The 59,272-nt window shown below is 40.1% G+C and overlaps 2 protein-coding genes, 2 long non-coding RNA genes and 1 pseudogene across 4 annotated transcripts; 2 read left to right on the forward strand and 3 right to left on the reverse strand.

Annotated features, from left to right (window-relative positions):
* The first annotated feature begins 2,206 nt into the window (after positions 1-2,206).
* Positions 2,207-7,489, forward strand: LOC114564152 (proline, histidine and glycine-rich protein 1-like). The gene is made up of 4 exons (XM_028591357.1): positions 2,207-2,230; positions 3,568-3,608; positions 4,209-4,642; positions 7,394-7,489. Exons 2-4 carry the CDS (start codon positions 3,590-3,592, stop codon positions 7,427-7,429), a joined length of 489 nt encoding a protein of 162 aa, XP_028447158.1. The 5' UTR covers positions 2,207-2,230; positions 3,568-3,589; the 3' UTR covers positions 7,430-7,489.
* Positions 7,490-16,638: 9,149 nt separating this feature from the next.
* Positions 16,639-24,043, reverse strand: LOC114564640 (uncharacterized). Its single transcript, XR_003693789.1, has 3 exons — positions 24,028-24,043; positions 16,882-16,921; positions 16,639-16,775 (listed from the first exon to the last, which is right to left on the reverse strand). It is a non-coding gene; the product is annotated as an uncharacterized LOC114564640 (long non-coding RNA).
* On the reverse strand, positions 21,326-23,669 carry LOC114564641 (uncharacterized). Its single transcript, XR_003693790.1, has 3 exons — positions 23,618-23,669; positions 23,164-23,453; positions 21,326-21,541 (listed from the first exon to the last, which is right to left on the reverse strand). It is a non-coding gene; the product is annotated as an uncharacterized LOC114564641 (long non-coding RNA).
* A 5,376-nt stretch (positions 24,044-29,419) lies between the features above and the next one.
* LOC114563687 (putative nuclease HARBI1) lies at positions 29,420-30,963 on the reverse strand (annotated as a pseudogene).
* Positions 30,964-34,429: 3,466 nt separating this feature from the next.
* hibch (3-hydroxyisobutyryl-CoA hydrolase) lies at positions 34,430-58,539 on the forward strand. The gene is made up of 14 exons (XM_028591375.1): positions 34,430-34,592; positions 34,932-34,974; positions 35,697-35,828; positions 37,050-37,134; positions 37,537-37,617; positions 37,738-37,790; positions 45,297-45,375; positions 52,406-52,551; positions 53,877-53,963; positions 54,123-54,181; positions 54,743-54,824; positions 55,774-55,893; positions 57,333-57,366; positions 57,586-58,539. Exons 1-14 carry the CDS (start codon positions 34,561-34,563, stop codon positions 57,699-57,701), a joined length of 1,149 nt encoding a protein of 382 aa, XP_028447176.1. The 5' UTR covers positions 34,430-34,560; the 3' UTR covers positions 57,702-58,539.
* The last annotated feature ends 733 nt before the right edge of the window (positions 58,540-59,272 follow it).

Here is a 59,272-nt window from a genome sequence, read left to right on the forward strand (position 1 = left end):
AGTCCATTGTTAATGTGTCGGGTATATGAATCACCTCTTCCCTTGTTTTTGAGTCCTTGTGACTCCCGCATTATTGGGTGTTTCAAGGTGCACTCAAAGCGCTATTCAATAATGATGGTTCCAGAAGAAACTGCACCAAGAGAGCAATAATGGTGGAAAACAGAGACGAGATTGTCTTCATGGAAGTCCTCCATGCAACTTAACATAACAGCTGAAACTGTTCATGGATCATAAACGGCCCCAGCAATGAAGAGGACTGTCACAAGGAGTGTTTATGTTCTCACAGGACAGTGTACAGGGAATCACAGAGCAGTGTACAGGACAGTCATGGAGTCAAAGGACAGTGTACAGGACAGTGTATTGGAGTCACAGAGCAGGACAGTCATGGAGTCACACGACAGTGTACAGCACAGTCATGGAGTCAAACGACAGTGTAGACTGTCTAACCTGGTCGGGAGCATGTTATAACCTGCTCCCGACCAGGTTAGGTGTTCAGCATGAGTTACCACGGCGATTGAACCCGATAACAACTGATCCACCTTCGTAGTACAGAAAATCCTGGGTTGAGCCTGAAGTTAGCTCGTTAACGCCAAATCCTGCTTCGTAGTACAGGCCTCTGGTAGTGATGAGAGATCAACCGGTGTTAACATTCCCTGATGGGTATTTTTATGAAAGATTGCATACATGACTTGTGTGTGCAAGCTCGTCTGTCATCACTCTTCAGAGGAGCTTTGTCTCCTGATAACATCACACTGCTGAGTTCTGAGGAAAATGTTCCAAACAAACAGGAATTCCAAAGAAACACACAGGTTATGGGAAATGTTTTGTGTGCATTCGACCAGATCCCACCTGTAGATATCTCAATGTTCACAACACCACTAATAGTATTACAAATAACATGTGATTGCTATAGCAAACATGCTGTATTCCTCTTGTAAACATAGCCATGTACAGTACATGTACTTATGGTACAGATTATACACACTGCCCCTCACATAGTGTACCCTGAGAAAAGAAATAGTTTCTGATAAGAGTACAGACACTGCAATATATTTATTTATTTATATTATTTTATTATTGTGTGTGTGTGTGTGTGTGTGTGTGTGTGTGTGTGTGTGTGTGTGTGGCTTAGTTTCTGTTGAGGTGTGGCTTTACGTGTATATACAGGCAGAACCAGCTGACTGCTGTATCTGTAGATCTGTACTCCAGCACACGGTGAGTTCACTAGAACCTTTCTAAGCATACACCGTGTGTGTTTGCGTACATGTATTTCCTTTGTTAACTGTATTGCATTATTTTGTGATCATGTCTATATCAGTAAGTCATACCCATGGGTAGCTTTGTCTTTATACAGTCATGTGTGACTTGGCTTTATGGTATTTCTGACCTGCTCTGTCATTTCCACAGTTAAGTGGACTGCATTTTCTTTGTTTTTAGACAATATAGTATTTTAGGTTTTACAACCGCTAAAATCTGCATTTTCATATAAAGTCATTTATTTTCCTCTGTTAAAGGTCCAATATATAACATTTGTACTGTAATAAATCCAAAAATGACACCAGTGCCTCATCAGATATTTAGGAAACATGTTAAACTGAAATACTATCTTTTTCTGACAACAATTCTAATGTCAGTATTTTTTCTTTTTGAAATTTACATTCCGTGACGGAATTTATGTTTATGTTTTGATCTGTGTGTTGTTATCAACAGCCCAGTTTGACAGGCAGGCCGGGTTGCCAGATATACCTGTAAAAACGTAAACCCAGCGCGCTACAGCTGTAACGGTAGTACAGCCATGAAAGCAGCAAACAAACCAACAGGATCAATGGAGATAGATTCTACCTGACATAAAAAAAGAAAACAGCATGTTTCTAACAGTTGCGTGACCAGAGACGTAACAACCCCCTGGTAAATATTGGAGATGTGTTTGAAAGATGGAGACAGCTTAGAGCCCAAAAGGACGCAGAGTTGGCTTATTTTCTCCTGAACAGGTAAGCATTAGCTTCAGGCTCATTTATCACGGCTACTAGGGACGGGCATTTTTTGTCATTTCAACATTTGTGCACTCACATATAGCTAGAGTAACCGAGTTGGTTACTCGCAAAAACAATTGAGACGGCCAGTAAAGTGATCCTGACTGGTCCTGGCTAACGCCATACCGGGAGGACCAGGCAAGCAGCCCACGGCTGTTTACAGCGTGTAGCCTCTTCAGCAGCTGGAGCCGACAACGGTGAGTTATTTTAAACCACGAGAGGGGGGCTGTAAATCAGAAAGAGAGGACTGTGAGTTTGCAGTGTGTTTAGCGATTGTTGCCGTAATTCTAAGCCAATGAAGTGTGTTCCGTCGGCAAGGTAGTGGTATTTTTAGCGTTTTGTATTGTAATTCTAAGCCGAGGAAGTGTGCCTGACTGGCGTGTGGAGAGGACAGTGAGGTTGTTGTGTTTTTAGCGGTTCATACTGTAATTTTAAGCCGAAAATGTGTGTCTGTCAGTTGGTTACAGAGCTCCGCGTGAGCACAGGCTTTTATGACTGTCAATATAGCCAGCATCTACCGTTAGCTACTCCTCTGTGCTGTGGAGTAATGTCTGGCTATGTGAGACTAGCATCTAACGTTAGCTACTCCTCTGTGCTGTGGAGTAATGTCTGGCTATGTGAGACTAGCATCTAACATTAGCTACTCCGCTGTGCTGTGGAGTAATGTCTGGCTATGTGAGACTAGCATCTAACGTTAGCTACTCCTCTGTGCTGTGGAGTAATGTCTGGCTATGTGAGACTAGCATCTACCGTTAGCTACTCCGCTGTGCTGTGGAGTAATGTCTGGCTATGTGAGACTAACCTCTAACGTTAGCTACTCCACTGTGATGTGGAGTAATGTCTGGCTATGTGAGACTAGCATCTACCGTTAGCTACTCCGCTGTGCTGTGGAGTAATGTCTGACTATGTGAGACTAGCATCTAACGTTAGCTACTCCGCTGTGCTGTGGAGTAATGTCTGGCTATGTGAGACTAGCATCTAACGTTAGCTACTCCTCTGTGCTGTGGAGTAATGTCTGGCTATGTGAGACTAACCTCTAACGTTAACTACTCCGCTGTGCTGTGGAGTAATGTCTGGCTATGTGAGACTAGCATTTACCGTTAGCTACTCCGCTGTGCTGTGGAGTAATGTCTGGCTATGTGAGACTAGCATCTAACGTTAGCTACTCCGCTGTGCTGTGGAGTAATGTCTGGCTATGTGAGACTAGCATCTAACGTTAGCTACTCCTCTGTGCTGTGGAGTAATGTCTGGCTATGTGAGACTAACCTCTAACGTTAGCTACTCCGCTGTGCTGTGGAGTAACGTCTGGCTATGTGAGAAAAGCGTCTAGCAACATTGTTGTGAATGCTGCTGTCTCAGCCTGGCAACCTCCGTAAACTGAGCAGGAGGAGGCGGGGGAAACGACTCTCCAGTATTTTGAATTGGTAGTGCAGTAACTATTTTAACCGCTAGCTGCCAGTGTTATATACAATATTACATATTGCACCTTTAAGAGGGGATTTGTGCGCATTTAAGTGGTTTCTCTCAGTTTCAGGGTTTGGATCTGGATTTTTGAGATGAACTGGAATAATGCAGGTAAATAATTCACTTGGTGTTACCGTCTTTTACATTTTTACTGACACCCCATCCCCACCCTTATGTTTAACGTTCTTTATTGAATTTTAAGGACATTAATTGACATCAAGTGTATGGAAACTGCATGAGTATATGATGTTTTGAAAGGTTTTATTCTGTACGTGAATGTTCTCATTGTATAATTATGTCATCAAATATCATGAGCTTGTGTACTGTGTTTATTTGTTTAGTTGTCTCTATTTGGTCACAGGTGTGGTTGACAACAGGATTGCAAGACAAGTTAAAACTGTTTTAGCCAGTAAATGCTGATAAACAAGTTGGTTTGAACTCCTCCACCTGTGTCACATGTCTTCTTCTGGTAAATCAGGGGATTTCCTAATGTTTGAACCAGGCCTTCAAGCTAGTATGTGCATATAAATTATAAAGTAAAGATATATATACAAATATATTATTTTTCAAATATTCCTGTTACACTTTTACTGACACCCCATCCCCACCCTTATGTTTAACTTCCTTTTATTGAATTTTAAGGATCAGAAATTGAAAGTGTACAAAAACTGAATGAGTATATGATGAGCGCCACACCTTGTCTTTGACTAGGAAACCAGTTTCCCCCAGGTTATCCTCAGCAAATGCCAGGAGGATACAATCCTCAATATCCACCAGGCACTGTCCCAAACCAGCCCTGCCCTCCTCAGCCTTGGGGAGCACCCACTCAGCCGTATGGTCCACCCTATCTGCCACGTGGTCCAGCCCCTCAACCTGGGTACCGTCCTGTAGCCCCACCTTATGGAGGGTATGGACCTGGCCATGGTCCTGGGCAGGGACATGGGCACATGCATGGACATCATGGGCATCATCATGGTCATCATCATGGACACCATGGACATCATCATGGTCATCATCATGGACATGGAATTGGAGGTGGACTGCTCGGAAACCTGCTTGAACAGGTCAGGCATGGTCGTCGCCACAAACACAAGCATGGTCACATGCACGGTCGTTGCCACAAGAAAGGAAACGCGTGTCACGGGGTAAGATCCAGTTAATTTACTGATCAAAGTGCAAATTATGGAGTCTCTCTTGTAACAACCATACTGTATCACAGTCCACTTCCAATAAGTAGCCAGGTAATATACTGTAGAATGCTGTAAATATCTGTGCGGTCAATAGTACCATGTATGGCCGGAATAGGTAAAAGTGATCATATTTTGTTTGTCTGTTATGTAATTTATATAAAAAAAACAACAACAAAAAAACATTTTAAATGTAAATACAAAGGGAATTGTATTTTTTTTTCAACAAGTTATTATCTATCTATCTATCTATCTATCTATCTATCTATCTATCTATCTATCTATCTATATCTTTTTCTCTCTCATTGGAACATTTCCTGATGTTACCTTCATGGTTAAGGTTTGCTAAAGTTTAGGCATCACTTGGTTAAAAATCATGAAAGACCACCATAATGTGGTAACAATCAATATTTGTTATAATAATAACAATGGATCAAATGACTATATGCAATGTGAAAGGTGTCACTTTACACCTCTCTTCAGCTCTACAAACCAACTTCTGGTTGTAGTTTAAAGGGGTGATAGAATGATTATATAGGGTATTTTACACTGTTCCTTAAGGTCTCCTAATAGGGTATGTAACATTGGTTGGGCTGAAAATTACCCGAATGCTATTTTATTAGGCCCTTAACTACCCTGTGAATATGGCTCTATTTGGAACAAGAGCGTTTCTTCCAAATATGGTATGCTAATGAATATTTAGATGAGCTGCGTGCTGATTGGTTTGAGCGAACCACATAGAAACACATTGGAGACTCGACAGCAGGTCTCATATTTCAGACACTGCAAAGTTATACATTGTTTGTCCGGCTATTTCGTTATTAAATTCACTTCTGAGACTTTTTTTAAGCAAGAAATCAACTATATAAAGCTCAAATATGGGCCGTTTTATGAAAATGTATGGCTAATTGCAAATTTGGTAAGACGTGTTGGACTTTAGCTAGGAGCTCCACACAGTCTGACGAGAAAGCGGCAACCTCCATACCCATTGAAAGTTACCATTTCCCTGGGTACTGGACTACTGGAATACTCGGGGCTCCATGGAGCTCCGCAGAGCTGGCTGGCTGCCAGCTGCCGGCATAACTAGTAGCTATAGTTTGAATTTCGTCACACCACTTATATAACATCTATCCCAAGGTTTTATAAAGCTAACAATGGTGTCCGATTTCTAAGAGGAGGCTAGCTAGCTCTCACTGATAGAGCTCCATCTAGCCACGGACTCTATCAATGAGACTTGCGGACAAGAGGCATTTATTTCCCCAATTGTTTGTTTAAATAACTCAACACATTCTAATTACACTACGGTGACCAGACGTCCTGGTTTGACAGGGACAGTTCCGATTTTGAATTGCTTTGTGCAGTTGTGTAGCCTATGTAAATGTTGGGGTGTGACAAAGAGAGAGAGACTAGAGCCAAATGAGGAGGAGCCTCGTTGAGATTTTCCTGTTTTCAGAGGCAGTTTCAAATTGTGAGATTTGCAGAGGAAAGATGTGTTGGGATTTAGAGGTTCTATGTATGTCCCAGTTACCGACAAAACTGTCATTATTCAACTATGACAAGGTAAAATCGGTTTTGCATTCTATCACCCCTTTAAGGTTTGGTGGCCCAAACCAAAACACCAATAGGAGATAGAGCCCTGCAAGCCCGTCGTGGCCCGACGGGGCCCGACAGGCTAAGCCCATTCGGGCTGGGCTCGGGCCGTTTTTTTTTTTTTTTACAGATCGGGCTCGGGTCGGACTCTGGCTTATTTTAGCTTCTCTCCTCATTGTGCCCATCTTAAGGCCGTTTTACAGTTGTGCAGAGGCTCCACGCAGAGCTCTCGCCGTAGCCTATGTAAGTGGCCTGATGTTTATACTTGTGCGCTGGTGTGTGCGTCGAGCCGCATGTGTGTGTGTGTGTGGGGAGTGCGTGGTAGAGTGAAAAGTGAGAGAGTGCCGGTGATCGGAGCGAGTAGTGACTCTAGAGTCATAGTGACAGAAACAAAGTGTCTCCCCTGTGTTTTCTGACCACGGTGGGGAATCTGTAGCAGGAAAAGTTGGCCCTCTCCTCGATTTCATGTTGTTTATGGAGAAGGTGTGACGTGTGTGTGTTTGCGTGTGTAGCAGAGACAGCGCGCAGAGAGAGCTTAAAGTGACTGATGTTGGTCTAGGGTCGGGCCGGGTTCGGGCTGAAAAAATTGCAGGCGTTGTCGGGCTGGGGTCGGGTAGGGCTTGAACACCACCGGCCAGGGCCGGGTTAGGGCTGGAGTTTTTGGCCCGTGCAGGGCTCTAATAGGAGAGCAGTAAACAAAGTTCTTCTAAAATAGAAAATGAAAAGGCAGTGAATAAAATGGTTTCTTAAAGGTCCTATATAATGCTCATTTTTCTTAGGCAGTGTCCTCATTTAGGATCCTAGTGGCACATTTCTCTGTGGATTGAGCATTTTGATAATTACTTTTTCATAGCAACTCGACCTGCTTTGTGTTAAAAAATACATGAAAGTATCAATTTTTACAATAAGGGCACTTTAAAGAATATATTTTTTTTATAAATTCCTAGATCCAGAAAAATATTCATCATTTAGACACACTAATGAGACTGAATTGATTATTCACTCATCACTTCTTTCTGTGTTTTTGATGATATCATTCAATTATGAAGTCCTAACTTATATAATGATCTGTCTGACACGTCATCATGACTAAAAGGACAATGTTTGTCCCTGCTGTAGTACTCCAGCAGCTCCTGCAGCAGCGACTCGGACTAGATGAAGATGAAGGAAACAAGACAAGTTGCCACCGGGAATCCTTCACCCTGCTACCTTACAGTAGATTATAATAAACAAAAATGTTGGGATTATATAACGCACCACAAGGTTTTTAGAAAGCTGTTAAAGTCAGGTTCAGCTGTTACATATTATGAAGTGTTTAGCCAATGTATTTGAAAATAGAAGTAATGTATTGTAGTAATGTATTAGCTTTGGCAGTAGTCAGTGTGTAGCAGGGCGTATGTTTTGGATGTGTTAGATAATGTTCGTAATTAAACGTAATAAAAGCATGTCATCCCTGCAATGCCCTGCCTCTTTTTTCCCTATTCCATTTGACGTCATAGTTTCCATTACTCTCTGCGTGTTTTCTATCAGTGTGTATTAATATTATTATTTATTTATTTATTTATAATACCCAGGGAGTGTTGAATTAAGACCTTTGTTCTGCAGTGTTTTTGACTAATAGTAACACACCCTGTCGCTCTCCACTACATCCACATCAACCCAATTTGAATCACCGGTGTATTTACTGGGAATCTTTCATTCATGCTATTTTTAGTCTTGTAACGACACCATTTAATCTCTGACACTGACACTGTTTGGGCATTTTGGCCTTTAATTGATAGGACAGTTGTAGACAGGAAAGGGTGGAGAGAGAGGGATGACATGCAAAGGTCGGAATCGAACCCTGGGCCGCTGCGGTAAGGACTGAGCCTTGGTACATGGGCGCACGGTCTACCAAGTGAGCTAATAGACGCCCCCTATTTATTTTTTATTTTTTATTTCATGCATATTAAAGAGGCACATACAAATGAAAAAGTAAGAACTCCCTGCTGAGTTCAATGATACCTCACACAAAACTCTGTCATACAGTTAATTAGTTATTGAAAGGGGGCGTGGCTTAAACATAGGGGCAGACCAAACCATGACCAATGACAAACAGACTCTGCTGAGTTCAATGATACCCCACACAAGACTCTACATCCAACAGGTCATTAGTTATGAAAAGGGCTGTGGCTAACGCATAGGGGCGGGTCAAACCATCACCAATCAAAAGAGATCTCTGCATTGTTCAATGATACCTCACACAAGACTATACCTTAAATGTTTCAAAAGCCATAAAAGGGGGCTGGCCGACCATGCCTGACCTGTTCAAGCAGGTTTCATGTAAATCGGATGATGTTTGTCATATAAGGCTGATTTCCTGTTGCCAGCGGGGGACACTATGACCAAAAGTCAGTATTGGCTTGTATATGTCCTCAGGCCTGGACTCTTGTTAATTGTGGGAAATTTCAAGCAGATATGACAATGTACACTGAAGTTACAGCCACTTTCTTGTTAATCGCTAAACAGTCAAAATGCCCACATGCCACGCCCATAACGTTTGACGAAAAGTTATTCTTTTAATAACTTTTCATCGTTAAGGTGTTGAGATGGTACAGACCAAATTTGAAGTCCATCGAATGAAATCTCTAGGAGGAGTTTGTCAAAGTATAGCACCTTGACTTTTAGGTCTACTTCCAGTTGCCACTAGGGGCCGGTATGACTTTGAGCCAATATCGACGTGTATATGTCATCAGGGTTGGACTCTTATGAATCCTGAAAAGTTTCGAGCCAATTGGACAATGTACACTCAAGTTACACCCACTTCCCGTTTCAATGGCGAAACGCACAAAATTGCCGCCCCGCCACAGCCATGCCCTATGATGAAAAGTTTTTCTTTTGATAACTTGTCATCTTTAATGTCTTAAGATGGCATAGACCAAATTTAAAGTCAATCAGATGAAATCTGTAGGAGGAGTTCGTTAAAGTACGACACGTGGAAATTTCAAACTTTCAATTAAAAATGGCGGACTTCCTGTTGGGTTTAGGGTATGGCTCCAATGACAATTCAAAATGGCGGACTTCCTGTTGGGTTTAGGGTATGGCTCTAATGACCTTTTTTGTACGACTTGACATGCTACATACGTGTACCAAGTTTCGTTAGTCTACGTTTAAACGTACTGCAGGGGCTCAATTTTTTTATTTTTGTAGGGGGTGCTAATGAGCCATTTTTGTGCGCCCGAAACCCTTAAAATACGTACATTTTCAGGAGACTTGATGCGACCGCCAATTTTGGTGAGTTTTTGAGTATGTTAAGCCCCTCAAAAAGGCAATTAATTTGCCAGATAAAGAATAATAATAATTCCTTCAGTTTCAATAGGGCCTTCGCCGCTGTCTGCGCTTGGGCCCTAACAAGAAGAGACACCAGATACCCCCTTTGACACGCAGATTAATATATCATCATTAGCAGCTCTCCTTTCACTTTTTTGTCTAAATGTAAACTGGAAGGCGAGCCAAGTAAACTGTTCCCATGGATCATGGCAAACAAGATAGATAGTAGATAGCATTTATTTTTGGTCAAGATATGGCAAAGTTGGTGTTTTCATACTTAGCTACACACATTTGTTTGTGTGTAATATGCGCAATTTTTATCCTATAAAAATTCTTTTGATAACTTTTTGTCAGGTCGGTCTGGAGATGCTACGTACCAAGTTTCATGCAGATCGGTCGCACGGTCTAGGAGTAGTTCGGCAAAGTAGGTTTTCAATAAATCGCAATTTTTCACACATAAAAGTCTAGGCGGAAATTGGCGTGGCCTATATCAGGAGATTCAGCTGAATTCAGGGAACGTGTGGATATTTTTAATGTGCAATGTACGGTTTGGGAGTTATAGGGCCAAACACGGTTTTTTTTCTGCTATAGTGCCACTTAGTGGTGGAAGTGGGTCAATTGTTGCACCTGAGGTCGTTGCAGGGATCTGGACAAGTCCTGAAAATGGCACCCCCCACCATGTACATCATGTAATAATCTCTAGAAAAACAATAGGGTTCCACAGCCCTGCTGTGTGAACCGTGCCACCCCTTGGGCTTGGACCCCTAAAGTATTTGTGATCATATGGAGCTAAATCGGGGCCAAATGTTTTGTTCATTCGAAAAAAATATATATAGTTGAAAAAATAAAGCTTGAAATTGAAAATTTAAGTTTTGGTCAAAACTTGGAAAAAATAAAACCATGTATTTGAACTAAAAATAAGTGTACCAATTTTTCTTTCAGTTTGAATAAAATATAGATTCAATTCTGGAATTATTTTGAATAAATTATAAATTTTCATTTTTCACTTTTATATTTGTTTTCAGTTCCACATTTCATGTTTTCAGATTCAAAAGTTATTTTTTTTTACGGCTTCAAATCTTTTTTTTACGGCTTCAAATCTTTTTTTTACGGCTTCAAATCTTTTTTTTTCGGTTTCAGATCTGTTTTTCACTTTCAGATATTTTTTTTTTTTTTTTTCGGTTTGAGACTTTTGGCCCTGATTTGGCGTGGGGGGCGTGACTTCAACTCAGAGGGGCGTGGCATTATGAGTGACAGCCTATCAAAGAAGGTAGAAGACTCCTCTGTCATGTTGACTTCAGGAAATGGTGTTACTGTGAGAACTATGACTGAATGCTTTCTATCCACTATATACATGTGATTTTTACTTAAACTGATGCCAGTGACAAAGTTCCATTTAAAAAAAAATGTTTTGGACAACAAATGGTACCAATTACATTATAAGAGCAATAAACTGTGCCAGATTGTGCAGTTCAGCAGGAACAATGACTTCTCCCACTTCCATGTATGACTTATAGCACCACAGTATTCACTGGCACCAGCCCACAGGTAGGACATGTGAAAGATTTTTGAATAGATACTTTGCGACGTTATCCCCTCAGTGGCATTTTTTTTGTGATTAACATATAAAAGGAAAATAGGTGGACAGCTGGACAAAGCTGGCAATCAAGCATCGCTAGCACTAAAGTTAGCATTAACTAACGTTAGCTTCACACTAGCTGGTGTTTTTACACTAATTTCAGTGTCCAGCTCAAGTTTTTTTTACTTTAACGTGTATTGGTCTTTGTTAACCTCGGTTTGTCAGAATGACCATAACTTGACACTGGCTGCAGTGAAGAAGGTCTCCTTTTATAGAGTAGACAAATATGACTTTACATTAATGCTCTGGTCTGATAAATTACGTTTTACACTATAACGTTACATGTAACAGCATGACAGTTATGCCTTACAAAATATGCCAAGTGGGCAAACTTTGAAGGCTTCTACCACAGCCTAACTTAAGTATCAGAATACACTAACTTGTCTTTTTGTATTTGTATGTCTTACTGTCTGTTTTCTGGACCGTGTGTGTCCGTAATAAAAGCTTTGACTGATTGATTAACAAAGCGGACCAGGACAAGTTATGTTGTTTAAACTAACCATGAAAAGGTAACACTAGCAATGTTAGTTATCTATAATGTTTTACATTTATAAGGCTGTACGGCTGCAGGCAGCCACTGTCGAGTTATGGTCATTCTGACAAACAGAGGTTAACAAAGACCACTACACGTTAAAGTCAAAAAACTTGAGCTGGACACTAAAATTGCAAAATCAGGGCCAAAAGTCTGAAACCGAAAAAAATTATCTGAAAGTGAAAAACAGATCTGAAAACGAAAAAAAAAAGATTTGAAACCGAAAAAAAAAAGATTTGAAGGCGTAAAAAAAATAAGTTTTGAATCTGAAAACATGAAATGTGGAACTGAAAACAAATATTAAAGTGAAAAATGAAAATTTATAATTTATTCAAAATAATTCCAGAATTTAATCTATATTTTATTCAAACTGAAAGAAAAATTGGTACACTTATTTTAAGTTTGAATACATCGTTTTATTTTTTCCAAGTTTTGACCAAAACTTAAATTTTCAATTTCAAGCTTTATTTTTTCAACTATATATATTTTTTTCAAATGAACAAAACATTTGGCCCTGATTTAGCTCCATATGATCAAGGCCATAAAGGAGCTTTTGTGCAGCTCAGTCTAATCATGTTTAATGTGGGGCAAGGGTACCAATTCAAATTCCAAACATACTGTATCTGACAGCTAGAGGGAGCAACCAGTGGCAGCAACAATGCCCTGTCACTTCATATTTCAGCCAATCAGAGGCCAACCTTGACACTGGCCTCAGGTAACAGTTGCAGATAGTTCTCTACTGACACCTACAGCAACATGTGAATATCACACCCCTCAACAAAAAAGAAGGAATATTTGATCCTCAACACCGGCATGAACATTTTCACTGCCTTTTAAGATACAAATACCCAACCTTATAATATGAAAACATAAAAAATGTATGTAAATTAATGTACTCACCCCCCACCCATTGTTATTCCTTCAATAAGGGCGATATATGGTTTCCTGCATGTTCCTTGAAAAATGAAATAAAGTGTGTAAAAAAAAAAAAAAAAACTGGTCCTGGGACTATAGGCTAACTTAATAGGTATCAATACATAATGGATATAGTTGAAAATACAGGTGTAACTGTACTTAAAGCTTACCAATAGCATTATTGAGAATGTATTCCTCACGGAAAAAGTCCTCTGCGAGAGGATCTCCAACTTTCCCTGTGTCCGCTGAAAGGAGAAAACATGTTTGCTGCAGTCACACTGTTGCACATAAAAGCTCCCCAGACCCAAGGCAAGGGAGGGGCTAGGGGGTGCTGTAGCTACCCCTAGGATTGCCATAGCACCCCCTTAACACCCCCGAGAAATAGCTGTGGTTGATTTATAAATAAATAAAAAATCGGTAATGTGTAAATAGTATAATTTATATTTGGAAAATGAATAAATACATTAATAAAACAAACTGATTATTTTTAGGCTAAAAAACACAGGTGATCGTATTCGGCCAAAGGGTGCAGCCATAGACAGTATATAATGGACCAATAGACCCCGTTGCTCTGGACGGAGACCAGTGAAGGCTATTAGAAGCACTTTTCCGGTGATGGCCAGCTTTACTGCGCAGCCTCCAACTGAGAGAATGTGACGTGAGCAACGTGTCTGAAAGTTGTAAGTCTTCTGGTAGCTGTGCCAAGAGAAATCGCAATCATTCCCAATCTTACAGATACGGAGACTGTAGGTGTATGTAAGGAGATAACATGGGCACAGGCTAATTATTGATCACTAACATGCTAGTTAACATTAGTAATTAAACCTAAACATCTCATGTAAGTCGAAACTGCCTGCAAGCTTCCCCTGTACTATACGGTAATTCCTCTACTATGCGATAGTAAGTCACTTGGTTATGACACAATCGTTAGCCTATTTTTACAAAAAACGTCTGCTACGGAGCCATAACGTGAGGTACAAGGTAATGGAGCCTTTTATACATTGTCGTGTTTCTTTGGAACTAAAAAACGGACAAATAGAGTCTTTAAACGCTTCAGATGTAAAGTTATTCGCAGTCAAGTGACGTAAAAAAAAAATGGCGGAATGCTAACAGGAGGTGATGGCCAGTTAGCAACAAAATGGCGCCATAGATGGCTCGAGTTCTGAAGCGAAGCTTACCCCCTTGGGTGCAGCACACATTGAACTTTTGATCTTAGCCTACTTCCGCAGTAACGTTTTCACAAAGAAGAAGAAGAGCTCAATATTTAGAGAAGTGAGTCTAACGCTAGCAATGGATAGTTTTTTACTCCATAAACGTCAAGGTGTGGAGACTTTATCACAACCTGTAAATGAGACAGAGATATGGTGAACCTGTCACCAACCGGGACGAGGAAAAGCGGCCGGAGGAAGGTGATCTGACCACGGCTGTGATTGCTGCTGAGGATGCTTAACGTCACCATGCTGTAAATGACATCAGACCAGGGGACCGCAGTGGGTGAGTCAGCTGATAGGAGTCCATGCAAGAACTTTATTCTTATCTCTGTCTCGTAGAAGAGCGTTACAGTGAACATGTGTTTTACAGAAATATGAATAAATGGATCACCGAATCTAAAGTTATACAGCACACTGGACATCGGTTTATTTTTAGCACAGAAAACGTGTTCGCCCTCCGTGGCTTATTTAGATATATTAAGTCACTACAGATTTGACTACAGTATTTTGACCATACGTGCAAGTGTGAAAACTGTGTGAGGATAGTATACATGCGCGTGTGTTTTTATGTGTACGCTTGGCTATGGGTGGTGTATTTGGCCTGTTGCATTAATCTTCTGAGCCAATGTATGAGAGCTGCAGTAATGATTGTTTGAACCTGACTTGTTGGCTGGTATTTGAAATATGTTTGGTGGGCTAATCAGAGTTCTATGATGTTGTATCGGCAACTTTAAATAAATCTCTCTCGTTCGCTCGCTTAGTAAACCGCGGCGGAGGTGGGTGGGCATCTGCGTGAGTGTGTGTAATGTTAGGCTATTTGTGTCAAGGGAAACTCAAAATTTCAGAGCACCCTCACTGAAGTGTCCAGCATCCCCAAAGCACCAGCAATAGAAAATCTCTGGCGCCGCCACTGGGGTCAACCATTCATATTGCAAGATACGAAGAAAACCCATTTCTCCGGTTGCGACTCTTTATTTTTTTAAATATTTATTTTTTACGAAGTAGCCTAGTTCAATGAGCTTTGCCTCCATTTGTTTTGATATTGTAAGTACATATTGCAGTTAATATTATAGCCCACTATAATATGCTATACTATACTATACTTTAACTTAAGTAAAATTATGAATGCAGAGCTTTGAGTATTTTAATCGACCCATTGCTACTTTTACTCAAGTAAAAGGATCTGAATGTAGGTCTTTCACCACTTACTGCAAATACTGTGCAAGTTTATAACATTTTTAAATTCAAGATCAAGAAATGGTGGCAGGGGTGGATATCAACATGTACAAGTGTTTGATTTGCACAAGCTATCAAAATGAGATTAGGGTGACTGCACTGGCTTTTGGAGAGAAACCATTTTTTTCCGTGAATCACTGACGAGTGAGACGGATCTGTTTTGTTTACCATGGAGCATCTATGGGACCAAACAAACAGAAACACACAGTAAGGACGTTAAAGTTTCTGATGTGTGTTTCCACAGGATCCAGGGTATTCCCAGAACACTAAAAATAGTCCAAGAAATTATGGCAAGGGTGGATATCAACATGTACAAGGGTTTGATTGCACAGGCTATCAAAATGAGATTAGACTGGCAGTTTCAGGGTGTGATGTTGACCTTCCCTAGGCAGATAAAGAGCACACCTTAACATTACCAGAGTACCAAAGAAGAAAAATGGAGACTAAAAATAAAAAAACCAAGACATTGCATCGTTACTTTACTAGCTGTATCATACACAGAAAGCACTTTGTTTCTCACAAAAACAATCATGGATACAATAATGTCTGAAATGTGTCTCGTACAACAAAGTTATGAAATATCAAGAAAAATGTAAGTGCTTCATATCATGTCAACAGGTCATAACATGGCTAATCTAAAATCATTTTCAAACCAATCCTGGATGGAAAGTCAGGAGAGAGTCAGAGACTCTGAATACCTTTTAGTATAAATGCTTTTTGATTGATTATAATATAGTAGCAGGATGAAGGTTTCCAGGTGCCATCTTGTCTTCTTCCTCTTCCTATTCCAGGAATCTTTATCTAGTCCGAGTCACTGCTGCAGGAGCTGCTGGAGGACTACAGAAGGGATAAACATACCACAGACATCAGTGAATCACTTCAATCATCTACAAAACCAATATGAAACTTACATTATAGCTGTTTTGTCTACATACTTACATTTGAGAACATAAAAATGATAGTCTGCCATTCAGTGCAAAAGATTTGGAATAATTTGCTAATATTGGACCAATGTACAGCATCTCTGATGTGCTGGGATTAGTTGACATTATAACTTTTTTATTCTATTTTTCACAGTTTGAATTCTAAATACAATCTAATTTCTGGAGCAAACAAACTAACATGTAAGAATCATATTTGACAAAATGAATCTTACCCCCCGAGAGTGATTTCCTTTCTTGTGACATCGCTCATGCCTGTGACCATTCCTGTGCCTGTGCCTGTGCTTGTGGCCGTGTCCATGGCCCGGTCCGTGGCCCGGTCCATGGCCCGGTCCATGGCCCGGTCCATGTCCTTGGCCGTTTCCATAGCCAGGTCCAGGTCCATATCCCTGTCCTTGGCCTGGACCATAACCAGGTCCAGGTCCATATCCCTGTCCTTGGCCTGGACCATAACCAGGTCCAGGTCCATATCCCTGTCCTTGGCCCTGACCATAACCAGGTCCAGGTCCGTGTCCCTGTCCCTGTCCCTGTCCCTGTCCCTGTCCTTGGCCCTGACCATAACCATAACCAGGTCTAGGTCCATGTCCCTGTTGGCCTCCGTGTGGACCGTAGGGCTGAGGAGGGTAGTTTTGTCCTGGGACAGTGCCTGGAGGATATTGAGGGAATCCCCCTGGCATCTGCTGAGGATTGTTGGGATAACCAGGAGGGTACTGGTTTCCTAAACATAACAAGAAAAGAGAAATCAGTTAGTTAATACATAGCAAAGGTGATTATCAAATATGTAAAGCACATTCATTATAATTGAAAGTGGTTGGGTGATTTACCTTGGTTCTGTCCGTACATTTTGAAACCGTAGGTTAGATCCTGAAAGCAAAAAAGATCAATACTTGAAACAAATCAACGCAGGTCGTCTTTTACCACACATTTACAATCATGCATCTGGTTTTAAGAACCGTAGAGAGCTGCAAGTCCTCAGCAGAGTTTTAGAGGTGAACTTTCTGTGTGCTGAGAGCAGATCCACAGACACAGCCGTCACCTGCTGCTCCTTTATATGTGCAGTCAACTTTATCAACTTTCCATCACTGTGGGCAGTGCCTGAACTCCCATCACAAGCTTTTTTGCTTTGTGACACCTGTGTGTGTGTGTGTGTGTGTGTGTGTGTGTGTGTGTGTGTGTGTGTGTGTTTGTATAATCTTGAACATACAGTGAAAGTCAATATATAAAAGATATGGATATCCACACCTAAAAAACTAAACAATGGTGCCCGGGTAGATCAGCTGGTAGAGTGCGTGCCCATACATAGAAGTTTTTTTCTTCGGCGCAGAGGTACAGGGTTTCATATCTAGGCTGTCCTATCAATGAAGGGCGGAAACATTAAAACAAAAATCTACCTTTGTTGTGCTTTTGACGAGCCATGAGAGATGTTTTGATCATTTTCATATGTCATAATACTTTGAATACATTTTGATCTTGAGATCTTGTTTTGATAAGCTGACTACCTGCACATGTCACAGCTCAACCATTATTATGTGGATAACTCTTATAAGTCAGAATGCAATATGTCCAAGTTTAAACATGACATCAGTTAATACTATATTACCCACTGTACATAACTCCACTGAGTTGCAGCATGTTGGAAGGTCTGTGTCCACATGAGGCACATTGGCTCGCCTTCCAGTTTACATTAGACAAAAAGGTGAAAGGAGAGCTGCTAATGATGATATATTAATCTACGTGTCAAAGGGGGCGTCTGGTGTCTCTTCTTGTTCTGTTTTTGGTGTTTTTGATGGGTGTTTTTCTTACATTTTCATTTGTATGTGCCTGTGTTTAATATGCATAAAATAAAAAAATAAAAAATAAATAGGCATCTGATAGCTCACTTGGTAGACCATGTACCAAGGCTCAGTCCTTACCGCAGCGGCCCAGGGTTCGATTTCCGACCTTTGCTTCATGTCATCCCTCTCTCTCCACCCTTTCCTGTCTACAACTGAGTACACAACGTTTAGGAAAGATAGGTGTCAGAGGAGGGGTGGGGGGGGTTCTTATGTATGTTAAGAATAACTGGAAATGCAATCAGAAAATAAATGGCCCAGTAACATCACATTAGAATGCATTGGTGTAAACATCTCCCTCTCGACAATTCCCAAGAATCAACTAGAATATGTGGGTAGAGCTTTGAAAGATATTGACTGGACTGGCCTCATGGATTGCAGGGATGCTGATGCTAGCAGTGACTTATTTCTCTCAAAAGTTAAAGAGGTTATCCTCTCTTTCTCCAGAAGGGGGCGCCATGGGAGAAAGAAGTCCAATTCTCTCCCCTGGCTTAACTCTGCCTGTTTAAAGCTAATGAAGCACAGGGATCAGTTACTCAAAAAATCGATTAAGTCTGGCCTTAATATAGACAGACTTAATTTTATAGGAGCCAGAAATAAAGTAGCGACTGAATTACAGAAGGCCAAAGCAAACTTTTTTATTCAAATGATAGAAAACGCTAGAGGTAACAGTAAAAAAATATGGCATAACATAAATAAATTGACAGGGAAACAACCCAAGCCAGAAAATAAAGGCTTGGAATTAAAAATGAACAATCAGCTGGTGAGAGACCCTGTTGTTCTGGCACAAGAGCTTAATTTCTTTTTTATTAAATCAATAGAAGATTTGGTGAAACATTTCACATTTTTTGAAGGTTCTGATCAGCAGGTTGCTACTCTATCTGACAATACTCAGTCAAAATTTCACATCCAAGAAATAACAGAACTAGAAGTTATTGATATCATTACAGCTTTGAACAATTCTAAAGCCAAGGATATTTATGGGCTCGATACTAGCTTTATAAAATCAAATAAGTAGGCTTTAGCGCCTCCAATCATGCACCTGGTTAATTTATCTATAAAAAACTCAATTGTCCCTGAGGAGTGGAAATTGGCCTCAGTAACCCCAGTATTTAAAGCTGGTGATAAATCTGACATAAATCACTATAGACCAATTAGTATTTTACCTATAATCTCCAAAGTAATTGAAAAATTGGTTGTTAAACAACTCATTCAATTTCTTAGAAACAGCCAAACATCTTTACATCCCATGCAGTTTGTGTTTCGGCCACGCCATTCAACCGAGACTGCATTGGCTTTATTTATAGAAAAGATCAAATGTAAGTTAGACAAAAATGGATGTGTTGGTGCAGTGTTTTTAGATTTATAAAGAGCTTTCGACACCGTCAATCACAGTGTGCTGCTATCTAAATTGTCCCGTTTTGACTTTTCGGTTCAAGCTATTAAATGGTTTCTTTCGTACCTGTCTCACAGAGAGCAATGCACTGTGGTGGACGGGCTAGTTCTGTCTACATGGGTTGTCCAGTGGGGGTCCCTCAAGGGTCCATACTGGGGCCCATTTTATTTTCATTATATATAAATGATTTACCTGAATATTGTTTAAATGTTGATGTCCAGCTTTACGCCGATGATGCTGTAATTTTTACTGAAGGAAAAAAATCCTGAGGAGGCAGCACGTGTTCTCTCAACAGCTCTTACACATATACAAACATGGCTCAATAGATCATGTCTTATTTTAAATGCAAAAAAACTTTTGTTTGTTTATATTTGTCGAAGCAACCTTCTACCATTACGCCTTCTCGGGTACAGATGAGTTGGAAGTTGTTAATGAGTTTAAATACTTGGGCGTGATTTCTAGATTCCAAAATTTCTTTCAAAAATCATGTTAAAATGATTTCCAACAGAATTAAATTCAGTCTTTGTAATTTTAAGCAAATTAGAGGATCTCTGTCAGATGCAGCTGCTCTGATGTTCTTGCACTCAATGATATTTTCACATCTAAACTACTGCATCAACAGCAGGTCTATGTCGGGTTCTACTATCCTAAAACCAGTTGAGCTTTTGTACAAAAAGGCACTCAAAACTCTAGATAAAAATTTGTTTTTCTTATCATCAATGCAAAATCTTAGAGAAATACAACTTACTGACTTTTGATAATTTTTGTAAATTTTCCGCAATATGCTTAGTTTATAAAGTACTACATGGTTTGGCACCACCCCCATTGCAAGAATTTATTAAATACAGACAGACTCGGATTACTAGAGCTGTTGTAAACAGGGACAGTGAGATTCCTTTCAGAAAAACATCTTTTAGCCAAAATGCACTATCTATTAAAGGTAGTGCATTATGGAAAACACTACCCCCAAGTATAAGGGAATGTCCCACTCTGGCCACCTTTAAGAGCCAGGTAAAGGTGTGGCTCAGAGCTAACCAAACGTGCAATCACCTCTGACTGCATGCTGTACTGTAATAGCCCAGTAGAGTAGGCTAATGAATTGCGTCTTCGTCTTAACACTTACTAATAAATTGTCTTGTTTGCTTTTCTCTCATTTTGTTTTTCCTTGCTTCATAGAACAAATGTTATTACTGTATATATTTTGTCTTCGAACTAACCAAGTATATGTCACCCCTACTTGTATGCTGTACCGTATTAGCTTAGTGGAGCATATGTATGTTGTGTCTCTGTTTTAACATTTACTAATAATTTGTCCTGTTTCTCTTTTCTGTCGTCCTGTTTTGTCCTGTTTAATATAGCAAATGTTAATAGTGTTTATCTTATGTCCTGTTATTGTAATTTAAATCTGCCAAATGGGACTACAGATGGAAATTAGCCTTTGGGCTACAATCTGGCACTTTTATGTGTACTGCTGTACATGTTCATTAAATGTGCATTGTCCTTAAATAAATGAATAAATAAATAAACTGTCCAATCAATTAAAGGCCAAAATGCCCAAACAATAATCTTAAAAAGAAATCTGTGTCAGAGATTAAATGGTGTCGTTACAAGACTAAAAATAGCATGAAGGAAAGATTCCCAGTAAATACACCGGTGATTCAAATTGGGTTGATGTGAATGTAGTGGAGAGCGACAGGGTGTGTTACTGTTAGTCAAAAACACTGCAGATCAAAGGTCTTAATTCAACACTCCCTGGGTAAATAAAAATAATATTAATACACACTGATAGAAAACACACACACACACAGAGTAATGGAAACTATGAGGTCAAATGGAATAGGGAATAAAGAGGCAGGGCATTGCAGGATGACATGATTTTATGAATAACAGAAACCTGTTTTATGTTTTTTACCACAAGGGAACAATTACAATCATTGTCTAACACATCAAAAACATACCCCTTGTCACACACTGACTACTGCCAAAGCTAATACATTACTACATAAATAAAGTTTACATTACTTCTATTTTCAAATACATTGGTTAAACACTTCATAATATGTAACAGCTGAACCTGACTTTAACAGCTTTCTAAAAACCTTGTGGTGTGTTATATAATCCCAACATTTGAAATCAAACAAACTGTTTATTATAATCTACTGTAAGGTAGCAGGGTGAAGGATTCCCGGTGGCAACTTGTCTTGTTTCCTTCATCTTCATCTAGTCCGAGTCGCTGCTGCAGGAGCTGCTGGAGTACTACAGCAGGGACAAATATTGTCTTTTTAGTCATGATGACGTGTCAGACAGGTCATTATTTAAATTAGGACTTCATAATTGAATGATATCAAAAACACGGTAAGAAATGAATTAAGTGATGAGTGAATAATCCAGTTTCATTAGTGTGTCTGAATGATAAATATTTTTCTGGATCTAGGCATTTATAAAAAAAAGAATTCTTTAAAGGGCTCTTGTTGTAAAAAGTGATATTTCCATGTCTTTTTTTTAACACAAAGCAGGTCGAGTTGCTATAAAATAAACTGTGAAAGTATCAAAATGCTCAATCCACAGAGAAATGTGCCATAGGATCCTAAATGAGGACACTGCCTAAGAAAAATGAGCATTATATAGGACCTTTAAGAAACCATTTTATTCACTGCCTTTTCATTTTCTATTTTAGAATAACTCTGTTTACTGCTCTCCTATTGGTGTTTTGGTTTGGGCCACCAAACCTTAAACTAGAACCAGAAGTTGGTTTGTAGAGCTGAAGAGAGGTGTACAGTGACACCTTTCACATTGCATATAGTCATTTGATCCATTGTTGTTATTATTATAACAAATATTGATTTTTGCCACATTATGGTGGTCTTTCATGATGTTTAATCAAGTGATGCCTAAACTTTAGCAAACCTTAACCATGAAGGTAACATCAGGAAATGTTCCATATAGTGTATATACAGTATAGGCCAAAAGTTTGGACACACCTTCCCATTCAATGTATTTCTTTATTTTCATGACTATTTACATTGTAGATTCTCACTAAAGGCATTGAAACTATGAATGAACACATATGGAATTATGTACTTAACAAAAAAGTGTGAAATAACTGAAAACATGTCTTATATTTTAGATTATTCAAAGTAGCCACCCTTTGCTTTTTTTGATAACTCTGTAAACCCTTGGTGTTCTCTCAATGAGCTTCATGAGGTAGTCACCTGAAATGGTTTTCACTTCACAGGTGTGTCTTGTAAGGGTTAATTAGTGGAAGTTTTTCCCTTATTAATAAAAAAGCAAAGGGTGGCTACTTTGAAGAATCTAAAATATAAGACATGTTTTCAGTTATTTCACACTTTTTTGTTAAGTACATAATTCCATATGTGTTCATTCATAGTTTTGATGCCTTCAGTGAAAATCTACCATGTAAAAAGTCATGAAAATAAAAAGGAAACGCATTGAATGAGAAGGTGTGTCCAAACTTTTGGCCTGTACTGTGTGTATATATATATATATATATATATATATATATATATATATATATATACATACATACATACATACATACATATATATATATATATAAAAATAACTTGTTGAAAAAAAATACAATTCCTAAAACAGTTTTCTTTAATATATATATATATATATATATATATATATATATATATATATATATATATATATATATAAATTACACAACAGACAAAGAAAATATGATCACTTTTACCTATTCCAGCCATATGCTGCCCTATTGACCGCACAGATATTAACAGCATTCTACAGTATATTACCTGGCTACTTATTGGAAGTGGACTGTGATACAGTATGGTTGTTACAAGAGAGACATAATTTGCACTTTGATCAATAAATCAACTGGATCTTACCCCGTGACATGTGCTTCCTTTCTTGTGACCATGATTGGGTTAGCAGCCATGATGGTGATGATGACCATGATGATGTCCATGATGATGACCATGATGATGATGATGATGATGCCTGTGCTCATATCCCTGCCAAGACTCATAGCCAGGTCCATACCCTCCATAAGGTGGGGCTACAGCAACGTACCCAGGTGCACCCCAAGGCTGAGGAGGGTAGACAGCGCCTGGTGGATATTGAGGATTGTATCCTCCTGCCATTGGCCGAGGAAAAATGGCTGAGAGAAGCCGGTTTCCTAGTCAAAGACAAGGGGTGGCGCTCATCATATACTCATTCAGTTTCTATGCACTTGATGCCAATTTCTGATCCTTAAAATTCAATAAAGAAAGTTAAACAGAAGGGTGGGGATGGGGTGTCAGTAGAAGTTTAAAAGATGGTAACACCAAGTGAGTTATTTACCTGTGTTATTCCAGTTCATCTCAAAAATCCAGATCCAAACCCTGAAACTGAGAGAAACCACTTAAATGCACACAAATCTCCTCTTTACAGAGGAAAATAAATGACTTTTTATGAAAATGCAGACATTAGCGGTTATAAAACCTAAAATACTATATTGTCTAGAAACAAAGCAAATGCAGTCCACTTAACTGTGGAAATGACAGTGTGCTTTGTAAAATGTTGCAAACAGGCAGAGCAGGTCAGAAATACCATAAAGCCAAGTCACACATGACTGTATAAAGATACAGCTACCCATGGGTATGACTTAATGATATAGACATGATCACAAAATAATGTAATACAGTTAACAAAGGAAATACATGTACGCAAACACACACGGTGTATGCTTAGAAAGGTTCTAGTGAACTCACCGTGTGCTGGAGTACAGATCTAGAGATACAGCAGTCAGCTGGTTCTGCCTTTAAATATACACAGCCACACCTCAGATTGGTCATCAGCAGGGGCAGAGCCTCAACTCACACAAACATTTATTTTCTCTATAAAGTGTGTAAACATTCACTTCAGATTTTGTTACTTTTTATAAAATAATTATTTATGTCTTTGTCATCATGTGGCACCAGATAAGCAACAATGACAATAATCCTCAACAAACTCAACAGCGTCACTGTTACATTTTTGAAAATGTATTAATTGTCAATGTCAATTTTATTTGTATAGCACCTTTCATTACACGTCAACCCAAAGTGCTTTACATTTAAAACAAAGCATAAATAGAAATAAGAATACACAACAAGACAATCAACAACTACACAAGACATACGTTAAGTATAGTGCGACCATACAAACACACACACACACACACACACACACACACACACACACCAAAGGGCAAATATATATAAATAATATATTTATGTGAGGGGCAATGTGTATAATCTGTACCATAAGTACATGTACATGTTTACAGGAGGAATACTGCATGCTTGTTTTAGCAATCACATGTTATTTGTAAAACTTGTAGTAGTGTTGTGAACATTTTGAGATAGGATAGGATCTGGTCGAATTATTTTTAGGGAGTCACATCTCAGTTCTTAAGTGAAGTCTTTAGGAGGAAAGTTTTCTGTACATCAAGTCTCAAGTCCTTATTTTTGAGTTGAGTACAAATCTGAAGTGCACAATTTTTGACAGAGCCACAGGAATATTTGAAAAAGAATATATTTCTATATATCTATATCTCTCTTGTTGTGGGGAGAATTCACACTATAGTCTGTGTTCTTCTAATCCTCCAACATGCACATATACTAGCTTAAAGGCCTGGTTCAAACATTGGGAAATTCCCTGATTTACCACAAGAAGAAATGTAAGACAGGTGGCGGAGTTTAAACCAGGTTGTTTATCAGCTACTGGCTAAACCAGTTACATTGTCTTGTCTTGTGATCCTGTTGTCAACCACACCTGTGACCGAACAGAGACACAATGTGCTTTTGTGGTCATCTGTCCCTGCACCTCAGCTACAGAACGTACAGAATAAAAACCTTTCAAAACATTCCTCACCTCCACAACTTACCTTACACTTAAGAAAAAGTCAGGTGTGTCATAGACAGCAATAGTAGTCAAAAGGCAAAACACTGGAGCTTTGGTAAGGGACTGTTCATTATTTATTTGAGGGGCTACTGGAGGAATTTTGGGATCTTTAGTCAAAATAGACTTGACCCTCCCTTTGCCAGCAACACATTTTTCTATGACCCTCCAAAATGATTGGAAAAAGAGGCATGACCCTCCCCAACTATTTATTCATGCCCTCTGTACTGGTTTGCGCTTGGCAACGATGTACAGGGAGCAACTATTTTTTTACAACCATGACATACATGACTTAACCTCTGCTTTCTCATCTTACACATCACACTCCTATGTTATGGGGGCCATTTCAGTAGATTTAGTCACTAACATTGTTGTGGAAACACAATAAGCATGGAAACTAAATGCGCACTTCCTGCATTACTGCATTACTTCAAATACTAAGTTACTCCTCTAGTAAACTAGTATTCACATGAAATAAAACAATAAAACATTGAGACCATTCAGCAAGGCACTCTGGGTAATAACAAATAACACATGAACTGGTTGCTATGGACACGTCACTAGTCTTCCTCAGTCATTAGTCATAGTCATATATGCCGAAGCTGAACATTATCCAAAACTCCATTTCTCAGACGAGCGTCAATTTGGGAGCTTGTATGCTACCACTCGTCGTTTGCACAATTTCACAAATCATCACCGGGACCGAAAGGATATTTGAGTCAGGTATGGCTGCAGCCTGGAAACCTCCCGTCTCATGCCCTCCGTGTTTGGTGCTGTTCCCGAGCTTTGACTTTTCAAAATAAAAGCTTGCGTCTGGTCCGCTATGTTTTTGTACTTTGGTGTTTTGGATGTTTTTTAACTGAACAGTATGGCAGTCATGCTAATGAATACAATAATTTTTTTCAGCAGATGTTTATGGTGGAGCTAGCAAAGCAGTTTTGTGTTTATATGTGCGGGCAGGATTTAAACCCATCTGCTAGCGATGGGGTCAATAGTGGGAGCTACATATGGAAAAATATGCACCAAACAAGCCACGGTGAAATTTTGCTGTTTTCATGAATACAAAGGTTGTATATTTTTGCCAGGTTAAAGGTTGCAGGTTTGAATCCTCTCTGCTTCTTTCCCTCTAGCAACTGCCAGACTGCACACTCAAGAAAGGCATTGCTGAAAAATGTGTCTGCTCTGCCAACTTCCTGCTCTAAAAAAAAAGGTTAAAACATCATGTTTAACATCATGTCCACTGTTTCAAATGTAGTCGATATGTGAGGCCTCTGTTTTGGTAGAAAGACTGCTTATTATGTCATACTGTCACTCAAAAACATTTGGTCTTATCAATAAAATGAAAAATCCTGATTGATCAGCAACATTTGTTGTAAGGAATTCATCTATATTGAAAAATTGCTCTTATTTACATACAGTATGTGCTCTGTGTTTAATATTTAACTGAGAGCACAAACCAATATAAAGCAAGCCATGTACAAGTTCATAACCAAATACATTCACTAAAGACACATCCAGTCAAGTTAATACCATAGAAACATGATTTATTCTAAAGGAAAAATGTAGGGAAGTGAGGGACAGGGATATAAGGCAACATGGACATGTGTTTAATATACATACTTTATAAACCAGAGCACACTAACTGGGCGTCAAAGCAGCAACATTTTATCACGTGTTTAGGGAGTAGCTCTGATGGATGAGCTGTCCTGGAATGTCAACACAGATTCAGAGAATTCAAGGTGCTCTAGCACAGAAAAAGTCATTCAGAGAATTAAAGGTGCTCTGATGCGAGCGTTGGGTGACACAGAAAGTCATTCAGAGAATTAAAGGTGCTTCTTGTTGTTGACGTCTGAAGTATTGTCAAACAAAACGGAGGCTAGCTCGCCCCTCCCTTCTCCTCATCCCGCCCCCTCCCTTCCGTGCTTCCTGAAACAGTCATGAACAGCATCGTGGAAGTAGCCTACATGCTAACGCTGCTGCAGTGATGGCTCCACCAACTCCTTCTTGTCGGTTATTGGCTGGAACACTGTTTGTTATGTTTCATGGTGCTGATGGTGCCTGTACTACGAAGCAAGATCAACATGGCCTGGATTTCTTTCAGTTCCCCGGCTTCACTAACCCTAACAACCGTGGTCCCGCATAACCTGTGTCACGACGGTGGTTATCAACTAGTTCAGTCAACCCAGGTTTTTCCAATCTAGAGACGCGCGCTTTCACATAAAAGGGGCGGTGTTGGCGCCATATGTCCAATCGCAAATATGGACAAAACAAGAGCCGCATATTTCACTCAGGAGTAGCAGACAATAATCCTATCAGGAATATAAACTTATAATACAGGCTAAAAGCAACACAGTCGCTGCTGCCAAGGCAAGGAGGGAAAGCTGGCATAAAATAGCAGACGCTGTAAATGTGTAAGTTACATGACTTATTGATATAACTGCCACAGGCACAAGATCAGACCATAATTACACTTGTGCATTCCATAATGTTAAACATTTGTTGCTGTATTATTTTAGTTGCAACACTGGCAACGATCGTGGGAGCAAATAAAAAACAAATATAAAAACATAATTCAAACCGGTAGGTAGCATTAGCAATACTTGCACATATTTTAAGTGCAAGGCTGAATTGTGGTCCCTTTTGTAGGATATTGGTGTACAAAGGGCCTATAAAACAATGAAATTGCTTGCAGCCAACAGGAAGAAAAATGAGGCAAAGAAGACTGGAGGGGGCCCTCCCCCACAGGACTTCACTCCTGCTGAGGAGCTGGCCCTCTCCAGCAATGAGGGTCACCCCCTGATGGAAGGAGTGGAAGGGGGCATGTCTTCTGACCCTGGCGGCAGCAGCTCACAGACCCAGGCATATATACAGGGTATGTGTCAAGTAATCTACGTGACCATGTTCATTCAACAATTATTCATGAATACTGTAGGAGTGAAATGTATTACTGCGCTCTGCAGTGACAGGAGATACAGTGGTGTTGCTGCCACCACCACCACCACCCACTGTTGTCCCACTGTGCCATACAGAGGTAACAGTGAAACTAATAGTCATACGCCAGTATGTATGCCATATGTGGTTGCTGAATATTGATCAAATAGGCCATTTATTTCCTCAGGTGGAGGTCCTAGATGATGAAACTGTGTCTGCCTGCTCAGAGAGCGCAATGGGGGTACACTTTTGAGTATTTTTACCACTTGCAACACAGATGGTGAGAGCGTGTGAACGTGTGGCTGTAATTGAAGTGCCTGTAATGACTTGTTAATGGTGGTGGTCTGAACATGTCCGTAAAGTGCTCATTGCAAATATGACTCAATTGATTAAATTGCTATGGTGTTAAACTCAGCAGGAACAGGAAGAGGAAGAGGAACGTAATTAATTTGTTTAATTAATTAAAAAAACAAGGCTGGAGATAGAAAAGCTGGAACATGAGAAGAAGGTAGTAGCCTACATTACTGAATGTATGAATGACTGACACTAAACTTACAGTTACACTGACATTCTTTTTTTGCGTTCCTAGGAAAGGGACAACACATGAGGATGTACTTTTTTCTACGTTTTGGTCTTTTAACAATTATTTGTGGCTTTTCCCAAAGATGTTTTGAGTCTTTTGTGGGTGTTTTCACCATTTTGTTCTTTCTATGTCCTATTTATTGTGTTTTGAAACCACTATATAAGTGAATAAAACATCCAAATTCAATGAAAGTAGTGAAATGATCATTTATTTAACTTTTGAACAGCATTGTACGGGACCATACATGTTGATTTTTGTTTGAAATGTTTTCGTTGAAAGAAACCCACATTTCTGATATGGAAATTGTTAGAAAATGGGTCAAATCGACCTAAGGACAACAGAAGGGGTAAAGGGGGAGACACCCCAGTGAATAGGGATAACATATCAACATGAAACCTCCCCAGTTGATAACTAATATTAGGTCAAATATTGTTTTCATTACTATTTCCCTGTAAATGTATGTTTAAATGAGCAAATGATGCATTAATTTGTAAAATATGATAACATTTGCATACATGTCCAGAATGGAATAAGACCGAATGAAAATCCTTGTTTCATTTTGTCAACATATTAGAGTTCAAAGTTTTTAATCACTCCATTAATCAGAATATGATGGCAACAGCCATTAAAGAAAATCTGTATAGCTCAAATGCTATGGAACCAAAATAGCCCAACTGAAAAGTAAAACAACGTGTTTAAGTCTCCCCTTAAACAAAGAACTGCTGTGTAATAGCCTCTCTCACGGCCCTGCCAGTAGGGTAGTCAAGGGTGATGGGGTCTACCACATCTGGGGGTTGCTGGCTGACAGGTTGGGCTCTCTCCTTTCTTATTGTGGCCACATTGTGGAGCATGACACAGGCTGTCACGATTTGACAAGCCCGGTCTGGGGCCACTCGGAGGCCATGCAGGCAGTTGAAGCGTGCTTTGATGATGCCAAAGGTCATCTCGATCCTGACCCTTGTTCTGCTAAGGGGCCACATTAAAAGCATTCTGTGGCCCTGTGTTCAGGTCAGGATAGCGGGTCATCAGAAAGGGCTGGCAGGCGTACCCCTTGGTCCCCTACCAGCACTCCACTGAAGAGCCCTTGAAGATGAAAATTAATATTAGCATTATCAGTATTACAAAATGCAATTGCATTTGCAATTGCCATTGCCATACCTTGCTCTAATCTGTGGCACAGTGCAGACTCCCTGAAGATCCGGGAGTCATGGACAGACCCAGGCCACTCTGTACAATGCTGGTAACCAAACATTGATGGTCACAAGTCATCTTGTGTTAAAAGTCTATCCACATACAGCATTAACGTGAGGGAAACATCAATGTGAATTAGAAGGACTCCTCCTTTACCAGTATGACCAAACGTGTATTCTGTTCTTTATGCTTTACCTGAACGTTGATGCTGTGGTATGATTTGCAATTAATGAAATCGCCTTCATTCTTCCCCAGCGATGTAGAAATGGGGATATGGGTGCAGTCGATGGCACCAATCACCCTTGGGAAGCCTAGATTATTTTTAGATGAAGTTTCAATTTCAGTGAATATTTACCTGCTATTTCATAAAAGCCCTTTTTGATTTTCAGCCTCGGCAAGTACCCTGGGAACACTACAAATGCATTCAAGTGTGCTGTTAAAGCACGCACCACCTTGCGGATTGCACAGCAGACAGTGTTTTTGCTCAGGTTCTCCGCATCACCCACACTGTACATGAATGTACCCGTTGCAAAATAATGCAGTGCTAGATCTCAGACTTTCTGACAGACACAGAGCCCTGTTTGGGTCTCTGGTCTCTTACTGAGACAAAGTTTAGGGAAGTGGCTGTACGCTGCTCTACGTCGGAGGTGGAAAACCGAAACTACTGCTGCAGAAATACACTCAAAACATTTTGGGCTTAAGCCCCGGCAAAATCGTCTGATGCCGCGTCTGCATAGTGATATACACACACAAAACACTGTTATATAAGGGTGTGGAGGCAGTTAGACTTGTTTGAAATTGTTTGAATTCCTCTTAAAGTAACCGACACCATCCTTGTAAACGAGTGAACAATACCCGGGGGGAAGGGAGAGTGGAAAATCTTTTTTCAGGGTGTTGTACTCTACCATTGGATGGATCGAGTGCCAAGAGGCTAGGACCAAGTGGACCGCATCAAATACACAAACTGTAGACCATCAGAATGAGCTGTTATGTTTCTTTGTAAGTCGCAAGCACACAACCCCCACCCACCCCCCCAAAAAGGCCACACATACAGCCACATGGCCACCTGTCTTAAAAGGGAAGGGTCGGCCGGTAACAATCATTTAAAAGGAAAACGGTGAAGGTTTACTTTACTATCAAGCAGCAGAAAAATTGTAGCGTTAACATCGCACATCCTGTGATGTGACTATCACACATGCGTTGTAGACGATGAAACTAAATATTGTGCAGCCCTACTTTACATATTTGTTAATCACCTTTGCTATGTATTAACTAACTGATTTCTCTTTACTTGTTATGTTTAGGAGATGAGTACCCTCCTGGTTATCCCAACAATCCTCAGCAGATGCCAGGGGGATTCCCTCAATATCCTCCAGGCACTGTCCCAGGACCAAACTACCCTGTTCAGCCCTACGGTCCACACGGAGGCCAACCGGGACATGGACCTAGACCTGGACCTGGACCTGGACCTGGACCTGGACCTGGTTATGTCAGGGCCAAGGACAGGGATACAGACCTGAACCTGGTTATGGTCCAGGCCAAGGACAGGGATTTGGACCTGGACCTGGTTATGGTCCAGGCCAAGGACATGGACCGGGCCATGGACCGGGCCATGGACCGGGCCATGGACCAGGCCATGGAGAGTTCCATGGACCGGGCACAGCCATGGTCACAGGCATGAGCTATGTCAGAAGAAAGGAAATAACTCTCTGGGGGTAAGATTCATTTTGATTGCTCCAGAAATTAGATTGTATTTATAATTCAAACTGTGAAAAATAGAATATTTAGCAAATTGTTGCAAATCTTTTGCACTGAATGTTAGACTATCATTTTTATGTTTTCAAATTGAAGTACCAAGTGGTGCTCATACGTTTATGAACCCATGCTAAAGTTGACTTAAAAGGGGAATAAAAAAAAATCATCTTTTGGAAATTGATCTTAATGCCTTAATTAAAAAAATGAGGAAAAAATCCAACCTTTAAAGGACACCAATTTTCTTTGTGAATGAATAATGTATCGTAAATAAATAAATGTTCTTTCTTAAAATACAGGGGGCATAAGTATACAATACACACCCCTATGTTAAATTCCCATAGATACAGGCAGATTTTTATTTTTAAAGGCCAGTTATTTCATGGATCCAGGAGACTATGCATCCTGATAAAGTTCCCCTGGCCTTTGGAATTAAAATACCTAGAGATTGGCATGGGGTACTTTCCATAAAATCATCTCTCAATGCAACTCAAACCAGCTATTAGGCTATCCGACATAAAACCATGCCAATCTCTAGTTATGGTGAAGGGTGATGAATGTGATGATGTGGGGCTATTTTGTAGACAAAACATCTATAATATAAGTCTCATATTGGTTTTGTAGATGATTGAAGTGATTCACTGATGTCTGTGGTATGTTTATCCCTTCTGTAGTCCTCCAGCAGCTCCTGCAGCAGTGACTCGGAGTAGATAAAGATTCTTGGAATAGGAGGAGGAAGAAGAAAAGATGGCACCTGGAAACCTTCATCCTGCTACTATATTATAATCAATGTTACTGCCTAAATGTTTATTCACATATAATCCTTAACAAATGATTTATAGTGAACACCTGCATTTATACTAAAAAGTATTCAGAGTCTCTGACTCTCTCCTGACACCCCTTCCAGTATCCAACAATGCTGGATGTTTGAAAATGATTTTAGATTAGCCATGTTATGACCTGTTGACATGATATGATGCAATTAAGCTTTTCTTGTTGTACGAGACACATTTCAGACATTATTGTATCCATGATTTTGTTTGTGAGAAACAAAGTGCTTTCTGTGTATGATACAGCTAGTAAAGTAACGATGCAATGTCTTGGTTTTTTATTGGATTTTTGTCTCCATTCTTCTTCTTCTTTGGTGCTCTGGCTAATGTTAAGTTGTGCTCTTTATCTGAAGGTCGACATCAAACCCTGAAACTGCCAGTCTAATCTCATTTTGATAGCCTGTGCAATCAAACACTTGTACATGTTGATATCCACCCCTGCCACCATTTCTTGTTCTTGAATTTAAAAATGTTATAAACTTGCACAGTATTTGCAGTAAGTGGTGAAAGACCTACATTCAGATCCTTTACTTAAGTAAAAGTAGCAATGGGTCGATTAAGTTATAGTATAGCGTATTATAGTAGGCTATAATATTATAAAAGTACTTACAATATCAAAATAAAAGTACTCATCATGGCCCCTGTCAAAATGTTGTTATATTAACACTGATGCATAACAATAACATTGCTACTGTGTTAGCAACATTTTAACGCTGTAGCTGATGGAGGCAAAGCTCATTGAACTAGGCTACTTCATAAAGTTAAAAAGCAACATCTATGATTGCAATAATAAAAGTAACTTTTCAAAATGTATGCAAGGATATATTTTTACCACTGTACAAATCTCTGGTAAAATCCCATCTTGAATATGCTAGCTCTGTCTGTATTACAATTAATTCATATTTAAAAATAAATTAAATATATAGAAAAAAATGAAGAGCTACTAAATTAATTCCAGGAATTAAAAATATGTTGTATGAAGATAGATTGAAAAAATTAAGTTTACAACACTCATATTGAGGAGATACCGAGGTGATATGATTCAGGTGTATAAGCTTGGGAATATATGATGTAACAGTTGAGCCTATCTCTGAGACACGAGGGAATGCTTTAAAACTTGACCCTAGAACATGCCTGTCTGAAAACTGAAAGATTTTTTTCACACTCTGTGAAACAAAAATCAAAAATCATGAAACAAGCTTCCAGAAGAAATTGTGCGTTCCCCTTCAATTAACTCTTTTAATATGGATGCATTTGCCTGTCAAAAGGTGTAAGGTATAATTATAAAGCTTGTCAGTAATGTACGTAACTTATTTATGAATTGTTAGAAAATTTCAATCATGACATTAATGTATGTATGTATAACATGTTAAAAGGATGAATGAGCTATATATATATTGAAAAAAATTCTGGTACAGGATATAATATCTTCTATTCCAGACTCAAGCAACACAAAACACACACACACACACACACACACACACACATATATATATATATATATATATATATATATATATATATATATATATATATATATATATATATACAAAACAAATATATATATATGTATATATATTTGTTTTTTGTTGCTTGAGTCTGGTATAGAAGATTTTTTCAATAAATTTCAATAAAATTTCATATCCTTTTAGGAAGCTATAAAAAGAGAGAACAACATTTTCCTGTGAAATGTAGTGGGTAAAATGGAATACTCAAGTTAAATGCAAGTAGGCTACCTCCAAAAGCTAAGAAAAGTAATTGAATAAATGCATTGTTTTTGCAGAGGAGTGGACACAGAAAATATAAAATAGTGAAAAATATATATTTTAAGAACACATGCGTGAGGGCGCCTCCTCTGCACAGTAGGTGGCAGTGTGGCAGAAACACAGCGCGGACTAAATCTACCTCGGTGGTGCATACGCCCACCCTTACGTCACCACAACGACCAATCAGGGGGACCTCGGTGTCTCTTTCAGGAAGTAAACGCAAAAAAAGCATAGACAGTTAAAGTTCAGAGGAAAGAGAAAAGAAGCTGTACCTAAAGGTGCAGCAAAGGACAAAAGTCAAAGATAATAATGTCTTTAACCGTTTTGACATCCGCTTACAGGTATGTGGCAAGTGACGGTATTTCTTGCAAACGTATAGCCAACTAACGTTACGTTATAGTTTGCTGACATTAGTTTATAAAATGACAGACATGCTGGCAGAGGTTGAAGTAAGTCACTAGGATGCTAGCTACTGTATGAATGTAAATAAAGTAATAATATCGTGAATGTAAATTGTTGAACTTACAGGGAGTCTGAGGTCAGCTCCCCTATTTTAATGTTTGAATTTTACATAAATTGATAAGTTAATTTATTCTGAGGCTGTGAAATCAAATTTGATGCTATGTGTCCACTATGTGTCCACTATCTGTCCACTATGTGTCCACTACTGTTTCTTCCAGACTGAGGTCCATCTGCAGACTGCAGCGAATCCAGGGCCACATGGTGAGCAACCCCCTCTCATGTACTGTACATACATGTTGTATTGTAGCTTCTAAAGGTCTCCATTATAGTGAGGATTGTAGGGATGCAATTATATGGTTTTCTTTACAGCACAAATTTGTACTTTTTTTCATACTCACTAAATATGCAGATTCATAACTGTTTGCAACATGTCATTATTTTCATGTCACAAATTCTAATTCCTCTGTCAGCTAAGTATTGGAAGCAGAAATAGACCAGTTTTTATATTGCATTTGAACTAGTATCAGTCGGCATTGTTAGCATGCCAGTGTATGGATGCAGTGTTCTCTCCCATACCTGTTATGTGTGCTGGAACTCTCTTCAGCTTTAGGTTGCCATCACTCCTGACACATCACACATGTTGCTGTATCATTGATTGCCAGTGATGTGCATCCATTACATATTTTCAATGTGTGATGTGTTTCCATGTTCTGGAACATGTGCTTTCTAGTTTGTGTGTACTGATTTATTCATTTACACATACAGTAAGTGTCACTCTATTATAGTTACAGTATATTGTATTGAAGTGATGCCAAGTCATTAGTAATATTCAGTTTCAATCAAAGTATTTTCTTTAGTCAATCAAGCAGTTATACTAAGTTAACTATTTAAATCGGTTGGAGTGATGCAGCTATTTCAGAGTTTATTACAGTGTGCTGTGCTGTAAAGACTTTTACACAAATTGTGTCTCTCTTTTGAATCAGATGTCGAGTCAGGTTGAACCGGGGGTTCTTCTGGAGAAAGTGGGCAGCGCAGGTGTGATCACCATAAACAGACCCAAAGTCCTGAATGCACTCAACCTGCCCATGATCCGTCAGATCTACCCTCAGCTCAAGGTACGTGGAAAGCTCGGTTGATGCTATCTCCAACCGGGTCAAATGTCTCGGCCTCGATTGTTCCAAGTGTAATGTATTATACTGTAGCAGCGTGTTACTGATCGTCAGTGGCTGCCAGTCTCACTTAGTTTGAGGTTTTTGAGCAAATCTGTCCAGCTCTCAATAACCTTGTGACATTGACAGATTTGCTGAAAAACCTTTTCAAGACTTGTTAACAGTTACGTACTTTTACTCTGTACAAAAGCCTTTTTACAAACTATATACATAGGAATGTCATTACTCACCTAACTTCCTGAAAAACAATTCTATGGTTTGATGTAATTGGATACCAAAAGACACACACAAAAATATTTCTAATGATACAGTCATTAGAGCTGTAATCTGGCCTTAAAAGTTTGGCCCAACAAGTCCCCAGCCTGACAAGTACATTTTGATTGACAGCTTTTTAAAAGCCTGAACCCATTTATAGCCTGACATTATTCAAATGTGCACACAGCTCTTTTGCCTTTTGTCAAGAATGAGTCATTTATACATTTCTTAACATTATTTATTCATGACTAACGTAGGCTATAGGCCACTTGGAAATTGGAACAAAGAAATAAAATAAGTCCTCCAGAGGCGAGACTCTGGAGGACTTCACCTCTTCAGCATCCATTTACACGCTAATCGAAACGCATTACCTAACCGCTCATTTACTGTGCAACCCAGAGCGCAAGCCCTTAACAAATTAAGACCGAACCCGTCAAGTCCCCTCGGGTTCAGGCAGAGATCTTCAGCTCTAACAGTCATCCCTCCCATTGCATACAAATCGGAGGAAATTAGCACTTTTGAGCTAACTCGGGCACATTTACATTGTTTCAATGTTGATTAATGTTCACTGTCTTTTTCACCCTTTGAAAAATAAAGAAATCAAAAACAAAATTGTGGTTTTAAATATCCCAATATGCATTATGTGCCACTTGTTTAGTTTTTTGCCTGGAAGCCTTGACTCCTCTGAAGACCACATCCTAACAGACTCCATTCATCAAATGAGAGAAAGGTCTTTATATTACGTTTTGGTGTTTTGAATAGTTTAAATTTCTTGGAGCTTCTGTTTTGAAAGTCTAAACCTAAACCCCAAAATAATGCAGAAACCCCTTCCAGATAGAGGCACATGACATTAACACAGGATTTGTTTTTGATGAAAATGTTAATGAAATTTGTTCCTTTTTGTGATTCTAGAAATGGGAAAATGACAATGAGACTGACATTGTGATCATCAGAGGAGCAGGTGGGAAAGCCTTTTGTGCTGGTGGAGACATCAGAGGTAAGCAGAAGCTTTGAAGGATCAATCACTAGGGGTCTGTGTAGCCTAAGTTTGGGCCTCTCACAAATTCAGATCACACAGGTTACCAGTTCCTCTAAAAGAGGATCAGCAACGCTTGATAAACCCAGAAGGTTATGTAAAAACACTTATCGTTCTAAAGGTATTTCCACAATCACCAAAGACTCTTCTAATCATATGGATCAAAAAAATAACTGAACAATAAAAAAAATAGTCGCAACTGGAGAAATGGGTTTTAAATCTTTGTATCTTGTAATATGAATGGTTGCCCCTGTGACCTGACTGTATGTATGGTAATACATAAGAGGCACAAACTGGGCCTTGGGTCTGGGGAGCTTTTATGTGCAACAGTGTGACTGCAGCGAACATGTTTTCTCCTCTCAGCGGTCACAGAAGCAGGGAAAGTTGGAGATCCTCTCGCAGAGGACTTTTTTCGTGAGGAATACATTCTCAACAATGCTATTGGTAAGATATCAGTACAGTTATACCTGTATTATCAATTATATCCATTATGTATGGATACCTATTAAGTTAAAGTCCCAGGACCATTTTTTTTTTTTTACACACTTTATTTCATTTTTCAAGGAACATGCAGGAAACCATATATCGCCCTTATTGAAGGAATAACAATGGGTGGGGTGAGTACATTAATTTACATAATTTTTTTATGTTTTCATATTATAAGGTTGGGTAAACCTTTCACAGTTTCTTTATGGGTATTTGTATCTTAAAAGGCAGTGAAAATGTTCATGCCGGTGTTGAGGATCAAATATTCCTTCTTTTTTGTTGAGGGGTGTGATATTCACATGTTGCTGTAGGTGTCAGTAGAGAACTATCTGCAACTGTTACCTGAGGCCAGTGTCAAGGTTGGCCTCTGATTGGCTGAAATATGAAGTGACAGGGCATTGTTGCTGCCACTGGTTGCTCCCTCTAGCTGTCAGATATGTTTGGAATGTGAATTGGTACCCTTGCCCCACATTAAACATGATGACACCGAGCTGCCCAAACGCTCCTTTATGGCCTTGATCACAAAGGTCTGTCATTTATTAACCTTGTTTAACTGACTGGGTCAGACATGATATGTGTCTTTTAAATGAGTGTCTTGTTTTACATATCATGACCTTGACAGTGATTTTACGAGAGAGAGAGAGAGAGAGAGAGAGAGAGAGAGAGAGAGAGAGAGAGAGAGAGAGAGAGAGAGAGAGAGAGAGAGAGAGAGAGAGAGAGAGAGAGAGAGAGAGAGAGAGAGAGAGAGAGAGAGAGAGAGAGAGAGAGAGAAACCAAATATGTCTAAGAAGTTAAATAACATATACCAGACTTCACTGCCTACACTGTGGACAAAAAAAGATTTGTATTCTTTTATATATATATACAGTACAGTCCAAAAGTTTGGACACACCTTCTCATTCAATGTGTTTCTTTATTTTCATGACTATTGTCATTGTTTTTTGTTTCACAAAAAAGTGTGAAATAACTGAAAACGTGTTATATTTTTGATTTTTCCAAGTAGCCACCCTTTGCTTTTTTTGATAACCCTTGGTGTTCTCTCAATGAGCTTCATGAGGTAGTCACCTGAAATGGTTTTACCTTCACAGGTGTGCTTTGTCAGGGTTAATTAGTGGAATTTTTTCCCTTATTACTAAAAAAGCAAAGGGTGGCTACTTTGAAGAATCTAAAATATAAGACATGTTTTCAGTTATTTCACACTTTTTTGTTAAGTACATAATTCCATATGTGTTCATTCATAGTTTTGATGCCTTCAGTGAGAATCTACCATGTAAAAAGTCATGAAAATAAAAGGAAATGAATTTGAATGAGAAGGTGTGTCCAAACTTTTGGCCTGTACTATATATATATATTGTTGTTTCAATATATATATTGTTGTTGTTTCAACATACCCTTTTTGTAGAGAGAGAGAGAGAGAGAGAGAGAGAGAGAGAGAGAGAGAGCGTATGATGAGCTAAAAAGCCCTTTTGCACAACATTGCAACAAACAACATAAAGACACAGCCACCTGATCAACATATATATATATTTGATAATATAATTTGTTCAAATACTGGCAATTGCGGTGCACTATACACACTCTTGTACTCCTGAAATCTCTATTGGGGTATTTTTTACAGCGGTATGTGGTACAAATCAATATGTTGATCAGGTGGCTGTGTCTTTATGTTGTTTGTTGAGAGAGGATGAGGAATACCATGGGGATGGGGAGCTTTCTGTCTTATTGTTTTCAAAACTAAGTTTAAATGTATACTGTTTTGTGTGTTGCTTTTGACACGTCATATAGTGTTATTTTAGATGGGAAGTCAAGTCTTTGATACTCATGCACGCACTGTAACCCAGATCAAAGCTAAAAACCAAAAGGATTGGTTGGAAGAAGAAGGGAGTTTGAGCTGCATGCTTTTCTGACAAATAATTTAACGTTGAGGTAATCAGGAATAATATTGCATGGGAAGGGCTGAAGAAATAAAAGGACAGCAGTTGGACTTTGTATGGTTTTGTCCTCTGTTGACAAAGGAAAAAGAGGAACCAAACATGCTTAGTAGGTTGCCTGGCATACTCTGTGTGAAGGATGGCCAATTTAACCTGCCAGCCTTCATCGATATAGTGGTATGTGTCACGTAGCTCTCCGCGGTGAGTGCCGTCAAGGAGGAAGCCACAAAATTAGCGCGAAAAAATAGCTTAAAACGCATAGCACGTTAAGAAATCTATTCTATAGCCTATTTTTCTTTTCATTAATAATAACTTATTCAGTCAGAATTCTTATTCTCGGTTTAACCTTTTAATCATTAACATTACATCCCTATTTCTTGGCGTGACCGGTATCAATGTGGGCTGCTGTGGACTGACAATACAGAAAAAGCAGCCTGTTTTTGTTGGTACTTTTGTAGTTAACATTTCACACTATGCAGTTCATAGGGGAAGAATCCTAGAAGCTTGTGTAAAAACCATCTAGTTTGCTTGTTTGGACAGCCATGATGAAAATGGCACCCCCACTAACCCTTTTCCTTTCCAAGAGAGACCGAAGCTATGATTTATTTGTCAGAACAAAACTGCAAAGACAATGTTAGGTAGCAGCGTGTGTAGTAATGGATGCAGGGGACGGCTGAGTGCTTGCTTCTGATGTATGTTGCACCATATGGTGTGGAACAAGTCACTTCCATTTAGCCATCCCAGTGGAAAACCTCAAAAGCTGTTTGCTTATCGCACAATCTTTTTCTACTCTTCTTTTTGCTGTGGGTTTATACTGTAGCTCGGGGAAGTGATTTGAAGTAAATCTCTCCTGTCATGTCAGTACAGAGAAGACACTCATGTTGACGCAAACCATCCTCAGGGCGATTGCTGTTTAATGTGTGTAGTGGTTGAAAACAGGCTAGTTCTATATGTGGAAAAGTCCAAGAGGCACCAAAGTCCCTGTTCCCAGATCTGCACTGAGCTCAGGGCAGAACTCCCACGTCGAATGAGTATTCTGGCATTATTAGTGCTAACAAGCCACCAGGAAGTATGTTCTTAGCAGGTCAAAAGACACACACACACACACACACACTCACACGCTATCTGTTTGCCTAACATCAGTGGGATCTCATCTCACGCACATCATTCATCGCTCTCCAAGTTTAAAATCCCTAGAATTAAGGTCTGTGAATGCTGGAGTGTTATTAATCCGTGTCTGCTGTGTGCTTTGCGTCTGAGCAGACACAGTGTCTCTCTGTCTTTTTTAGCATGTTTGAGTTTGCTTTAGGGCTGCACTAACGATTATTTTCATTATCGATTAACCTGCCGATTATCTTCTCGATTATTCGATTACTCATGTGGTCCATGCCATGTCAGAAAATAGTGAAAAATGTCATCCCAGGTCTCAGAGTTCAAAGTAATGTCTTTAAATGTCTCATTTTTGTCCAAAACTCAAAGATGTTCAGTTAAATATGATATAAAACTGAAAAGTACAGGAAATCTCCATATTTTAGAGGCTAAAAACGGCATTTTCTGCTATTTTTGCTTGAAAAATTACCTTAATGATTAATCGATTACCAAAATAGTTGGCGGTTATTCTTCTATCGATCGACTCATCAATTAGTCAACTCATCGTTGCAGTTCGAGTTTGCTGTTGAGATTTCAACCCTGTAGTCATAGAGTAGGCTCCTCACATTCAGAACCCACTTGTTTGTAACAGGCGTGGCTGCTCAATTGTCCAGAGCCGTACGACTGTAATCTCTTTCCTCTGGAGAACAGAGCTCTTGTTTTGCTAATGTCCACCTCATCGAATGAGAAGAGAGTGAGAGCCCAAAAAAAAGACCTCAGGGCAGATTTTGATCCCTGCAGTAAGGTTATAATCAGCCAGAGCCTGTGCAGTGCTTCTTTTGGAAGTGAATACTTTGTACAAGAGTGATATGGAAAGTCATTTTCAAACAGGCGCCACTTTCACTTAAGTGTTTATAACTGTTATCTGTCACTTGTGTGTTGCTTCACTCCACATGGAAGGCTTCTGCATTAAGTTTTTCCACTCTTAATCCATAGTGTCACTAATCATTTCGGATTTAGCCACACTTGATACCTCTGCAAAAGCTAAAGCGTTACAATATTATTAGGGAGAGGTAGCGAGATTTGAAGTATCACCCCACCTGTTCTATCAATATTGGTTTGTATCCAGTAAACCAGATATGATGAGGACTTCATGAAGCCCTCCATATTCTTAGCCAGTGCAAACTCTCCCTGCCAGGTCATAAATTTAGCAGCCTATTCTGTTTGTAAGCACTAGCTATAAACATGCTCGTCTGCACACTTTTGCACATTTCCATTGTTTACATCAGGATCTGGAGACATGTTCTTATAAGGGGCTTGGTGGTACCACACCAGCACGTGACATTGTTCCACTGCTTTTATGGTAAAACTCTGGTAATGTGAGATTAAACGACCCCTCATTCCTCTGGGTCCATCCAGCTATCATTGGAAGAAGACTGTTTTTTTTTTTTTTTTTTCTTACTTTCTCTCATTGCAAAAAATGTTGCTTTTAAGGTTATGTTATTTCTACAGAAAATGGCTGATAGATACAGATAAATCAGTAAAATATGTAAATGAGCAGATTATATATCATTCAGTACCTTTAGTAAAAATTCATTACTATGAAATATGTTTTTATTTTCATAGTAACAGTAGTAATATAGTTATATGTAATAGTTATCACTGGGACACATCCTATAATCCCAGCAATGCAGAGATTAAAATTTTTTTGACCCGTCATAGTAGAAAAAGCACAGGTGTTACTAGTAACACTAATGATGGCTCTGTTCTATTCAAGTGTGATTTTAAGCAACGATTAATTTGTTAAGCAGACAAAACAACTATACAGCTCCATTATTAAAATGTAACCATTGTAACTTTCATAGCCTATCCATTAGGGCTGGGTATTGTCAATGGTTTTCTGAATTGAGTTAGGAACATTTCAGTTACAATACCAATTTAGCTTGGGTATTAAAGAGATTCTACAACTGTACAAGATTCCCTCTGACCTGCTGCATTCTTAAAAGTATCAATGTTTACATTAAGAACTAACCCCAAAGCAGTTACATTAATGTCCTTTTTATTTAACATGAACACACTACAGCAGTCAACACAATAAAGTGCAGTTCTACAAATCGGAAAATCTATTTTTAAAACCCAGCCCAACTATCCATTACATCCACAATCCCTTCTAGTGTCATTTTTCATGCATTTCATTGCAGACATTTTGGAGTTCCATACACAGACACTAGAGTTTCAAAGTTCACAAGTGTGACATTCAACCAATGAAATACAAATCTTTACAAAATGTCTATCTCATCATATGCTGCTAGATTGTGGGGTTAAAAGTCTTGAGTTCCAATTCCCACTCCACAAAGCCAACTTAATTTGTGAGAAAATGAATTTGAGTGTCTTTGCTCTGAGCCTGAAGTGTTAACGTGTTGCCAAAGCACAGTCCTCATGTAATTCATGTTCTAAGCTGACACAAGTCACAGTCTGTCTCTCTTTTCTTTTTTTCTGATTCTTTCAGAAGATGAACTACTCCAGGCAGAGGTCTGTTTAGTCTCCAGTGATCAGATATTTTAAATTCTCTGTGGTCAGTTGGTCACACAGCCTTAAGGCAAGCCCTGAAGCACTCCCCTCTGGCTCTTCGCTTGTCTCTTCCTCGCTGTTCGCTAAGAGCAAGGTGAAGACAGGTTGTCGACTGTAATCACACTTTCACTAATGGTTGGCAGGGATTCAGCCCATCTTTTATATATCCGTACACCGTTTTATTGGTCTTTTATGAGCCCAAATGCAGCTTCAGGTTGTCTAGTTTCTTGCGTGCTACTTTCATCTGTTCTACATGCTCTACATACATCTAATGAATCCTAATATGGTTGCTGCTGCTACAGTAAAGTTTTATCTTGACCCATGAGGGGTAATAATGATTTTTTTTTTGTACTGCCCCATACATAGCCCACAATGAATCTCTTTATCTGTTTTGAGGTTGATAAGGTTCTTAGTCAATACCGGTGGATCAGTGATAACACCGCCAAGTGCTGTGGCTTCCAGCTTTCAGTGCTTACTTTCTAGCCTTTACCTTTGAGCAAAGCTTTCAGTCTGAGATTTTCTGTTTATGGTGGAGAGTGGCAGTTGCTACCAACAGTTTAGCTAATTATTTGTACCCCTTCATTAATGTGACTGCCCTCCACAGATGTAAGTGTGTGTGTTGAGCAACACTATCCAGTGAAGGGCTAGTTTGCAGATATAAGTTTGAGACAAGGCCCCAAAGTGCTCTTTTACATCCCTGCAACAAGATGAGGGTCAGCAGCAGCACAATTTTCAAGCTACTCTGTTATGTTAGAATGCTTAGATGGTGTGTCTAAAACTCACTTAGCTATCTTTTTTGCACTTTTTCTATTCCAGCAACCAAAGTTACTTACGACCTTGTTAACAGAAGCTCGCTGGCTAAATTTGTAGCATTTATTTATTTTTATATTTTTCAGACATAACCTAGCTCTACGTTAGCTAGAACGCTATTTGCTCTTTTTGCATTGTGTCTCACTCTGCTATTTGGCTGGTCATATAGGGACGCCATTATGAAATGTGAAAGTCAACATGATACTTTGAATGTCCAAGAAGAAAACCCATGAAGATTGGATATTTGTAAGATGCTCCCAGAGCCTAGGAAAGCTGTAAATGTGTGTGAGGTCATCTCAGGATAAAGCCTGAGACACAGATACACATCTATTGTGTGCTGCACCAAATTGAAGCGGACTAGAAATAGAGAAATGTTTCTCGGCATCCGCATATGTCATATTCAGCTGTACAGGCAGATTTACGTGACTTGGCTATGCCCCCTTGACACAAGTATGTGATGAAATGAATCACCAGTATCATCCCAGCCTGCAGTTCATGTGTATGTCAGGGGATTACCTGATGACCTTGCACAGTCATTAATCACCACCAGTCAGTACAGTCGCTGACATGTATTGGATTTTTATCTGACCTGACCAGTAAATGACCATGCTCCTCTGTATAGATAGATAGATAGATAGATAGATAGATAGAGTTCTTTATTAATCCCAGACCATACTTATAAACAGTAACTTAAATAAAAAGCAGGGGACTTGGTGTTTTCACCCCTAAAAAGATGGTTAAAGTTTTAATGATTCTTTATATAATTATGTATTTCATCATAACTGAACTACATGGTAATTTACCAGTTACAGTCAGGCAGGACAATACACCTGTCTGTGTATCGACATGTTTTCTGCATAGAAGTCAAGAATGTATGCGAGGGGATATTGTTTCCATGGTAATGGTAACCTTATAATTTCACACACACAGTCTAACTGTACTGAAAATGTCCTCTGGCCAACACTGCTCATTAGCCTTCACCTCTCTCCCTGCTGGGAGACACACACATAAATCACACTCCCACTAACACAGGGTCGGCCTGATTAACTTTATTTTTTATTTTTTTCAGTTTCCATCTCAAACTTCAGCTCAGTGCGTTTGTTATTTATGTTTTCTTCATGCCCTGTTTCCCCTCCTCTGTGTATTCCTCGGCCTCTGTTTCCCCCTCTTTCCATCATATCATAGAATGTTCTTTTTTTTTCTTTTTTTGCTAACCTTGATCTCCTCCTCCTGCAGGGCGTAGGTCTGTCAGTTCATGGACGGTTTCGAGTGGCCACTGAGAAGACACTGTTTGCCATGCCAGAGACTGCCATTGGTAAGACTGTCCAGCTGCACTAGCTGCTGTCTTCCTCGAGGGAGGGGTGGGGTTGGGGGTGGTCATTGGTTGGCCCACATCAGTGTGAGAGGGTATCTAGACCATTCATTATGTAGGAGCAGTGATTTCAGTTGCAGACCCAGCTGGATCCAATTCATACAGTATGCATTCAGAGACATGAGCTCTGTCTGCATGGGAAGTTGGGAAAGAATACACAGACGGATAGATGAGTTGGATTCAGCACAGCATATCATTGATGACCTCATGCTGATGAAAATGGGTGTGAAGCAGTCGTTTCTGAGGGCAGGATGTCTCATTTCCCAAAAAATATGTTTACTCAATGACTCCTTTGCAACTTAAACTAATGACCTCGAAGATTTTCAAAAAAATGTCTGTTACCATCTATCACTGACTGAAGTAACACAATGGTGATTGAGCCTAGGACCCACGGATGAAAGCCCTTGCATTTGCAGTATTACGAACTGCGTATCTGTGGCGACATTCCCGGTTAGAGACACGTTTTCCATCAGCCAGCAGTGGTTGGTCCAGAGACGGTAGGCGGAGCTAACGCAACAGACTCACCCTTCAACTCTTGAATTAATATATACTTATTGATAACATGATATTGATTCAAACTATATGGCTTAGCACTATAAACGCATATAAAGCCATGACCACAGGACACATAGAGTGTATATTTTTATTTTGTCTGACTATTTTACAAGGATGACTAATTAAACAATTATCCAAAGGGAAGAGAGGGGATCCAAAACTCTTTAGTTTTCAAATAAATCAAGGCTCAGAAAATTCAAATTGCATAATTTGATACCACCAAAAATATGCAATGATACATACTACAATTACACTTATCTGTAACTACATAGCTTGCTGCATGTAGAAATCAAGAACTTATCTCTTATCTTCCGAGTACTAAGCTTTAGTTTGCTTTTTAGCTAATTGACGGTGTAGACAGATGGCCGTCTCTTGAGGCACTGAGGAGATTAGTAACAAATCTCTAGCAACTAACAAATTACATCTGACGTTGGCATAAACTCGCCGGTTGCAACTTAAACCCAGATGGCTTATCACAGTTCTATAATTGTGTATGAACATAATTTATCATGAATTATGTTCAGGAAACTATTCTTTGTCTTCTTCTCTCCTTCTTTCTTTACACCCCAACAGCAATACATAACTTATGGGCTCTGAATAGACCGAGTGAAAAAGATCCGTCAACTGTATATGCTGTTATCCAATAAAAAATGCCCACCAATTACTGCCTCGAGGTCTGTTTGGAAAGAACCAATGAAATGCCTCCTTGCCCCGCTGTGCGTACTCTACCCCTCCCGTGTACGAGCCTGAGCTCAGTGCGCTTCGTCACCGCGTTGCTAACAGTAGTTTGTTTTAAACATTCGGTATGATAATAATAGGTGTTTTCTTACCGGTGAATGAGACATGAAGTAAAATTGCACTCTTTTCTCTGAACCAGCGAGGCAGCAGTGCTCGGGCACGTCTGTGCGTGGGCGGAGCCCTGAGGGCAGGGGCAGGGGTCAGACAGAGCCCCGAGGAGATGCTACTTCTCGCTAGCTTTTTAACATTACCAACCCTGCCTTTAAAGACCAGCAACTCTCGTTTTCTGCAAAGTAAAATTACTGTTTTGTCAAAGGGGTCTGGTGGCTTTGAAGAGAGCATAGCTAACAGCTTCAGTTCCCCGTCATAAAGGGCTGTCTGACAGCAAGGTAAGGTGGTGAAAATACTCAAACTATAGCGTACACTTAAACTTATATTGATTTATTTAGCTGGGCCTCTTTTTACAGCAGTACAATGCTTAGCTTCTGTGCCTGTCCTCCTGCCTGCTTCTCCAAACTGGGGGGGTGCTGACCTCCATCTACTATAGCTAATACACTGACTATGGAGAAGTAGCTCATACAACCCCACTTCAAAAAAATCTAAACTATCCCTTTAATGGATATTTAGGTGGTCCTCTAACATCTTTGATGGTTAGTTGAAAGGCTCGACAGACTTACTTCCCTATGGATGGGGTTGGAATCAAGTGACACGTAGGAAATTCTTGGATTGTGTTGTGCAGAAGTTGCTAGGTTGTATGTATCTGTTCATTTTCTCATAAATTCGACTATGCATTCACCCCCTCATGCTCGCAAACTTCCAAGGACACTCCCGCATCCTCTATTAGTCACACACACACACACACACACACACACACACACACACACACACACACACACACACATACCAAGCTTCTTCCTGAGCATTCTGGGCTCGGACTCCATAATAAGTCTTCTGACTCAGATGTCTGGAGCAGTGCAGGGATGAAGATTATGTTGTCAGCGGAGAGGAAATGAGTGTAGCAGAAAGAAAAAGCTGAGGTTTTTTGTTAATGGTGTGTGTGTGTGTGTGTGTGTGTGTGTGTGTGTGTGTGTGTGTGTGTGTGTGTGTGTGTGTGTGTGTGTGTGTGTGTGTGTGTGGGGGGGGGGGGTGGGTGGGTGGGTGGGTGGGTGGGTGTGGGGGCGAGGCCACAATGAATAATAGGAGGAAATTGGTTATATGAGGACATTGATATACTGCGTGATATGTACTTTCTGGTTCTCTGTTTAGTCTCATTATTGATGCTCATAAATAAAGCAGGAATATCCCAGTGTCTTTAATCTCTCCAGTCACTTTGGCAAGAAGGCAGGACATCCTCTTCGGAGCTGCTGTGGTCACACATTGTCACTTGTTTATACTAAAGACACTTGGCTTCCAGGCCCTGCGCACCACCATTAACTGCCTGTTCCATTCTGCAATCAGAATTTCACACTGCACCATTTGCATTTGGGAACAGCATTTTCACAGAGATTGCAGCTGCAGTGCTTTGAGACCCTACAGTACGTGCTTATTTTAGCCTGGATCCTGGGGTGGAATCCTCTCAAGAGCCACTCTTATGTGCTGCAATTCTTATTGGTACATTGAGTTTGATGACCTCATGTAATTACTGGCCTTTCTGAGCACCGGTCTAATCAGTTATTGGCTGACTGAAAACACCTGTGTTGGTGTGCAAGGTCATTTTCTGCTGATATGGGTCTCCATAGGGGTCTCTCTCTCAATGAAAACACGGACTTGTTGTCTTTTTGACTTGTTTGTTGTCTTGATTGTTAAACACCTACCTAATTGGCAAAACCTACCATTGCCGATTAAAATGTATCTGTTCACTGTTCACGAGTTAAAGTATTAAAGATTTATTCATGTTACGTTTAGTAACATTTATTCATCTTATGTCATTCTAATGAAATAGCTGCAGTGTTTCCCACATGATGAGTTAGATTCTATTTGTGGTGGTAGCTTACTGGTTAGTGAGCAAGCAAGCTAGCATTAGCCAGCACCTGGCTGGGTTAGGGTTACTGTAATCTTGCGTTGCCAGACCTATCTCCACAGCTCTGCGGAGGAAAGTCTGGCATTCCTGGATAGGAGAAAAACGTGGTCTGGTTTATTGACCTTTCTTTAACCAATCACAATCGTCTTGGGCTGCGCTATGTGCCGGATGGAGCAAAGGTGCCACTTGTTTTGGTGGAACATGTGTACATTCAAAAGTTGTTTTAAGGCCGTGACACACAGGGCCGATAATCGGCCGTTGGACAGTCTGGCGCGGTCAGTGACTCGAGTCTGTTCGGTTCTGTACTTCAGAGAACATCGTACTACCACATTTACCTGACAGACGTGGCCGATTCAGAATTTACTCACAAATTATCACAATTAAATTGTGGGATAATGCGTTATGGACTGATGGCGGTGCGCCACGCGCCACCCTATCTGGCCCGTAATGAGAGCAATCAGCAAATATCTGCATTAATCAACCACCAGAACCCCAACCGAGTACAGAGACGGATTCAGCTCCAGGAATGTGAGTGTGCGCAGAGAGAGAGAGACGGAGGGGGCTGAAGAAAAGGTGGAAGGCAATGCAAATAAAGAGTAAATTTCTGTCTTTTTCGTCAACGATATTGCATGTTGATATCGCCACAGTCAGTGTTTAATGACGGCGATGCTGCCTCGTCATATAGCCTATCGTTGACAAATGTAACACTTCAGCAAAGTTGTTATAAGTTAGCAGCACACTTGAACAACCGGACCCAGGGTGAGCATAGAGAGTGAGTCTGAGGTGGTCAATTTACAGCTCACAGCAAGTTAATACAATATAGTGTCTATACGATTTAGTGTCATCAAAAATAACTTTTGATTGAGTTTCCTCTAAGCGAAATGATCCAAGTGAATTTAAGCTGGGCTTTTATTGTGAAGGGCAGAAATTGTTTTTTTGATCGAGTTTCCTCTAAGCGAAATGCTGAGTGAATTTAAGATGGACCTTTTATTGTGAAGGGTAGACACGGAAGTGCCAGCGTTATGGCAGCGCTTTTTTTCCCAAACCTTTTTTTCTGGCGGCCTTTTAGTCACAGTTTAATATCCAACACTGTCCAAACTGCTCCAAATTCTAAACCCAAGTTCATTGGAACGGTATATGAGATATTTCAGACAGACCCCACACACACACACACACACAGGCTTCCTGATTTTATTAGATTGATTTTTATTAGTTGTAAGTTGTTACTAATTATAGTAACAAGGTGGATAAAACATGCAGGTGTGCCCTCATTACTCTGAGTAGCAAAGTCATCACAACAACATCTTCCACATTTACATAATACATGTTGCAGAAGTGTGAAAAGAGCTTAGTAGGAAAGCTGTTCCCAGTGTGTGGTATATCCTCAGACTAGAACATCATCAGGGGTGCAGAGAATTTAAATGCATGCACTCCTTCAGTTTGGGGTTTGGGAGTGGGAAGCCAGGGGTTCTCAACTTGCTGCAGCATTTAGCTGCTCCTACTGGTTGGGTGGGGTGCAATCACAGTTGGGGGTAGAATTTCGATGTACTGTAGTGTGTATGTAACATCCTCCTGGTGAAGCCTGTTAATTGGAAGTGAAAAGTAGTTATGTGTCACAGGGGTAGCACATAGCTGTCTAGAAAAATCCTAGTGGAACCTAGGCTATTGAAATAAAAACTCCCTGCTGAGACTGACTCTTTCACAGGGCATGTCTAACTACTGTCATGTTTATTGACATGTTTTCCCACATCTCACATGTCATCTCATGATTGCCAGATGGACGAATGGAAAAGCTCTGATCTATTGTCCCCTTCTGGTTTTCATAATGTTATCAGGGCTTCCCTTGCCCTTTAAGGAACCCTGGCTATGATTTATTTATGAACCCCCTTCCTTCAGTCCCCCACCACTACCAACAACACTTTATAATTCAGCAGCCACCCTCGTGTTGGACCCATTGGTAAAAAAAAAAAAGAATTATATTAACTCCCTCATGATAACTATGTGTGTTTTTATGCCTCTGCACCGTCGACAGCTGTGGCCGGAAGCTTTATGTTGTCAGGTTGTCCGTCCGTCCGTACATCCCGTTCTTTTAAACTCGATATCTCAGGACCCCCTGAGGAATTCCCCAAATTTAGCACAAACGTGCTCCGGGACTCAAAGATGAACTGAGAAGGGGAGATGTTTGGTCGGATACTGAATCTGTGACGCTAATCTCCAAATGGTGATTGTTTAGATCGTCTTTGCTGCCGGGTTGAAGATGTGTGTGTGAAGCATCAACCCTTTGCTAAAAAATACACTTAATACCTTTTTTATTAAAATTGCTTCAAAGTCTTCACTACATACAGTATATTATATTAGTCATACATGAATATATAAACTGCAATTTGACTGGTTGGCGAGGCATGCAACTCTCTCTGTCCCTCTCTCACACACACACACACACACACACACACTCGTACCGTTACTACACTCAAGCGTCAAAGTTATCCCTTTCTATGGCGGGATTAACACATTTAACCCAGCACTGCTAGCATTCTGAACAACAGCCATAATCTGTCACATTAATAATATTACATATCCAGCTGTGAATCAGGTCAACTCATCTAATCCCTCTTTCCCATTCACCCCCCCCCCCCTCCCCAGCTCATGGCACAATACAAAAGCTGTCAGAAAACCAAGTGTGACCAATGGGATCTCATTTGCTGTCAGAAACATAGAAATCAAATTGAAACATTATTGTGAATACAGACTAAATTCTGTACGGATTAAGGCTGTGAATTTTTCATAATCATAATTGCTCGTAAGCCGTATGTTTACCTTTTTTGTAGTGCAGCAATCATTTGTTTTGTTAATGGTTGAACTTAATCATGCTGGACGTAAATCACATCTGGGTCAGGTGGAAAGATATTTTAGGAAGGAGGGGCAATGTGGAGGCAATTCTGACCCTTTTATTGTACACTCAACAAAACAATGCTACAATATTCTGCAGTATGGTTTTTAGGTTACAGACTGTTTTTCTTTTCTTTTTTTTTTCTTCTTTTTATTGGTATTTGAACCCCCTCCCCACCGCCCCCAAACCAACCCTCTCCGACATACTCTTGTGGTTACAAAAAGGAAAAAGAAAAGTATTACTTCACCTTATAGAAAGAGAGGTACACCTAAAATAATAATCATATTACAGACAGAGAAGACTCTACTGATCCAGAGGTGTAACCTATTTTCTAAGATTGGTCATCCCAGTCTTTTGTATCCTTCAAGTTATCAAAATAACCCTGAATTTGGACTTACTTCCCAAGACTGTTTTTCTGACAAAACCATCAAGACATTTGGTCTGAAGGAAAATGTGATGTTTTCATCTGTTTTCTGATGTTTTGTAGTTCAACGGATTGATTGATTAATGTAGAAAATAGCCGATTAATCAACCATGAAAACAAATTAGTTCCACTCTTAGCTGGCTTATGTAAATTGGTGCTAATGTTTTGCAGTGTACTTCATTACAGACATATGTCAATCAATGCTAAATATTCTTTACATGCTTAGTGACATTTGGGCATTTGACAGGGTGAACTGGTCCGTGACAGATTGTCATATTGCTACATGAAGTGCCTGTGTATTGAAACTGTACAAGAATGTGCCTAGTTTTGTGTTTTATTTTGACAGGGCTTTTCCCTGACGTGGGAGGTGGCCATTTTCTGCCGAGGCTCCAGGGGAAGCTGGGACTGTTTTTGGCCTTGACAGGCTTCCGTCTCAAGGGGCGGGACGTGCAGAGAGCTGGAGTTGCCACTCATTTTGTCGAGTCTAAGAAGGTACAATAACTCAAGTTAGTAGATCAAAATCAATGTCCTAAGAAACTATACATTTTTTATTTTTTATTTTAAACCATAGCACTGGGTACCAATCTTCATTACTTTTTAGGCACTGACCGAATTTCCTCCTTAGTATTGAGTATTGAAAAATGCCTCGTCATTCAGTACCAAATTACAATACCTAAGGAGCAAATCTCATCCTCTTCAGTGAGCCAATAAGCATGCAGCATGCTTCTACCAAGATCTAATAATGCTGATGATTGGCTGTCTAACGTTACCCGTCGTAGAGACACGCAGAAAAAACTCTACGTTACACAGAGTCTATTGTTGTATTTTGAGAGGCTTGAGTACAGGTGTAAAGGAGCAGAAAAATAAAATAAAAGATTTCTACCGTTGCAATTTCTTTTTGTTCAAATGGATTTTAATGAAATTGGTTTGGAAAAAAAGTATCCTTCAGGAACCGGTATCAAAGTCCCAGTGTCGGTATTGAAACTCTTTGAACGATACCCTAACCTTCATGAAGGAATAATGCTAAATGAACCAGATACCAGACTGCAGACAGAAACTCGACAAGCCACACAACCAGGATTTTCTCCATTATACTACTTTCAATTTGTTATCTAATGTACTTGATGTGCTGTGTGCGTGTGGTGGTGGTGCTGCAGGGAAAAGGCAGGACAGGAGCGTGGTGGTGGTGGTGGTGGTGGGGGGCGGGGGGGTTAAAGCTCCACTGGAAAGCCGGATGCTGAGTCACTGGGTGTCTCACTCTTGCTTAAAGCTGCCAAAATCCACTGGCTGTTCCAGAGGCCGGGTGTGTTTGTCTTGCTGTTGGCGTGAGGTCAGAACAGTGGGCGGCCCCGTTAGTTTAAGACTGTGACCTTGATTTTCAGGACAGACGTGCAGTGGGGTGGATTTAGTTTATTTGGGCAACTTTTACAGCAGTTTGACCAACAAAAAAAGGGTGGAAACAAATCTCTATATCTGTCGCATTTATGTGTTATTTTCTCATTGTATGAAACCATAGCTGCAAATTGGAACCTATTTTGGAATATGGAACTGTGCTGCCGGATTAGTTCAAACCTGCACACAAATCCACAATGGAAGACATTCTGCAATCCAGAGTAGCCAGTCCTTCAAATGTACCGTATATCCTTAGTGAGAATCCAAGAGGGAAAGATCTGCCTGCATCCAAAAACTGATTGTTTTTAAAATGATTCTAGCCGAGGGGCTTGTAAAAAAACCACAGTCGACTGCACACAAACGGGCGAATTGACAAGCATATTTTTCAGTGGCTAATTTTAATGTCAAGCCTTCTACTTCCACAGATCCCAGAGCTGGAGAAGGAGCTGGTGGACTTGAAGTCTCCCTCTGCTGAAGACGTCTCCAGAGTGCTAGACTCCTACCAGAGCCAGGTTAGAATGCTTACACAAGCCATATAACTAACACTGGACTTGAAATATCCAGAACAGCATAAATAGGCAACGAGTTGCCCTTCAGAAATCAGTTTCCATGTGAACGCCGGAGAGTCTTGGCATATGTCTGTCTGTCTGATAGTTGTTCTCTGTCCACAGAGTAATCTGGATTCTGAGAAGCCCTTTGTGTTGGACAAGCACATGTCTGATATTGACAGGTAGGCCTTGAATTTCTCTGTTCCCAAACATAAACGTTATCTGACGTGTGTTGCAGGAAAACTAGTTCACAGCTTCTTACATAAAACATCCTTTATGGGGGAGCCCTGGTAACTCACTTGGTTGTGTACCAAGGCTCCTCACCACAGCAGCCGGCCCTTTGCTGTATGTCATCCCCCTTCTCTCTACCCCCCTTTGCTGGCTTCATCTGTCCTATGAAATAAAGCCCAAAAAGCCCAAGAAAATAATCTTAAAAACAAACAAAAAAACCTGATAAGGCTGTGATATTCTGTATTTTTTTATTGTCAACAAATGCCATGAAAAGATAAAAACCAACAATGTGTTAGTCCGTGAGCAGCTGGGCAGGGTAGTTTTAGCAGATGTTACTCAAACAGGAGTACATGAGATAGTGGATTTGTTTGGTGTTCATTTATGTTTGGTTATCTAATAAGTGGCACCTAAGTAGCGAGGAAAATGACATTTTTGATTTCGGATTGAAATGCGAGTGAACTGAGGTAGCATGTTGAAAACACGAATCCGTGTTTGTCCTTCCCTCCCTTCAGGCTGTTCAGCTCCAGCAGCGTGGAGGGCATCGTGCAGAACCTGAAGGCAGAGGGCTCAGAGTTTGCTAACAAACAAGCCGAGGTATGATCTTGACCCTGCGGCTTCATCACAATCACTGACATCATTCATTTATTCTCCAAGTACAGTAGTTGTACAAAAATGTAGCAACACTGGCGTGGAGGTACGCTGACAGTTACTGTACTATTTAAAAGTACTGCTGTACCTGGGTACGATCCCTCTCTGCAGCCCTGTTACCCCCACCATCAGATAAATCCCACTGACAGTGCTGGGATGGAGCCAGGGCATTATTTAGCATTAGCGGGATATGTTAGTAATTAGTGGTTACCTCGGTTAAAGCACTTTAGTCTTGTTGGCCCGACCAGAATCCCTCCTGGGAGATTTCGGTGCTCTTAGCAGACCACCGTGGCTTCATAAATCTGATCTCTGGATGGATGTGACTCGTATCTCTGATTCAGTTTTTCAGGTCATTTCCACTCAGATGGTCCAATGAGATCAAACCTGGGAAGAAAGGCGTAAAACCTTATGTAACATGGAACACATGACCCAGATTAGGACCCCACCCCCACCCCCTTGTCTACCCCATCCCTCTCCTCATTGTCATCTCTCCTGATCACTCCAGGATTGATAATACTGTACCACCAGTCAGCGGTTATCGGTTTATTACTTGATTTGTAACATTTGAAATATGTTCATACTTTTTCATACCTTTTTTAACTGATTCGAGGCTTAACAAATCTTGTCCGGCTGCTTTCATTCTGCTGGGTTCAACGAACTGCTTCAAATATTTATTATAAACCCACTTCCTCAGTTACTACTACACCACTGACTCCCTGTCCCGCCAGGTACATTAAACATTCATAGCCGTCTTTGTCCTTAGTTTTTTTACCATTTTTTTTTATTTGATAATTTGCTATTGTTTTCTAAGCTAAACACTAATGAAGCCGTCCATCCCCACCTTTCTGTTCGAAGCCTCCTACACAGAAGAGTTCCCTGTTGTCTTCTCTTCCAGACCCTGACCAGGATGTCTCCCACATCCCTGAAAATCACCTATAAGCAGCTGGAGGCGGGTGCAGCTCTGAGCCTGCAGGACGTGTTGGTGATGGAGTATCGCCTGAGCCAGGCCTGCATGGTGAGAACCAACAGATTTACTCTAACTGGAGCCTCAACCTGCAGAGACGTTCTCAACATACAGCTGGATTTTCATACTAGTAGTAATCATAATTGGAGGCTTAGTCGTCTGACTCACGGAATGTAGACTGTTGGTATAAAGCCGGCCATTGGCGGCCTTTTTTTCGGACTGAATTCTCTTTCCCTTCCACTATTTCGTTGTCTATTTTTGCAAGGGCACCATTGCTGGGTCCTGGGCTTACCGCCGCCAGAGACAATTGTGATTGGTTTAAAGAAATCCAGACAAGATAGAGCGTTTGTTTTTTCCCGTATCCCAAAATGATCAGCGGTGCTGCCAGACCATACAGCGCTGTATGCTATGCAAGACTACAGTAGATGTTTAGTTAAAGGAGAATTCCGGCCAATTTTTACGTTAATCTTGATCGCTATAGCTACGTGAGTACTTTCGATAGAAAAAACCCCGACCCGAATCAGTGCAGGTAACACTGAGAAGCTGCAGCTACGTACTACAAGCGTCCCCTGAGCTAAAACGGCAGTGCTCGGGGCAAGTTTTAGAGTGCCTTTGTGCCTCTTAACAGACACAAAATGCAATTAATATGTCTGTGCCACAAGAACAGGGCCCTTACGAGTCAACAAGATGCATTTTCAACTCAGACATTGTTTAAATTCACCTACCCTGGTCCCTGTCTCGATCCTGCCAGTAGCTAGCTTGCCCTGCTAGCTGATAGCCGTTAGCTGCTAGCTGCCGTTTGGTGAGTGTATTCCGACAGGCTTCTGTGATAATCATCCCAAAAACAATCCACGGAGCGGTGGTGGTGTGGCTATGTCCTCCAGAGGACAGGTCATGTCATGTCTTGAAGTGTATTCCCCCCTAAAAAAAACAATAGTGCTGTAGTAGCTGTTAGCTGCTAGCACTAAACGGCAGCTAGCAGCTAACGGCTAGCAGGGCAAGCTAGCTACTGGCAGGATCGAGACAGGGACCAGGGTAGGTGAATTTAAACAATGTCTGAGTTGAAAACGCATCTTGTTGACACGTAAGGGCCCTGTTCATGTGGCACAGACATATTAATTGCATTTTGTGTCTGTTAAGAGGCACAAAGGCACTCTAAAACTTGCCCCGAGCACTGCCGTTTTAGCTCAGGGGACGCTTGTAGTACGTAGCTGCAGCTTCTCCGTGTTACCTGCACTGATTTGGGTCGGGGTTTTTTCTATCGAGAGTACTCGCGTAGCTATAGCGATCAAGATTAACGTAAAAATTGGCCGGAATTCTCCTTTAATGATTCTGCAATTGCGTTGCATTCTTTAACATCCTTAAAGTTAAAATGTCAGTATTACATATCTTAATCATGTGCAACAGCTGTTTGACTTTAGCTATCTTGATATGTTAGATTAAAATCTAAAATGATTTTATCTCATGGGATTGTTTCCGCTGTTTTGCAGAGGGGCTGTGACTTTTATGAGGGTGTACGAGCCGGTAAGTCAACACAAAGTGGAACAGGGTGGATGTAACGATGTAGCGTGATGTATATGGATTGCACAGAGAGCTATGCGCCTAAAGCACAGTGAATAAAACTGGTAATATTGATTCTAAATGTTATTTAATGGATCAAATAAATACTAGTTTGCTTGGCATCATGTCAGTCACATCATCTGATCCCCCTTTCTGCGTCGTGGTTTTTCTGCATGTTTCCAGTGCTGGTCGACAAGGACCAGAATCCCAAGTGGAAGCCGTCGACACTGGAGGAGGTGTCTGAGCAGGCCGTGGAGCAGTGCTTCTCCTCGCTGGGAGACAAAGACCTGACTCTCTGATGCTTCCCACCTTCAAACGCACACTACCAAGCCTTGGCCAAGCCTCCTGTCCCCACATCCCTTTTTATGGTCAGTCATGTGTGAGGACTGTACTGCTGAGGACGGGAAAAAAAAGTCTATTCATTTACTATTAAATACTGGGGTGACATTTTACAGGAAAATCCAGGCAGTTGAAGAAAAGGTTTGACTCACAGCCAGGAATCTAAAATAGTAGCAGAAGAGGTAGCTAACAGATGCCCTGTGTGTCACACATGAAAAAATGTTTAGTGTAAACTGGCTCCGCAGTGGAAGTGGAGTGTTTTTTTTTTTTTTTTTTACATAAGCAATGACTCTCTTCTGCTGCAAATGCAAGGAATGTGCCGCACAGAAGCATTAACACGAGGGCAGGGGAGGAGAATCCGATCCCACCACTGAGTGCTTTATTCCATTTCCTGTGGGTGTTTGTTGATGTGACATGGATCACTGTCATCTGTATTTCTGCAGTGTGGTCACTTGTTCTAATTTAGCTTTTGTCCTTTTCCAGTGTTTTTCTCCTCAGTGGTATTTGTAGTTTTTCAGATGAAAAAGGGTATTTTTTGACATATCCAAAACCACACTCCCAGGACGAGGCAGATTTAGAAGTATATCGATATTGGTTCTGAATCCATTTACATGATTGTTACATTGCTTTTCACGTTACATCGCAGTTAACCTTCTCTGATGGACAAGTCAGTGTTTTTCAGTAGGTATCCCATCACATCCCTACCATTAACTCTCAATTGCTGCATTATTTATGAGACAACCAGTCACATTAGACATCCATGTTGGAACAGAGGGCAATAAACAGTTGGTAATGTGATATCAAATGTTGTGTGTTCTTGCTGAGGGAAGAAACGGCTCATGTTTTGAAGAACTACATTTATAGAGGGCCGGATGTTTTATGACCTGCTTATAAAGTGTCCGTGTGGCAGTTTGTTATCAGCAGCACTAAGCTGCCTCTCGGATAACTGTAGAAAGTAAACATTGATTTTAGTTGCACGTTGAGTTATAAACTGGTCTTTTTAAGCTTCAGCGTTGGCAGGAAGTGCTGCACATTTTAACGACGAGGGGTACTTGTACTTTAGGGGTTTCGTGGAAAGATTGGAGAGTAGAAATAAATTTATGAATTGATTAAAAGAATATATCCACATATTAAAAAGGCAACCTCTGAACACTACATGTTGCAGGGGATTTGAAAACGCCCCAAAAAAAAAAAAAAAAAAAAAAGCCAACACAGAAGTTTAAACGGGTAGCCAAAAGTAATGACTTAACTGTTCAAATGATTAGCTAAAAGTAATGGAGAAATGGTTCAAATAGTTAGCTAAAAGTAACGTTAATGGAGAAATAGTTTGAACATTCAGCTTCACTCCAAGAAGTAGTAGTCCAGTAGGCTAGTATTGGTACAATTACTGAGCCAACCAACCAAAAAGTTTGGGAACCACTGGTCTAAAAGATCTTTAGAGACCACAGTCTGTTACCAATGAATGAGCAAGCAAGCAACACATGAAGCAGGTTTCAGAACAGTTAGTTGTGTTTTAATTAGGGCTGTCAAT

The sequence above is a fragment of the Perca flavescens genome, chromosome 11 (assembly GCF_004354835.1).
Source record: "Perca flavescens isolate YP-PL-M2 chromosome 11, PFLA_1.0, whole genome shotgun sequence".
NCBI lineage: Eukaryota > Metazoa > Chordata > Actinopteri > Perciformes > Percidae > Perca > Perca flavescens.

Excerpts from the sequence above, each read along its gene's own strand:
- LOC114564152 (XM_028591357.1), top strand. Across the intron at positions 4,643-7,393 it reads AAGGAAACGCGTGTCACGGG|TACTCCAGCAGCTCCTGCAG; the intron begins GTAAGATCCAGT and ends TCCCTGCTGTAG.
- hibch (XM_028591375.1), top strand. The coding sequence starts at position 34,561 with ATGTCTTTAACCGTTTTGACATCCGCTTACAG. Across the intron at positions 34,593-34,931 it reads GTTTTGACATCCGCTTACAG|ACTGAGGTCCATCTGCAGAC; the intron begins GTATGTGGCAAG and ends TGTTTCTTCCAG. Across the intron at positions 57,367-57,585 it reads TTATGAGGGTGTACGAGCCG|TGCTGGTCGACAAGGACCAG; the intron begins GTAAGTCAACAC and ends GCATGTTTCCAG.